The sequence below is a fragment of the Papaver somniferum genome, chromosome 1, assembly GCF_003573695.1.
Source record: "Papaver somniferum cultivar HN1 chromosome 1, ASM357369v1, whole genome shotgun sequence".
Lineage (NCBI taxonomy): Eukaryota > Viridiplantae > Streptophyta > Magnoliopsida > Ranunculales > Papaveraceae > Papaver > Papaver somniferum.
Window position 1 is genome coordinate 239,763,717 of NC_039358.1, and position 70,551 is coordinate 239,834,267.

The following is a 70,551-nucleotide window of genomic DNA, read 5'->3' on the forward strand; positions in this document are numbered from 1 at the left end:
AGTATGTTCCGAATATTTAGGGTATCATACCAAATTTTGCATAACTGATATCGGATACAAATATTTTATTGAACATTCATACTCTAACGAAATGGATACGGAAAAGGCATTATCATTCACACTTTAACGAAACGGATATAGAATAGGCATTATCATTCATACTCTAACGAAACGGATACGAAAAAGTCTTATCCTATATGATAATATCAGATATCCGTTAAAGATTTCATATGCAAAAAATAACAAATTTGACTGTTAACTTGGTGGTGTATGAAGTCATAGATATAAAAATATTAGGGAAGGACAAGAAGACACAATCAGTCTTGTTGGTTGTGAGAAAGCAGAGAATTTCTTCAATTCTGGTAAGAAAGTTTTGAGGAGGGATCCCCTCACACTTTTATTATCACACTATGTCACATGTTGGACGTTATTTTTTCGAATAAAAAACAAACTGTAACGGATGTGAAGGTAATATTTTGGGGATATGTTCTTGTTACCAAGTTCTACATACCTACGAAAAATGAGTGTATTTTCCAAGACGTATAACACCACCATCCACTATTTTGAAAATGTGCCCTTGAAAATCAATCGATTTCTAGCCGTCGAAATTAAGAACGGTAGATTGTGAGGTTTTATATGTCGAATGTGCTCATTTTTGGTAGGTACGTAAAAATTGGCAAGAGGAACTGTTTGAGGGTGAAAACAATTTCTGCTGATTTTGGTATTTTCGAGTGTGTGGGTGAGAAACGAGTCTAAATCCTAAACAATGTACTGCAAGAGAGTACTTTGATTTGAGAGATCAATCTGTACAAATCCAGCCTAAACCAAGAAATGGTCGTTCCATACTTGCTTCGGTCACAAAGTGAAGGAGAAGGGTTGGTCTAGGGAGGGAAGCGAAGAGAGTGTTGAGACCAAAATAGTTGATTCGGGAAAAGTAGTTGTTTGACGACTTGTATCAGAAAGTGGAAAGCTAACAGACGGGAAAGCTAACAAGTGATTTCTGAGTGTTGTATTCCCCTGACCAAAAACCTGTCCTTTGGTGGAAATAGGTGAGACCTATTTATACAAGTCGCAACGAATTGTACCCTGGTCTCGTAAGAAGTGGAAACGGTTGAGTAAATGGAAGAAAGCGGTAACGAGTAACGCCTGGAATTGATGCTTCCATAATGAAGGAAACGTTTCACCATTACTTCTTGTATTTACTAACCGCCTCACTCTTATGATACTTTCTTGTAACGGGCGTAGTGTATGTCGCACGCTGTAAACCGCCAGACCAATACCCTGATGAGTATCCCCCAGTTTGTGACATGTTTTGATGTCTCGTGTGTTTTGTGTAGCATGTTGCTATTGTTTGGCAAGTTTAGATTGGGAGGATTTCCGGATCGGTGGTGACCTTAGACAGTCGAGATTTTGCATCTTGAGAGGGAGGTTAGCCGTTGATTATGGTTACCTTCCGTTGGTAGCAAGTGGCGTGGCCACGGTGCTGGCATGGCTTGCACATGCTCTTGGCGTGGCTAATTAGGGTTTGGTGCTGTGACCATAGAATTAGCATAGCTAAGAGTGCGTTGTGGCCAAAGAGTTAGCAGCGTAGCCAAAGGTTGCCACAAGTCCTTTGGTTTAGTGGCGAGCTTGTACGGCTGAGATTTGCATCTCAGAGGGAAGGGTAGTCGTTGATTGTTGCAACCCTCCGTTTGGTAGACAGAGGCATGGAGGCATGGACAACGTGGATTTGGCACGATTTAGGCGCGGCCAAGCTGGGATTTTGGCATAGTTTTAGACGCGTCCAAAATTAGGGTTTTGGCATAGTTTAGGCGCGCCCACAATTAGGGCTTGGCATTATGCCAAAAGTTACCACGCGTTTGGTGGCGAACTTGGACGGCTGAGATTTGCATCTCAGAGGAAGGGTGGCCATTGATTGTTGCAACTCTTCGTTTGGCAGCCAGCAACATGGAGGCATGGCCGGCGTAGCTTTGGCGTGGTTTAGGCGCGGCCAAGCTAGGATTTTGGCATAGTTTTAGGCGTGACCAAAATTAGGGTTTTGGCATAGTTTAGGCGCGGCCAAAATTATGGCTTGGCATTAGGCCAAAAGTTTCCACGCGTTTGGTGGTGAACTTGGACGGCTCAGGTTTGCATCTCAGAAGGAAGGGTGGTCGTTGATCGTTGCAACCTTTCGTTTGGTAGCCAGCGGCACGGAGGCATGGCCGGCATGGCTTTGGTGCGGAGGTGTGGATGGCATGGCATTCCATTGGCACAATGGTGCGACTGACATGGTTGGTATGCCTTTGGCGCGGAGATGTGGCTGGCATGGCATGTCATTGGCACGGCGGTGCGGCTGGCATGGTTGGCATGCCTTTGGCGCGGAGATGTGGCTGACATGGCATGATATTGGCACGGCGGTGCGGCTGGCATGGTTGGCATGCCTTTTGGTGCGGAGATGTGGCTGGCATGGCATGCCATTGGCACGGTGGTGCGGCTGGCATGGCATGCCATTGGCACGGTGGTGCGGCTGGCATGGTTCGCATGCCTTTGGCACGGAGATGTCGCTAGCATGGCATGCCATTGGCACGGTGGTGCAGCTGGCATGGTTGGCATGCCTTTGGCGCGGAGATGTGGTTGGCATGGTTGGCATGTTGTTGGCACGGTGGTGCAGCTGGCATGGTTGGCATGCCTTTGGCGCGAAGGTGTGGCTGGCATGGTTGGCATGTCGTTGGCACGGTGGTGCGGCTGGCATGGTTGGCATGCCTTTGTTGCGGAGGCATGGTTGGCATGTCGTTGGCACGGTTGCGGCTGGCATGGTTGGCATGCCTTTGGTGCGGAGGCATGCCGTTGGCACGGTGGTGGGCTGGCATGGTTGGCACGCCGTTGGCGCTGTGGTGCGGCTGGCATGGTTGGCATGCCTTTGGCGCGACGGTTCGGTTGGCATGGTTGGCATGCCTTTGGCGCGGTAGTTTGGTTATGGCCTCCTTGGTGTGGAAATTAGGGTTTAGCATGTCGAAACCCTAATTAGAATATACGGCATGTGCGGAGATGATGCCAGTTTATACTGAGGGTTCTGCTGTGGAACATAGCATATATGTAAAAAAAGGTACCCTGGTATATTTCTCGTAGACGTATTGAAAGGCTCAATAAATGTGTTAGTGGAGATATTGGTACTCACGGCTCCGTTTCCTTACAGAATGACGTCACCTTAGACTAAGGTTTTCGGTTTTAACACTAAGCTAAAGACCACCATCAACATGAACATATCCTCAAAATATTAGCTTTAAATCTGTTACGGTTTGGTTTTTGTTCACGAAAATGACATCCAACATGTGAGATAGTGTGATAATAAAAGTATGAGAGGATCCTTCCTCAGTAATTTATGAAGTGAATTTTTTGCATATATATGGTTTTATTTAGCACAAAATTGGTTAAAAAAACCAAAATCAACAACTCCTGGGTGAAAAGAACATTTAGATTTTGATACTGTTTAAATGGACAAAAATGTAAAAATAGTCAGGATGTAAACAGTTTCATCCTACCCATTTTCAAATATTTTTTCTTATATTTAATTTACATCAGGATGCATCCAGTTCATCCTTGATATTTTTTAAAATCTAAGTCAGGATGAATCTCATGCGACATATACTGTTTGGTGCAGATATACGGCCAATGCAAATAATTTTGGTCATCAAGAGCATAATATTTTATTCTACCGGCGTATTTGAGATTTTTAAGTCATGAATAGTGCAGTTAATGTCGTGTATCGAACTTGTATCAGCCCTGCAACAGGAAACTGTATCCGATATAATCTGTAATTCATCACTAACCTGGTAACCTTGTAATTCATAGATTTACAGGCATTCAGCACTATTCACCATGTATCTGCATAGAGGAATATTCCGGGCCCTGGGTACAGTGAGTCTGAGATATCCTCTTCCAAAGTCCTTCCCCGGGGCTAGGATATCTGCTGGAAAAACATGAATTTCACCAAATTGTATTCTAATAATTCATTTTTCTCATGCAAACCTGAATTTTTTTAATTTTTTATATCCATGTTATTCTATTCATATCAATGGAGCCCTCTACTTTATTACGAATCATTATTAACAAATTAAATTTCTTTTAAATGGGAATTGATTGATTTGGTGTGGGCGGGAAGAATGTAGAGATCAGTACAAATTATAAATAATGTCAATTGGTGTTGTTGCATTTGCCCTCACCACAAATCCTTCATCCTCTCCAATCTTTCTCTGATCTGTACGGACTACGGAGCATAGAAAATCGCAGTTATGTATATAGTATATAGTGTCACCACATGTTATGTCGGTCAACATGCATCGTTCATTCCTTTGAGCCCTAAACATGTTGGCTGTGAGGAGAGTTACTGATCAAGTCATTCGATTTTGTATTGCATACATAACTGCATGACATTTATTGTTGCTCTCCAGTCTTTATTTGCGGTTGTTTTTGTTCAGGCACCAAGTCGGCAACTTACCCCAGCAAGAGCCACTTGACTGTTAGCTCAATCAAATAAACCATACGTACCTCATTTATTGTTTTATTTTGGTGATTTTTTGCCTGGGAAAATTACTTGTCAATACTTAGATTGCCGACCAATATTTCTTTTTGTGGCCACATAGTACATTACCATAACTACATTTTGTAAATCATTGCAATAGTGGTTAAAGCACTGACAAGAGTCTTCTCAATGATTTGTACTGTTAGCCTTTTAGTGGATAACAAATATGTAGGTGGAAAACAAACCCCCTAATGCTTATCTTGCAAACTAAGTTCAATAATATAATTCTTTATCAAAAGAGAGAAAGTAGTCTTGTGGCAAGTCTTGCAGTTTGGCTGTCGTTTTGATAATCTGGGATCTTGTAACTTATGACATTCTCAGTTTAGATCATGTTACGTTTTAAAAAAAGATTCCAATGGAGAAATTTCATTTTTTTTTAAGGTAGGTGCAAAACTAATCATATAAGCATTGCTTTATGCGTATGGACAGTATGGAAATCCTAGTGTTATTTGCTCAACCTCTTCTGACCATACAGGAAATTGCAAACATAATGGATAGAAGAAGAGATAAAACGAGCCATCCCGTGAGTGATTTGTAGCACAGTGGATTTTGCTAAGGGAACCAAAACAAGAAAGAATGACAAAAAAGAATCCAATGTAAGTAGTAATAACATTGCTAAAGAACAGAAAATGAGAAAAGGTTTGACTGTTTGAGCACGTGTATTTGTGGGCTAAGCCAGCAGTCAGCACTAGTAATCACCCTAGTCCCTAGCTAGCTATAAGTGAATGAAGTGATCATATGATAAGAAATGAGTGACTACTACTGACAAGACAACACTGTCAAAACGCATGAGAAAGGTTTGCAAGAGACAAAGCAAGTATCATGGCATATTAGGCTCTTTGATCTATCTTCTTTTAGTTCTTGTTGAAACAGCTGTTTGTTATTGTTTGGTTTCTCAAAAGTAATCTATTATGAATTCTATATGCATACGATATAATACAGGATTTTGGATGGAAAATGTCTAGCTAAGTTTGAATAATTCGTAGACATAAAGAGCTGCATTATGAACATCAAGATCAAGATCACATCAGGATCCCACACTGATTACTTATATGTGGCTGCTATTCAGTCAGATTATATATATAGTTCTCATTCGAGTATTCTATTTTGTTTTTGCAAGGGTTATGGCTTTTCACATTCAATGCCCTTATCTTCTCGAATAAAACACTCTGCATTGTTCTATTGTGTCGGATGCATACTATGCTTCCCCATTTTTATTCTTTTCTTTACCTTTGATTATACGAAGATCATATCTGTGTTGTATCCAAAAAAAATCACTACAAGATTCTATATCAAATCCAAATGCAATAGAACTAATTTTAAAGAATATATGGAAAATATAACTGGCCATGCAATCACGCACGCCTGGTGACATGACTAGTGTTTAATCTTTAGTTTGGCATGCATCCCAACCAGTTATCCAATCCTGAGAATAAGGGGATTTAGATTGGTGTCATCCCGTGCCCCAATCTATATCGGCAGGCAAGCAAGCAAGCCCTGCGCAAGTGGGCTACACACCAACCACAGTTGTTATTTCTAAGGTACCGGAAACTAATAGCCTGTTTAGCAACCGGGAGCAAAAAAAGTAAATTTCAAAATCCACATGCAATTTTTTTTTTTTTTTTTGCTTCGGAGAAACATGTTTTACTTGTAAGAGTCGTTCTGAAATTCTGTTTTAACTTTTGAGACAATATATTCGCAGAAATGTAATACTACCTCCATTCATGGAAAATGATGTAATATCATTTTTTTCATTTTACTCTCTAAATGTTGTTATCGTCCAAACAAATGATTGTAAAATGATGAATTGCCTGTTTACACAAAAATAAATAAACGCACTCTATATACATTAAAAAAAGAAGAAGAGAGAAACAGTTCAAATTCAAAATATTAGGTGGCAAGTCATGTGACTTAAAAGACTTGTCCCATAGATTTTCCAACGATATAGATAGATTTCGTTTTTATGGTATGGTACAAGATGGTAATCATGTATAAGATCAAGATCAAATACTTAATGTGCTGTTAAATATCTATCATTGAAAAGATAATGTTTTTGATCGAGGGGACAAGAAGATTGTCACAATTTACAAAAGTCTAAAATGAATTCAAGAGTATGGTCCGTATGGACATGATAGTGAAGGTTGGTCATGAACTGTTTTGATCAGAGAGGTTGGTTTCTCATAAATGACATCAATTTGTCTTGGATCTGGAATACGCACCTAGATGTCTAGAACAACCACACTTGTCTATCGATTCTACTGTTCGATATGCTGCAAAAATTCACAGGCATCTTAAATCTAATAAGTTTTTGCAGTTCATATTATTTTGGGTTTCAACAACAAACAGGTGATTGATGTTACTGTTGCACAATGGTAAAGTCTTAGGGTGATGATACTAATTTAAAAAAAAAAAAAAACTGGTGGTGCAACTTCCAATGATTTTTGATTCATGAGTGCTTATTTTCTTGAATTTTGCAACTGGCTGCAAATTCTCACAACAAAATTCGAACCTGCATATGCTAGAATTCACCAAATAACAAGCAGGGCCAAACACTGAAAACTCTTTTATAATAGTATGCACATTGCGTGTAGCTTCAATCTGGTTGCAGATAAAGATTATGACAGTTATGAGTTATTTGTTCTGATAGATAAGTCTAAGTGAAGTTACAACTGTCTTGGCAATTCGCCTTTTTTTGGTTTTCTGTTCTTGAATTATTTCAGTTAAGTTGTCTCATGATTTATACAGTTTGGTAGTAGAAGACAAATTGCATACATCTATTACTTATACCCCATTCTTTTCTTTCCCTAACTATTTTTAGGTTCCCTTTTCAGTCATTGGTTTCCCTTACAAAAACTCCATCTCTTTCAACAAGTCTACTGCATATCCATACCCCATTATAGACGAGTTTCGATCCCAGGTCGTTAACGTACAGATCTGCTCATACATACTATATATATATATATATACATACATACATACACACACAAAAGCAAAATCTATAAATAGCCTAGTGAAAGAGATGGAAAGGTACTCAATAGATGCAATAACCTCAAATGGCAACATGTCTCAAAGAGCCATGTTAAACTCATCAGTAGCTGCTGCAGGCAATAACAATCCTCCGCGGCCAAATTACCCTTGTCCGTATCCGTTGAAACCTCAATCAAGAGTTGCATCATTCTCTACATATCTACCTCCGAAAGATCAAAAACAAGAAAGTAATGTTCCTGATTCCGAACTCAACATATTTGAAGCTGAGAGATACTTCAATGATGTTCAAGATCGGAAAGAACTAAACAACAATGTTTCGACTATGGGCCCGAGTCTTGGTAGAGTTTGTGTATATAGAAATGATGAAACTTCAATGGCGAATCCTAGACTATCTGCCGTTTCTTCTGTTGATGGTTCTTCGACTAATTATGCGAGGAATTTTAGAAGTGGGTCTTTCCATGCAACACCAACAGCGTCATCTGAAGCTAGCTGGAACAGTCAGACAGGTCTACTCTCAAATCCACCAGGTTCTATTGCTGTTTCTATGAAAAATCTCCGGTTAGACGACAAGAGGAAAATGAACAGAGCCTTGTCTAATTCTTCTTCTTCGTCATCTAAATGGTTTTTCGGCCGAAAGTGCCCATGCACCGGAAGTAAATCACTGCAAGTCCAAGAAGATATCTCTGAACACAACAAAAGTAGTCAGGTTGTGCAACTTAGCAATACTAGTACTGGTACTAGTTTTAAGAAACAAAGCTTTTCTAGTTCCGCCGGGGAAGATGTTTATATCAAAGCTACAATGGAGTTTGAAAGAGAGAAAGCACATAATAACTGGGTGAAAGTACAAGAAGTAGTTCCAGTCAAGGATTCCGATGATTTCCTACCGGAAAAACGATGGAACAGATCATTCAGTAATGATACTGGAGGTGGTGGTGGTGGTGGCGCTGGTGGTGCCTTTTCATTTCCTATCTTAAATGCTCCTATTTCAGCTACCACTAAAGCAAATTTCAATGGTGGAAAGCCTGTACTGATGATCCAGCAGCTCGACGATCCACCCCGAGAATCATTAGAAGTTTTTCAGCCAACAGAAGAGCCAATTAGTCTAAGAAAGTCTACAGATCTTCAACGACGAGTCCTAATGTCATTTCCTGAAGAGAGTGACCGCCGGAGTTTCAATTATCCGGGGAGTCCGAAACTCCGACCAAATGACGATGATGTAATGAGTGATGCAAGCTCCGACTTGTTTGAGATTGAGAGCTTCTCAACTCAATCAACAATGTTTCCAATGTATCGTCGGAGGGACTCCCTGGATGAGACTTCGAGTTATGACGGTAGGCGGTACGGCGGGATTGGTACACATTTCCGACGTAGTCTTGATGAGACGACACCGTCTATAGCACCAACAGAGTGTTACGAACCAAGCGAAATGAGCATTGACTGGAGCGTGACTACGGCTGAAGGATTCGACAGAGGGTCTGTGTCAAATTTCTCAGTCGCCGCCCCATCAGATCACGAGGATGCTAGGTTCATGAATAACATTGATACAAAAATGAGCACCCAAAGCACAAGTAATCGAAAAGGAGCCGGATTATTTAGTTGCCGGTATGAAAAGGCAGTTAATGTAGGACCACATCCGGTGAAGCGTGTCTCGCTGGAGCAACACAATCAAGTTGGTGGTGGGAAATATGGAATTGAATCCGGTCGGATTAACCCAGCAATGTCAAGGACAATGGACAGGAATTCACTGCAGAAGGGAAATGGTAATAAATTAGGAGTACCATTTGCAAGGTCTCTATCAGCTAGAATGTCTTATAATCAAGCCTTGACGACTCGTTCATGAGTGCAGAGTTGTGGGTATTGCTGTTCTTCAATTTTTTCTTTGTTATTTTGTGATTTTTTTTTTTTCGTTTGAACAGATTGTTTGGCTGGCAATTACCTGAGTAAATAATTTGTATGCACATTCCATATTTTCATTGTTGACTTAAAGATCAATAAACATGTTTTCACTGCAATGCATTGCAGCCTGCAGGGTGAACTGAAATTGTTTCTAGCTCCTCTGACGAAAGTGCTGGTAAAATGGAATGTAGATCTGCAGCTTTTAAAGAGTAAAATGCAGCAGTAGCAGTAGCTCCTGAACCCTGAACGTCTTTATGCCAGTGTTTCGTCATAGATTCGTCTGGATCTCTGGCAATACTTTCAAACTCAGACTGAACCGTGAAAATACAGAACAAGCGTGGAACGAAGAAACGTCAGTTCATATAAAGACACTTTCATTTCCAATCCAATGTTTCATGGTTGGTTTACAAAGAAGATTGATTGACTGTAAACCATATAGAGATATCTGTATTGACACTACACTGTAAAATTCAAAAACTTAAGAAAGAACATAAGAAAACGAAGAACATTCAATTACAAATCCATTTTGTAAAAGAAGAAGAAGAAATTTCGATGTTACCGTGTTGAGTTTCTCATAACACTCTTCTTCCCACTGGTTCTCTTAATCGAATCTATTCTCTGAAGTCTAATCTGCTCTCTAAACTTGGCTATAAATTCATCTGCCTTCTTATCAACCTCATTTGGATTTGGAGGACTAGTTTCACTGACAGAGTTGCTGTTCATGATGGATTCTTCAGCGTCAGAGTTTCCTTGGCTTGCATTTGTTTCGAAATCAGTTCCTTCTTCGTCAGAGTCTGCGAGTACATGCTCGAAAATCTGTTTCTTCTTTTCTTCCTTTGGATACTTACGGAATGTAGGTGGCTTTGGAGGACTAACTTCTCGCGGAGATTTTTCAGTGTAGGAGTTACTTTCAAATACTTCTGCCTTGCTGCCTCCACCGTAGACTGGTTCAACATCTCTTGCTCGTTCGTATTCATGCATCTGTTCATTCAATCTAACAGTTCGAACTGATTTTCCCAGCAATGAAGATGACCCGTCAAAACTGTTGTGCCTGGATTTTGCTTCAGGTTTCTCAGAATCCCTCACCGAAGAACTCACACTCATTCTACTTGGTGGTAAGCCCTCCCTCTTGTTCCTGCTAAAATCTTTCAATTCATTTTGGAAACTTCTGGCAGAATTATAACCTTCCTCACCAAATGTCATTGTTGATGCAATCTGATCACCAATTGGCCTATAAGACGGGACCATTGGCGGAGATTTGTGAAGCATTGGCGGAGGAGGGGGTGGAGGTGGCGGAGGAGAAGACTTGTAATAACCCCTCCTCTTGCCCGAATCTTCGGAATTCTTAGCTTGAATCTCTGACGAAAAAGATGGTGCAGGAGAAAGCTTCCTTGGCGAGGGAGATGTTGAATTAGGCCGAGATGACCATGGTATTGTGGACCGACGAACAAAGGAATTAACTCTGTCAACTTCAGATTCTTCAACTGATGGAGGAAGAACAGTATATGAAGGTGGAGTACCGCTACCGCCGCCGCCTCCACCGCCACCCACGTCGTCCTTCGACTCGAATCGACCGGACCTTGATCTCCATGGAATTGGAGATGGAAGCACTACATTTTCTTTCAATTTCTCCTCCAAAATAGAAGGATCTAAACCTCCCATTTTCTCACCACTTCTAGTTCTACTAAGACTACCCTGAGAAGGAATTTTTACACCTGAACCCGACCTACTTAGCGACCCAGACGACAATCCACTGGATTGCCGAACAACTGGTTTAGTTTCATCTACCTTCGGAACTTGAGATCTCAAGCTCCTTACAGGCAATATCAAAGGTTTATGACTACTTTTATCATTACTGATAAAGTTACTACTACTAATTGTTCTATTATGTTCATCAAGAAGAGAACCGGTTTCTGCAACTACAACCGTTGAATTACCACGATAGTACTGAGAATTCCATGTCTGGATCTTGTTCTCATCAGACCCAGAAGAAGAAGATGGGTTATCCATTTCATCATCAAAAACGGACGAAACTTGAAGAATTCTAGACATATAAGATTGAGTAGTATCAAATTTCGAATGATTCTCTTTCTCATTTTCTACGTTTCTTCGACTAAACAAACCGTAAGATACAGCTATACCGACAAAAAGCAGATGTACAAGCTCCCAACTTCTAGTTAATATGGTCTGGTTTACAAATTCAGGAGCTTGAGATGGAAAAAGTGGCAGTAAAACAAGTAGAATTCCAACTAAGACAGATTTTGACAGAAAATGTGAGAAGAACTTACTCGGCGGATTTGGCTTAGTTTGTGGTTTTGCAGTATCTACATCTGAAACCAACCTCTGATGAGGATGAGGATGGGCATAAGGAGAGTCTGTATGATCTGCCATAGGAGTTGCAAAAATAAAAAGCTGTTTTTTTTTGCAAATTCTACTTGTTTTAGAGAGACGAGAAGCTATATGAAATGAATTATGAAAATGGAAATGGGAAATGAGGAAGAAGAGGAATGAGGGAGACAATGTGAAGACTTAAACACGAAGGAAAATCAAAAAGAAATTAAAGAAGAGAAAGTTTGTGAAGAAGGGTGAGAGCACATTTCAAGCTTTCTTTTGGTTCTTTCTTTTTCGCTTTATTTCTGTTAAAATGACTACACTGTCCTTCGTACTATACCTAGGATGTTTATTACTTTCAGTTGCACAATCCTTGGCCTAGACTAAAATGGCATAAGATACACATCTTGATCGATGGGGTGTTTTCTGATCAAACTAAATCAGTTGCAAAAATTTAATGAAGTTAGGTATCTGTAGTTGTTACAGCTAAGTTTCTGCTTTTTCTGTTTAGTGGCTCATTCATCGCTCGTTAACAAAGTCTGTCACAGGCTGTTAGCTATTAATTCTAAATGCTTTTCTACAATGCACATTGCCTAAATTAACAAAATCTGTGCAACATCCAAAAAAAAAAAAAAAAAAAAAAAAAAAAAGTAGGACAGAATGGGTATTATGATGAAAGAAAAGGACAGGAAACCAAATTGGTATAAAGCAAAGAAAATGAAGAGATTCTTCTTTTGGGATGCGTACGCTTACTTTATCATCTTGTTTTGTGCAATTTACAAAGATTCTGCTTGGAATGAACGCTTTTCTTTTTTTCTAAGGTTTTTAGTTGATTCTTCCTGCAAGAAGAGAAGATGTGCTTGAGACCCAGGCAGTACCTATGTGGATGGAATTGGACCAGAAAGATCGGATAGAAGAAAGAGAAGCAAAATCTAGACATCCTGTAGTGATGTGTGATTGTGCAGTGACTCAAACTAAGTGGGAGACAAATATTTTTGTGGGTCCCACTGGACGGCGAACGTCGGTCTGAAAAGCCTACAACTTTCTTCTACACTAGACTGCTATATTGTTACATTTTAAGGTTTTATTCTTCATTGTTCAAATTTAACATGAGCTGGAAGCAGATTTCAATCAGAAGATATCTGGAAAGAAAAAAGAATGACGTAGGACCCAAAGTGTGAAACTGTTTATAGGAGTATGAAAGACTGAAAGGGAGAGTACTCTAGTCTAGATATGATCTGCGTACTGAGAATAAAATCTTTAAAGTGAATTCAAAGTCGGTTTTGAAAAGAATTTTACATTATGGAAATCATACATTTCTGATACAACAACATTTATGATTCATACCCACTTATGTGATACAACAACGAAGGGTATGTTTCTGATTTGATGGTACAGTAATGTTACACACAAATGTTTTATGAAAGAATCGGGAACTATTTCACTGTTTTAAGATTCTTCTGTAGCTGTTCTATGGTAAACTATTGTTTGATTCGAAGTTGGGTCAGCGTGAAATTGTCCATAAAATGCATAAACAAGAACTGCAATGATGCTTAGGACAACAAATCTCACCCATGCTTCTTCGTGTAGCTGCAAAAATAACGATTACGGATTTTAAGTCTGACGAATATAATCTACTTTTTTGTTTTTTTACAGTTTGATGCATTATGAGTTTCCTCTTAAGACTAGATTCTTTGTTTTTGTCGGATCAAAAGTAAATTGATTGCAATAAGAATTTAGTGAAAGGATTGTTGAGAAGCAAACCTGAGCAAACAAGAAAATGTTTACGAAAATACTAGCGGCTGGTAAAATAGGAACTGCAGGACAAGAAAATCCTGATGGTTCTGTGTACACCTGAAAAAGTTTATATCAATAGATGTGATTAGATAAAATTATAAAAAGCATAAGAAAAGTTAGGCTAGACCATACTTTCGAAGCAAAAAAGGCGAACCAAATTATATTAAAACGGTTTTGTTATATCCATTCCTAGATCAGACTCACTTCGACGTAAACCATACTTTCAAAGCAAAAAGGAGAACCAAAATATATTATAACGGTTTTGTTATCCATTCCTAGGTCAGACTCAAGAGATGACAAATCATGATAGTAAAAGACATAGCTTGTATGCAAAATTGATTCCCAGCGGTCTATGTTAGAATCTTTTTTTTACAACGGCGCATTAGTCATAGTGGGTTGGTATTCTTCTTTATGCTTTTAATTTTAGTGGTCAGAAATGCAAATTACAAACAAATTGCCCCACATTCAATGAATTACAATTTAAAAGAGAATCATGGACTTTAAGGCGGGTCCTAACAGACTTATCTCCCTTCTACCAACCCCTCGCTTTCTTTTTGATCTTAGTTTATCTCGTAACCTCTATTTCTAGCTCACCACAACTCGATACCTATTAGTTGGATGGTCAAAAAGGTGAATATATTGTTTCATTTTGATTTTTGGATGCTTAATGTGTATGTAAAGTTAGGGAGCATCTCACGTCTTCCTAGTTTGTGTCTTAGAAGGTATCCAGATATGTTTTTTGTAACTAACCATATGCATTGGGCTTTATTTATTCACAGAGGTACATAGTCGGAAGAGATATACTTACTTGACGAAAATGAAGAGCACCGCCAGATATTACAGCAACTACTGCAGCTACAATCATGAAAATAAATGACGCGTTGAAACGGTAGCAAAGTCCAGCAGTAAACCCACTCAAGGCAACTACAACGAGGCAAATGATGCCTTCTTGTCGGCTTGAGATCCACTTTGTAGAAAATTGGCTTGCTGCTTTTTCCTTCCAGCGAAGGGTCACAACACATGCCGAGACAACTGAATAACCCGTCTGTGGAACAGTTCAAACATGTCTGTGTGAGTTGTATACGACAAATTTTCTCTCATGACAGTCACGAACAATAATTTTGCTGATACTCCACTCAGCCTTGACCCAGTTGGCAACCTTTACATGTGACCCTAATACTGATTATGGGTCTTCAGTTACATAATCAAACAACTAAAGGGATTTACAGAAAGCATACCAAGGAGCCAACGGAGAGAATATGTGAGAGCATAGTCACGTTAAATAGCCCTGCCATGATAGCAGCAACAAGACCCACCCAAATCTGAGAATGAATAGGGGTATGGCGGGTTGGGTGCACTTTTGCAAATATTGAAGGTAGTAAGCCATCCCTTCCAAGTCCAAGATATAACCTAGACTGTTCAATAAAACTAACACGCCATTAAGAAGATAGCATGTTGTAATCACTGAAATCGATCACTTAGCAGTGTCAAAGATTCACCTGAACATATAAACCAACTAGAAGTGTTGTAGTAAGTCCCGCAACAGCACCTATGCTGATTAAAATTGATACAAATTTCAAGCCTTTTGACGTAAAGGCTTCAGCCAATGGAGCATCTTCACCAAGAAGTTGGTAAGGTACCATTCCGGTAATTACTAAGCAGACACCGATATACAAAATTGCACATACAAGAAGGCTTCCAAGGATTCCTATTGGAAGATCCCTCTGAAAATAAGTTTTTTAAACACAATACGAAACCAATCAGAATAAATAAGGCGGGTGTATCCATTGAACAACAAGTAAGCCATATATAACTTACGGTGACTTAGATAGTCAGACCAGAAAACTTCATTCCAGATGATATACCTGTGGCTTTCTGCACTCTTCTGCTGAATTAGCTACAGCATCAAATCCAACATATGCAAAAAATACAACTGTTGATCCCGTAACAATAGCTTTAAAACCATTTGGAGCAAAAGGGGTCCAGTTAGATACATCAACTTCGAATGCTCCAGCAAAAATAACAATAAGGACAATGACTACCTGCAAGATAGATTGTGTAACATCAGCATCGGAGACAGGACAAAATTTCTCAGTTCAGCTAATGAGAGGAGAAAATTGAAGATCAAGTAATTGTTGGTGACTAGGGGTAAAAGAACCAACAGGATCAATAAGGAGAACTGAGAATGCCAAGAACAGTATCAAAACCAGCCAACCACACCAATAGAGAGATAAAAATAATGAAGCATATCAAGTAAGGATTCACCTTGGTAGCAGTCATAAAAGAGTTCACAGCTGAGGATTCTCCAACACCTCGACACAGAATTATTGTTAACAACACAAGGAGAATTGGAGCCAACAAGTTAATTGATACAACTCCACCGAAGAATTCTAGCCCCCCACTTCCAATCCAACTCGGAATAACCTCCTTGAAAAAGGGGAAGAGTTCTAGTACTGAAACTAGATAACCTGCCAAACTTCTTGCTATACTAGCTGCTCCAATATGGTAGTCAAGCATCAATTGTGTAAAAACAAGAAACGCAGTAAGCTCATTGAAAGCCACATATGTATACAGATACGCTCCACCAACAACAGCAGGCAATCTTGAAGCCAACTCAGCATAAGACAATGCATTGAGCACACACGCTCCTCCCGCAAATATAAAACTAATCGTAACACCTGCATTTAAGAAACAATAGACAGGTCAGAAGCTAGTACTCCCAATGCTTAAAACTTCAGATCAACAATGAAATCAGCAAAAATTCACTAACAAATCATACAATCAAACAGAAATGCTAGAGTAACCCGCCATCAGGCTCAATACTCATCATTTTAGCTGCCACATCAGTTGGGACAATAATTAGGACCAATTTTGTTAGTTTCCTCATTTTAGAATCAAATTTTTTGGTGCCCTCAAGTTTTAACTCATGAATTCACGCAGTGGGGGCAATTGCCCCCATTCCTACTATCAGCTGGACCACACCATTAATGCTCCATAATTGGTCAACCAACAAGAACACATACACAGTAAACCAAATCTCAGCAACTGCACAAAACCCATGATTCAAATTGAACAAAACTAAGAGAAAATTCCATACAGATTCAATCTTTTCAACAAATGAAACCCCAATTTGACCAAAATTTCACAAAATTAAGACATAAAAGAGGGAACCCTATTTGAGTGAAAGAAGAAGTAGTAGTAACTAGCTTACCAGGTCCAGCATCACGAGCAACAGTACCCGTAACAACAAAAATACCAGCACCAATCGAAGCACCAATACCAAGAAGAATAAGATCAAATAGACCAAGACGACGAATTAGACCTTCATTTGATGATGAAGAAGAAGAACCAGATGGAGGTAACCCATTAAGGGTTTTTACTCTTAGAGCTGAAGAAGAGAAATTTGAGAACCATGATTGGGATGATGATCCAGACTGGGTCCTTTGCCCTCCCATTTCTGAAACCCCAAAGAAAGTACACAGAATTGGAATTGAATTCAACAACCAAAAGAGAAAAGAAGGAAATATAAATTCGAATTGGATCCCTAGAGATTTTCAGTATTTCAAAATAGGTTCTTTGACTAACCACGGACTGACATATTTGATTTTAGATTTTGTCCTCGAAGGATATATTTTTAAAATTATCCTTTTAGCATAATTTGATAGGCATGTTTATATTCGTTAAGTGTTTTAAAATGCTTTTCAATGATATTAAATTTAGGAACATCCGTGGAGTAATTTGAGAGATAAATTATTTATAAATTTCACTAGTTATTATTCATGGATATACTTGTAAAAATGTTTAAAAGTATTTTTTTTGTGCAAACTAAAACTAGGTCACTTAATAATGGGACGAAGAGAGTACTATTTTCTCTAAAGAACAATCAAAGTCTTTTCTGTTTTTCTTCATACTGTGACCTTTCCGAATTTTATCTTGTCTTTCTCGATAAGACAGAAAATGCTTGTTGGTGTGATGGTGAGATTCATATAACTCACAAGACAAATTACTTTCATCGAGAATGGGATTTAACTAGCAAAATTACTTATAAAACAAGAATGTGACACAGGACCTCTTAAGGCTTAGTTCTATGGGATAGATATCCCTGTTAGATTGGTCGTCAGTCTGGGCAACCTTCTAAGTCTTATGGTATTGCTAATCTAGCAGCGAAACACGCTGAATGGTTCGGCGCTACATAATTTTATTTTTAAAAAAGCTAATCATTATCTCTCCCTCTCCACCTTTTTCCTCTCTCTCTCCACCTTTTTTTTCCTCCCTCCATCCGGTTCTCCCTCTTTTTTCCCTCTCTCTCCTTCTTTTTCTTCTCTCTCCATCACATTCTCTCTCAAAAATTAGTAAAAGATATAGAGCGCCGAATGGTTTGGCGTTTATGTCACTTTTTGAGCGTCGAACGGTTCAGCGTTTCAATCTCGCTGATAGTTAGACTGCGAGCACTTGCTAGGTGAGAGAACTATCAACTATTACTGTTAACTTTTTTCTAACACTTTTTTCTTGATTTGCAACACTTTTTGGCCAATCTAGCACTCCAATCTAGCCCATAGAGTTTAGCCTAAATGGAGATGATACAAAGATTTTCCTTCTTTATGAATGCAAGGTTCCAAGCACCTTCAGCTCAGGTGAAAAACGTAACAAAGCTTCATTATATGTGAAACAAGAAACAAAAGGCAATCCACTTTTTTTTCCTGCTTGCCTCTGAAGCTTGAGTTTTCGCTCACCTTGTTTCTTGTATGAGGGAATCCAAAATCTGAGCAAATGTAAGTTGCTAGAAATTACATTGGATTTGGGGAAACAAAAGATAGAGCAATTGTAAGTGCAAGAAGTTACAACTTTGTATTGATTACATTTGCTCTACCTTTGGATTCCCTCCTTCAATGTCGCCCTTGTTTCCACTTTGTGTCGCCTTATGTAGGAGCCTAGCAATTTGTGACTTTGCTGATATTCTTAAACATACATGCAATGCAGTAGACTGTTTAGAGTTCACTTCTAGGTACATTTGTATTGTGCCCTCCTGTTAGAGAAAAAATATTGGTATTAGTAAGGATTCCGATGCCAAGGTTAACAGATGTTTCTTCGTAAAGAAACTCTGCACTCTAACAAACCGCCAGAAAAGTGACTATATCTTTTGCCAACAATTGTAAGCAGCAAATATTCATCAAACCATATAATAACATCACATGTTACAAAATATACCTGATATATCTTCAGTTGTTAATTGATTGCTCCAAATATTCATTCTAAGAAAATTAAGACGTTTCAATCAGCTACAGTCCTACATTCAACTTACAACGATATTCCAGAATTCACAACTCTTTACATGTAAGATGTCACAACTCTTTTTCATAGGTATATACTGTAAAAATTGATACTCAACATTCATTAGCCACCACATTACACAACAAGTCATATTTCATTTAGTATGTGCATCTTATCTAATATCTAATGATCTTATGTTCATCTTATCTAATGATCTTATGTTCTACCATCTACCACATTCAAAAAGTTCCAACTGATTCTTAGAGTCATAAAGATATAAAACTCACCACTAGTCATGAAATTTGATTCTTTGTAGCCTTTTAGTTTCGCGATGAAGTCTCAACCTGTTCTTTGGAAAGCCTAGTTCATAATACCTGCATTTGACAAATATGGAATCAGAACAAGTCTTTTAGATCCACAATTATTTTTTATTCTGCTCTAACATTTTAAGTCTAGCTCATGAAAAAGAACAAGAATATTGAACTTACATGAAGGAGAAACAATAGAATCCATGGTCTGTTCCTACTTTCAGTAAATTGGCCGTTCCGTTCCACCCTTTTTCCAATGACATTTCTAAGCTGCTAGCAGCATACCACCCCTGTATGATAGGCCAACAACATTTAAATCAAAGAAATTGACAACTCACTAGTTTCACATCAACAAAGAATAATAATATGTTAAAATTCTCTCAATTTTAAACGATTGCTTTGCTTGAAAAATTCATTCTATGGATACATCTTTTATCTTATTATCATCTACCAGATCCAAACAGTTTCATCAGATTGATATGAAACTCACAATTTTAGGGTTTCCCTCCCATCCATTTGGCTACTTCCAGAGCACCTAGATTCTGCATATTCAATAGATATGATATGAAATCAGCACATTAGAATCATTATCAAAAAGAAAAAAAAAATCTACAACTTGGGAATGAAAGGGTTAGAGTGGAGTGAGTGTAAATAGTAACAAGTGAACCGAACTTACATGATAGAGAGATGACAGAACAGAAGGCCAGGATGATAAAAGATCGGGACTGATTGATGAAACCCAGCTTTTCATCCACTTCATCCACAGCTTATGTTTGAGAGGAGAAATCATTGTGCTGATTTTCTTATTGTTGTTGATGATCGTCAACATCAGATGCCATCTTGATTTGTGGCGGCGGGTTTTGAGAAAAGAAGAGATGGAGAGGGTGGAGGCAGTATGAAACTGAGAATTAGGGTAATGAGCCCTATCGCAAACCTTTAAATACTAGGGTAAATTCACAATGAAGTGAAAGAAAAATATAAAATATATTTACACTCCGGTTACATCACGGGTTTTCTCAAATGTGGAGCATTTTTATGTTCGTTTGTCACAATTTTGGATCGCAGATATATTTCGGGTTGCATACATTTCATGTCGACGAATACATAATGCAAAATACTGCAGACAATGGCACATATACGGTGCCCTACTGATTTTGGTCACCCCTTAACAAATTGCAAGTCTTTAGTATAGAATCTGAGTGGCGGACTTGCTGTAATATGCTTAGATGAGGTGTAGAATTTGAGGGGTCATTACACAGTGTTTGAATAAGACTGTAGACATATCATAGACAACATAGGTCATGAGGAAAATCATCGATGACTAACAGAAGGAGATGAGCTAATCAACAATACATTTCAGAAAGTGAACGAAAAACCAAGGCACCTCACAGAACCCATTTACAAGACTGATAATAATGTACAAAAGATTCACCCTAAAATTGAAGCCTTCGAAAACTTCTTTAATGGGCCATAATTATGCCATGTTGTTGCAATTATGCAAACTGTGTTTTGCAAATGCTGCAATGATTTAGCTGATTGAAGTATTCGACCTGTACCTGCCGAACGGTTCGGCGCTTTAAATCTCAGCCGTTAGATCAGAAAATTTTCTCCCACCGTTGAACGGTTCAGCGTTTAGACCATTTTTTGAGCGCCGAACGGTTCGGCATTTCAATCTCGCTGATAGTTGGGCTGCGAGCACCTAGTAGAAGAGAGAACTATCAACTATCACTGTTAACTTTTTTCCAACACTTATTTTTTGATTTGAAACACTTTTTGGCCAATCTAGCACTCAAATTTAGCCCATAGGGGTTAGCCTAAGCCCTCAACTGAACTCGCCATCTTGGAAGAAAAAAAAGAAATCAAAATCATTACTAATCATTTGCATAAATTATCATCAGAACTGGCCATCTTGGAAGAAGAAAAAGAACCAACAACAACAAAATAATTGAAATCAATCAGAAACACAACAGTAGAACCAACAAGAGCTGTAACTAACTATACACACTAAATATTTAGGAAATCTAATTGACCGTTCTTTTAGTAAATTGGCCGTTCTCAATACAGATTAACCGGATAGCTGAAGAGTTGAGTGTTCAGTGTACTGCGTAGCTAGCCCTACTAACTTCATTCCACCCTTGTTCCTCTGATATTTCTTAAGCTGCTAGGAGCTTACCACCTCTGCATTTGATAGATATGAAATCAGCACATTAGAATCATTAAAAAAAGAAGAAAAAAAACTACAACTTGGGAATGAAAGGGTTAGAGTTAAATAGAAACAAGTAAAGCAAACTTACCTGCCGGAGGGACTACATGAAAGCCAAGGAGGCCAAGAAGATACGGATGGGTTAAGTTCTGAAAGCTGATTGATGAAACACAACACACATTTCGGAGACAACTTACGATTTGAGAGGAGATATCATTATGCTGATCTTGTTGTTGCTGATGTTAATCAACATCAGATGCCATCTTGATATACTTCACAAATAATTAGGGTAATGAGCCCTAGCGCAAACCTTTAAATACTAGGGTAAGTTCACAAATAATTGATAAAGAATATAAAATATATTTAAACTTAGGTTACATCTCAAATACTCCGCATTTTTTTTGTTTGACATACTTCGGGTCGCCTAAATTGAAGCCTTCGAAAAACTTCTTTAATGGGCCATAATTCTGCCATGTTGCTGCCAATTAACAAATTGTAAGTCTCTAGTATAGAATTTGAGTTGCAGACTTACATTGATATAGTTAGATGAGGCGTAGAATTTGGGTCATTAGACATGTCATAGACCACATACGTCATGAGGCCATTATGCAAAATGTGTTTTGCAAATGCTGCAATGAAAGTACTGTTATCTGGTTGAAGTATTCGACCTGTACCTGCAGGATGATCGGAAGTGGCTACTCCACCAGGAAAAATCCATCCAACATATTTAACAATTGGTTTAATCCGAAACTACTCGGTTTTAAACTGCTGCTAATGGCATATAACTTCATGGAGATCCAAGTAAACCATAATATAAAAGGTATAATGCAGTTGGAATAATGACAGTAAGAAGCAGTCCAAATTAAGATGGGTAGTAGAAGAGATGGTAAAAGAACCATCTACAGTGGCCATGTCTCAACCTGTTCTTTTGAAAGCCTCGTTCATGATACCTGAATTTGACAAATATGAAATCACTACAAATCTGTTAGATCCATAATCATTTTTTATTCTGCAAAAAGCCTCTTTAAGTCTTCTAGCTCATGAAAAAGAACAAGAATGTTAAAAAGAGGCGAGGAATTTGATGAAGACAAAGTCTCTGTTCCGGCTTCCGATACTTTTAGTAGATTGGCAGTTCTTGATACAGACACACTCCGATATTATCCGAAGAGTTCAGTATTTCATATAATGTGTATCTAATATGCCACTAATTGCACTCATTCTTGTTCAAAAATCTTTCGCAAGCTGCTTGTAGCACACCACATCTGTATGATAGGCCAAAAAACATTCAAATCAGAGAAATTGACAACTCACTACTTTCACATCAACAATAAGATATCTTCAAATGTCGAAATGAACTTAAATAAATTCAGGAAAATTCAAGAATCACATGTTACAAAAGCCTGCGCAATCTATCTCTCAATGGTCAAATGATTGCTACAAAAATTCATTCTAAAGATACATCATCTTCAACTAGGCTTTGTTCGCCTGACTGAGGCACAACACTCATTAGCCACCACATTATACAACAAGTCAAATCTCATGTCAAATGTGCACCTTATCTGATCTTATGACTACCATTTGCCACATTCGAAGTATTTAACTTGATAATCATAAGGGTATAAAACTGACCACGAGATTTGACTCTTCGTAGCCTTATAGTTTTGCGATGAAGTCTCAACCTGTTCTTTTGAAAGCCTCTTTCAAGATATGTAGCTGCATTTGACAAATATTAAATTAGAAAAGTCTAATTGATCCACATAACCTGCAGGTGTAAAAATCCATCCAACATAATTAACAATTGGTTTAAATGGGAGCTGGAACCTGAGACAAAGTTAAATTCAGTAACTTTACAAAAGGCCTGATGCAACTGACTCAATTTTAAACTGCTGCCAATGGCATATAAGTTCATGGAGATCTAAGTAAACCATAATATAAAAGGTATCTCCATCAACTAAATATTTAAGTGATAATCTGGATATCCAGGCATCATTCCGGACGTTAAGGTCTTCACCGTTGCCTACACACAACCTCAAACCTGCCCTTGACAATTTCTCTACCTCTAATAAAACTTGTCCAGCTCCGTGAGGATTTAGTTGGCATGCCACAGTCCCATAAAGAACCAACTGCAAGGATTCATAAGTATCCTTCATGCAGTTTCTAATGCCTAAAACACCTGCCTCTATAGGCAGACAAATTTTATCCAAACCATTGGAATGCAATTTAGGTTAACCCTCCCTATTTGCCACAAGAATTTTCTTTGCAGTTTATCAATAGCTTGATGTACACCTCCAGGGATTCTTACAGTAACCATAAGATGATTTAAAGATGGATCGACAACAGATTTATGAGCACATCTCATATGAACACCTAATCCATCTTTCTTTCAGTGGTTAACTGATTCTAAGAAAAACTAAAATATTTTATGCGTCGTTCATTTACAGAGCAAATGATGATTTACAAGTTACTTGCTATATCAGCTACATCCATACATTCAACTTACAACGACATTCCAGAGGGGTGAAAGGTTACATGCTAAACTTGTAAGCTGTCACCACTCTTCCTCAAAGGTATATACTGTGAAAAATTAATAATCAACTACGGTTTGTTTGCCTGACTGCGGCACAACACTCAATAGCCACCACATTATTCAACAAGCAGACAACAAGTCAAAGTCTGATGTTGGATTGTGCATCTTACCCAATCCTATGTTCTACCATCTACCACATTCAGAAAGTTTTATCTGATTCATAGAGAGTCATCAAAAGGATATAAAACTCACCACTAGTCATGAAATTTGATTCTTTGTAGCCTTTTAATTTTGGGATGAAGTCTCAACCTGTTCTTTTGGGAGCCTGTTTCAACATATGTACCTACATTTGACAAATAAGAAACCAGAACAAGTCTTTTAGATCCATAGTTAGTTTTCAATCTGCTCTAACATTGTTAAGTTCTAGCTCATGAAAAGGAACAGGAATGTTGAACTTACATGAAGGGGAGAAAAACAGGCGAAGAAATTGACAATGACAAGGTTTCTGAGCACATTAGCATTGCAATTGAATCAAGAGAAGAGAACCATGTGTATCCAGCCCCACTAATCGCCCTCTTTCTTGTTCAAAAATCTTTCACAAGCTGCTTATAGCATATCACACCTGTACCATAGGCCAACAACATTCTCATCAACCAAATTGACAACTAACTTAAAGAGATTCAGGAAAAATTCAAGAATCACATGTTACAAAGTCTACCAAATATATCACTCAAACGATTGCTTCAAAAATTCATTCTAAAGATACATCTTATCTAATCTTATGTTATCACCTACCAAATCCAAAACAGTTTCATCATCTGATTATTACACAGTCATATGGATACAAAACTCACCATTTCTTCTTCTTCTATTTCCTTTGAGGCCACTTTCATGGAATCTTCATACTGCAATATGAAATATGTAAATTAGAATCATTCACTTTTTATGTTTCTTTTAAAGAATATCTGATCAACCCTGACTACAAGAATAAAAGTGTAAAAAGGATAAACTTACCGAAAAGAGAGGAAATACTACTTATGATCTCAGAGGATAAATCATTTTGCTGATCTTGTTGTGGCTGAACGTCAGATGCCATCTTGAATGCTGGCGGCGGATGTCTTTGATAGAGGAAGATGGGGAGGGGGCAGTAGAATAAGGGTAATGAACCCTTAAGGCCCCCCAACACAGACCTTTAAATACTAAGGTAAGTAAAAGTTATTTACATTTCGGATACATCACCGTGGAGGGTTTTTTTTCTCTTTTTTTTTGCACAATTTTTCATCTTAGACACATTTCAGGTTACAGTGAAAATTTTAGTTGCTTATGAGTAGTTTTGAATTACGAGACAATTTTTATATTCTCATTTCGTGTTGAAAGATAAATTGTGGATCAATGAATTTAAACAATGACATACAGAATTTGAGCCGACGCTACTGATTTTGGATAACGAGTCATGTTTTAGATCATGGAGTGATCACACTGGGAGATTTGGCTCAAGATGCAGCAAATTTTAGCTCTCGATAGATTTTGAGTTCAACACTTACATAGTGACTTGGATGGAGTAGACATATCATAGACAAAATTAAGGTCATGAGGCAAATTTTGGCAAAACAAAATTGTCTCCAAGATGAATAGGCTCACAAGGCCCGTTTTGGGGATTTAGTGGTGGAATGCAGAACTCGGTCTAATTTTAGACAACTTCTGCAACTATCACTACAAAAATTGGATCATTCCGTCGATTTTGGGTTACAAGCTATTGCATAAAACTTCACTACGCACCAATGAAGCTCCGCACAATCAAAATTAACCATAAAGTTAGATCTACATGCAGGCCGGACCTAAGGGTTGGGTTTGTCTTGACTTTGACCTGAGCTAAGGGTAATAGCCCAAATGAAGGGATTTTAAATGAAACTCGACTGATGGACCAGACATATTCTTAGCCTTTTCATAGGTCCGCCCCTGGTGACATATATGATGATGCAAGTGACACTCTATTGAGATACGTAGATAAGTGAGCTTGTGTCACCACGGCTGGCCTGAGACCTGCAATGACCATAGCAAATGCCGAAAATGTCCCGTAATGCTTTGAGAAAGTCGGACAAAATTTTACCCACATTTGGTCAAAGTAAACCCATCACACGACTGCAATTAAAATGTGCACACAAAGACCACTGATTATTAGAAATCCAGTGGACAAGATTATTTTGATTTATACGGATTGGTAGTTTTGATCTATAAATCGTGCTATCCTCCTATATTCTCAGGAAGATACCAATCCATATAAAACAAAATAATCCTGACCGCTGGATCTCTGAATTGTCTGCCTAAGCATTACCAGTACGCTTCAGCAATCATTGTTATTTTGAAAGATAAAGAAGATGAGCTTGAAGAAAGATTGGATAGAAGAGAGAAACTAAAGAGAGTATAATAACTCATCACCAAAATCTGGACATCATCTAGTGTTGTGTAATGTGCAGTGACTCGTGGAAACAAATATTTTGTGGGTCCCAAGGACGGCGCACATTGGTCAGAAAAGCTAACAACTTTGTACAACTAGACTGCTACATTGGGCAAAAAGGTTGGGTTTAAAGGTACTATGCTTCAGCCATCTTTCAACCTAAGTAGATGTAAGGCGAAGTCTTGTGGAGCTTCAACTTCAAGATTCAAGTTGTGGTTCAAGCAAATTGTTGAACATAAAGTTGAATCAACTTCTCTGCGCCTAACCTTTGTCAAGCAACTTGAAAGTTGAATTTACTCATCACAAGACTTGGCCTTGATACAATGATTCAGACAATATATAAACTCTTGATACTAGATTATTTCTTCATATTTCTCTGGTCTAGTAACTTATTACCTCCACAAAAACTTTCAGCTACTAGTCACTGAGGAATCGAACCATGTTGTTGTTGTTGTGGTGGTGGTGGAGGCAGCATACCAGGTGAAGGACCCGTGTGCATTCCAACTTGCCTCGTGCCAGTCCAATTTTGATTTCCCACCTGTTATAAAAGAACATAAAAATGATAGCTGCAGATGAGAGGATCTATGATAGCACTTCTTCCATTTGAAAAGCAAACCAAACGCTACACTGGAAAGCCTTTGAAACAAATAAATTAGCCAAGGTTTGCTAATGTAACATATTCCAACACGGAATTTCTGTATCAGGACCAAATCAGATCACTATCCTAACATTCTTGAGGTTGATTCAAGCTAAACTGTGATACTTTGCAGGCAAAAGAAAACTTAAAGGGTCTTGGAGTCTAATGTTAAGAGAATAAAATAAAATGACAAATTCTTGCAACAAATTTTCTTGCCACCATGAATCTTGCAACAATCGCCACCAGTGGAACCAAATGATCAACCCAGGAAATCCATATATTCATACAACAGTATATGGAGCTTCAAGCAATTAATCAAGGTTTTCTTAAAAGAGGGAGAATAGGCACGTATAACCTTCTCAGAAGAAAATACATGAAACATAAATGTGAAATCAAAACCAGCTGCAATGGGTATTACCTGGTGCGGATTAAGTGCTGGCACAATTGACATTTGAACAGGTTCTCCATGGTTGTATGAACTGCCCAATGGAAGATACATTTGGCCTGGTCCACTTGGACCTGAAGGGCCCTGAATATTAGGCATCCCACTCGCGCAACCACCATATGGAGGTTGTTGTAGACCATTAGCTGGTACAGATCCTGAATGCATTTGATTCATACCCATCATATGTCCTTGTGGCATTGGCTGGACCATCTGATTGGTCGAACCTTGCATCCCCTAAACGAGAAAATGCATCAAAAGTTATTAACTGAGCAACGTGTTCATCCAAAAGTTGGGTCAGCATCCTTCAAGAATGAACCTGTATGAACTTTTATACAAAATTTACGTGGACCCATCAAGATTGGATCATCCAAGGGTGTGAGGAAGGTCTTTTAAATGTTAGTTAAAAAAAAGAGATCAGCACGGCCAAGATACCTTTTAGCAATGAAAGATGGTTTTCAACGTGTGATAAGCCATAGACGGCCTAAAGTCAGCAGCCTTTTAACATGATTGAAATTTTTGATTTTACTTTACATGAGAACGGAATACATGGTGAAAATAACTAATTCACTGAACATCAGCCCTAGATGAACTACATTAGGGTTTTGCAACTTTATAAGAAGATCTAAACTTATGTGTAACCTGAGAGAGAGAGAGACAGAATAAAATACCATTTGACCGTGCATTGGTGGCAATTGTGGTGAGTTAGACATCGAGGGCATGGGAGAAGAACCCGACATTGGGGGAGGGCGAGAATGAGAATGTGGTAGGAAGGACAAATGAGATGGTGGTGGCCGCATCTGCGGCATATTTGAGGGTGGGACTTGTAAAGAAGGTATTTGCTGTTGGTATGGTTGATGTTGTTGTTGTTGTTATTGAGGCAGCATATGATGAGAAAATTGCTGATAAGATTGACCTGGGGCAAGAAGGGATGGATGTGGACCCGGTGGAAGCGGAGGAGCCCCGACAACGACAGGCATAGAAACTGGAAAAGATTGCTGTTGTTGCTCTCCTTGATGAGATGTGCCAATGGATGGTATGGATAGCGGCATTGCAACTCCAACACCAGGAATGATTCCTTCAATTCGAGGCAAACCAGGTATTGGGAAATTACTGGGCACAAGACCCACCAGAGGAGGATTGTGCTCACCGAATCCTGAAAATGCTAGCAACAAATATAATGATCACCGAGTAATGGAGGTAATAAGGACAAGAAAGGATCCCAATATATTCACTGTAAGGTATATTCTCAAACCGAAAGATCAAACAGGAAGGACATGAAAAGGAAAAGAAAAAAAGAAGAAATTAAAATTATGGTATGGAGGAGAGGCATACAAATGGGCCTCTTGTCTCAGCGTAAAGGGACAAGATGAACGTTTCATTAAAACAACCTTAAAAATGACCATAAAGAAGGTGTAAGAGAAACCTTGGTTGTATCTCGTATTATCACCAGGAGTATCTCCTGGCCTATTTCTACACCAAAACTTTGTTGTATGATCATTGCTACCACTGCACCATTAAAAGAAAAAGGTAAGTACATACACTAGTGTAGTAATCACATAAAGGTGAGCTTAATCCCACCCTGTGAGCACACAGAACTAGAAATGATGGTAAAATATTAATATCAGTCAGCAATTTGGAAATGTACCATCAGATCCATGCAAAGACTTCACTGCCAACCAACTTCAGTGCTATATATCTCTGCCTTCTTCATTTGGTCATAAATGTATAAAAACAATATAACAATCATATTTAATTTGCATATAGAATTCTAACATGCTTGGACACCATTTCCTAGATTCAGCAGGTACTCGCACATTGTTCAGTTAGATGTTGCAAGTATATCTGGTGTGCTTGGGCACATTGGTATTTGAAGCATATATACCAACGCTAACCGCATAAATAGATCTTAAAAAAAAAAATTACAACCGAAAACTAAAGCACATACTAACCCAGACAAGTAAATATGTATGTGCAATGATGTATCTGTGACAGTGTCTACACCTTGCACAAATTTTCGTCACCAAAACACCTACCCATATGACTAGTTGTTGTTTTTTTCTTTTTCTGATCGATCATATAATTAGGTTTCATTGACAAGTAAGTTCCAGTGTGAGATTATTAAACAAATTAAATCTTCACAAGAATAGACCCACTCACTAAGGAAAGCCTACACGAGTACATGCCCAGCTCCCAGTATGTGAGCAGAATTCTCCTGTTATATACTTATTGTACAATATCTATTGCTGTATTTGACCGAACTAAGAGCTAGCAACCTGCATGATCTGTTGCCGTGATAGTTCTACTATTTCATGTGATGGATTTGGGAAACTACTAATTCCATCGTGGAACTTTTGTATGTGTCAATCCAAGCATTAATTATTTGACAATATCAATACCAAATCTTTGACTTTATAAAATTCTCTGCATATCAAATTAATTCTAACTAGTTTAGGACCAACTCAATTATGAATTTCAAACCCAAAATATTACTCAGAACGGAATCAAACACATAGTTCATGTGTTGGTTTAGACTCTATATCTACCCATGATTCAGCATAGGAAACTGACATCATTATTTATTTTCTTTTTAAGCATGTATCACAATTTCAAATACCAGTATTGTTTGAGACTAACAAGTGCTAGTCGGCATTCTATTGCTTGCCACTAACAAAAGGTTGATCAAGCTAGTTGCTAGTCAAACTGGCAGGCAACTATAGTCGAAATGTTTTGTATCTTTCAAGTGCACTTCAGCTTGATCATTTAACGTAAGAAACCAAGACAAAAGCTCATTTTCAGTAATAATTACAAAAACAACCATGAAAAGTTACCTGCACAGTGATAGTAGATGTATGAACAAACTTTGCAGCGAAGCTAGTCGATGGATTATCTGCGTAAGCAATTGTTGGCAGCATCTGCACATTGACAAAGAAGAGAGACCTTAACTTGTATGCCGACTATCTTAACCCCATGACCACAAACAAAGACGCAGTGAGTACTCAATTTGCTATTACTTAGTTTCACATCTACAGGCAATGAGCACAATCAAATATGTAAATTTTGACACAGCCAATGGTCAGAAAGCATGAATGACCAAGGGAGGAGAAAAAAACATGCAGAAAACGAACCAGAACAGTAGCAAATGTGCTACTGTTCACCTATGCACTTTAGAACAACGAAGTAATTTAAAAAGAAAAGAGCACTAACATCTAATGCTGCGGGCGGGGCAGGTTGCAACACAGTCCTATCCCTTGAATCTCTCTGCCAAGCACGGATCTGCAAAAGAGTGATGTAAGTTTCGTATTTGCGCCTTTATTTTGCAATTAGAACACACACAAAACCACACTAGCAACCAAAGCTTAAATCAATAAACAAATTATTACCCACTCCTAAAACCTAATTTAAAATCCAATTCCACCAAAATCATCATACAGGTAAAACAGTCAATTGTTTTAACCCTAAATTGTAAAAAGAGGCAGTAACAAACCTAACCTAGGGTTTGATTCTCATGAAAACCCCCAAAATTTGAACAACTAAAAGAAAATCGAAATGACAAGTAAAAGAAATCCATACCTAGCACCACTGAGTTTCTCGTGTCTGCAACTGGTGGTAATTATTATTCATTTAAACCCCCAAGTTTGATTTCTGCGAAAGAAAGTCAAGATTAAGACAAAAATCGAAACATTAAACACAAAATCGGAGTACAAAATATAAGTACCTTCAAGTTTTTCTCGAGCTTTCTGTTGAATGTGGTGGTGGCAGTGACAGTGCTCGCGGTGGTGGATGGTGGTGGGGTGGAGCTGTGAACGAGGGAAGAGAGCGAAGAAGACTGTGTGTAATAATAGATCTTCTTGACCCTGATAAAGGATTTTTATTTGACTCTTTTTTTTACTTTGACAGATTAAAGACTGTGTTTGACTCGTCTAATAATCGAATAATAGCGGAGCAAGGATTGGTCGTGACCTGATAAAACTCGTATACTTTATCATATAGATTCTTGAAATTTACATCTTCTCTTGATTTCTCAATCTTCCGGTGGTTTTTACTCTCATTTGGGAGTTCTTACGCTAACCCTTATAGGCTAGATTTGAGTGTTAGATTGGCCAAAAAGTATTGCAAATCAAATATAAGTGTTGGAAAAAAGTTAACAGTGATATTGGATAGTTCTCTCTTCTAGCAGTTGCTCGCCATCCAACTATCAGCGAGATTTAAACGCTGAATCGTTCGGCGCACAAAAACTGGTCCCAACGCCGAATGGTATATATTTTTTTTTGTAGAAAGAGAGAAAGTGATAGAGAGAGAAAAAAAAGAAGGAAATAAAGTGATGGAGAACACAGGGAAAGAGGAAAAAATACAGAGAGAAAAAAAGAAAAAAAGATGGAAAGAGAAGAAACAAAGGGTGAGAGAGAGAAATATTAAATAACCAGTTTTTTTAAAAAATAAAAAATGTATCGTTGTTTGGTTCGGCGTTGGACGCCGAATTGTTAGGCGTTTCGCGGCTAGATTGCCCATCCCCATAGGAGTTAAGAGGTTGCCCAATCTGACGTGGATGGTCAATTTAGCAGTTAAATATCTAACCCTTAGGAGTTAGCCTTATGATCGGTGTGACAGAATAAACTACTAAAGACATTGGTCCCTGTTGTTGCTCAAGAGATTGGTTCCGCTTGGGGACTCAAAATTTTATTCTTACACACATATTTATTTAGGTGCATGTTAGCCATTTTCAATTGATTACAGACTCCGGGACAAAAGGGAGAGTGAGAGATGAAGAGGGAGATGGTTTTACGTACAACTACAATTTCTTCATTTGGGTCTCCAGTTTTCATTCTTCTTCATGTTTTGTGTGGAGGTTCTCTAGATATATGTTGTGGCGAAATCAGCAGAGATAGTTTCCCTCCAAACCTTATTTTTGGTTCAGGAAGCTCAGCTTATCAGGTTTGGCCGAAACTATCTATATAAAGAGAAGAATATGAGAAAGAAAGGGGGATACACATTTTAGGATGAGAGAGGGAGACACAATTAGAGAGAGAGAAAATAGAATTTGTATTATTATTATCTCCTTCTTCTTCATTCTTCAACCAAGAGCTCCAAATACTCATTAATGTAGTCTCAATTGTAATTCATATGTAATTACAAACAATCATAGTGAAACCTAACCCCGTGGATGTAGATCACATTGATCGAACCACGTGAATCTTGCGTCTCTCTTCATAATTTTAGCACTTTTATCTTTATTTTCATATCAAATAAGTTTAGATCTAGAAATCATAGTCATGATAGTACAAGGGGTGTGTTGCAGGATTTCCTGCAACTACAAGAGGCAGTATTATGAATTTAAGAATTAAGGTAATGTGCCCTATCGCAAACCCTTAAATACTAGGGTAAATAGAGATAGATAAGTGAAAAAGTTAATTACACTTATGAAATGTTGTTTCTAAGCATTTTAATCAGCGCACTCAAACATCCTAAGTAAGCTTTTATCAGTATCCATAAATGGTCGATCAGTGTTGTATATTTGAGGGAGCTGATATGTGGTTATCTGAAGTTTAATTAGTTTTTACATAACTCACAAAACTCACTAATTGATTTTGTTTTCACTCAGTTCTCTGGAACTTCTTTTCTTTTTTCATTTTCGTTCATTCATAGTTTCTTATTACATATAGACAGCACACAGCCGATCTTAGATTGCTGTAGACTTTTCTAGAGTTTTCCTCACTAAACTAGTTTGACTAACATTCTTTACAATCAGTTCTAAAACCCTTTTCACATCAGTTCACATTACCAGACTACTCCAGCAAACTCTAGAGTTTTCTTACCTCAAACTTATTCTTCTAACTTCTTTACTGTTTTACAACTTAAGTGATTTTGGAAAATGCATTAATTCCAACAACCAGAAAGAACATTAATCCTATACAATTCATATTCTCTCTGCTTCCTCGCATACATATATGTGTTTGGATTCCCTTATTAGCTTGATCCACTTTGAGTTATGCTTAGGAAGACAGGAACTCTATGAAGTTATTCTTCGAAAATGCAAAGAAACTGCTTGCAGTTAACTGAGAAATTTATACAACTCACAGACCGATGCATTTCGTTGGGAATGGAATTTACAATCAGGGTTGGCATCTTGGACCTGTCTACATTTGTTGAAGAATGAAAAATGACCGAATAATTCTCATACCATTTCATTAAAATATGATCTGAATTAATGGATGCAGTAATTATCATCGACATCATCAGGAGGATATGGAATCATACATGACTAACACAACCAGATGAGCAAAATGGAACCTTCTTTAATGTCCCGTAATATCCTCCGCAACAATATCTTTCAGAATGTAAACAAAAAACAAGGACACCTCACAGAGCCCGTTTCCAGGACTGATAATATAAATAAGATTCACCGTGAAACATTGTAATTCCTAGACTATCTGCTAAAAGCGAACCTTGTATAATGGCCCATAATTCTGCCATGTTGCTGCCATGGTGGAAACGTGTTTTGCGAAGGCTGCAATGATCCATGTATTCCACCGGTACGTGCAAGATGATTACAAGTATTCCATCAGTATTCAATTTAACACAATCTGCAGGAGGAAAAGTCCATAAAACATATTTAACAATTGGGTGAATATGGTAGCCAGAAACTGAGACAGCTACATTCAATAGCTTTACTGAATGCCTGATGCAAAACTGACTATATGTTAAAATGCTGCTGATGGAATCTAAAAGGTATATATAGTGCAGTTGGAGAGAGGCTCCAATTGTTTTGGGTGATAATGACAGTAAGTAAGAAGCCAGTCCAAATTATGATGGCATTTAGTTGCACAGTCACATAAAAGCTCTCCCAGCATACTTGCTGTAAATATAGAACCACCTGCACTAAGAGGATTCACAAGTATCCTCCATGCAGTTTAAGGAAGGAAATCAAAGTCATGGGAATTCCATATTTCTAATGCCTAAATCACCTGACTCAATAGGCAGACAAATTTTATCCCAACAAATGGCATGCATTTTAGGCTGACCTTCTCTATTTGCCCTCAACAACTTTCACCATGGTTTATCAATAGCTTGAATTACGCCTTTAGGGATTCTTACAGACGCCATAAGATGATTTAAGGATTGATCAAGAACAGATTTTATGAGCACATTTCTACCCTTGTGGAGAGAAGATAACTTCCAGCCCTGGGTGGTTCATATGAATACCTGAACTATCTTTCGGTTGTTAATTGATTGCTTAGAATATTCATTCTAAGAAAAAGTAAACCATTTTATTCATCCTTAATCTACAACTTACAGAAACAACATTTTGTTTGCCTAACTGAGGAACAGCACTCATTAGCCATCTCGAAAGTGTATCTTGTCTTATCATATTTTCTACCAACTACCACATTCAAAAAGTTTCATCTGATTCTTAGACAAACGTAATGATATAAAACTTACGCCTACCAGTCACAAAATTCAATTCTCAATAGGCTTTTTTATTTTGCGATGAAGTCTCAACTTGTTCTTTAGAAGCCTCTTTCAAGGTACCTGCATTTGACAAATATGAAAATCAGGACTACTATGAGTCTTTAAGTCTAGCTTAGGAAAAGCAACAAAAGTATATTAGATTTACATGAAGGCGAGAACAGAATGCAAAGAAATTGATGATCACGAAGTTCCTGAGCACATTAGCATTGCAATTGAATCAAGAAGAAGAGAGCCCATGTTTGCCGCCATCAGCAAACCGCACCTGTGTGACACAGGACAACAACATTCACATCAAAAAAACTGACAACTCATTAGTTTCACATGAACAATTAGATGTCTTGAAATGTATTTAAAAAGAAATTCAAGAAACACATCTTACAAAATCTACAAATCTACCTATCAATTGTTAATTGATTGCTTCAAAATTTTCTAAAGAAAAAAAATATAAGACATTTTATAAATCTTATGTCATTATCATCTACCAGATCCGAACAGTTTCAATTCTTAAACAGTTTCAAATGGATATGAAACTCACCATTTGAAAACATATATCAAGGGTTGCATCCCCATAATATCTTCTTGGTCACTCAGTTTTTACGGCCTTGTTGACGAGACCTTAAAACTGAATTTGGTAAATATGAAATCAGTACATTAAAATCATTACCGGGGAATTAAAGGTTGTCTTACCTGGTGATAGAACTCTTGGTTCGATGAGTGAAGCATAAGTCTGGTCAATGAAGCTTCTTAGACACCTCAACCGCTCAACGTCACCCTATTTTTACCAAAACAGCAAAAAAACGTCTTTGAGGAGAGATCATTGTGCTGAGTGATCTGGTGCTATTGTTGATCATCAACATCATGGCGGCGGCTTTTGAGACAGAGGATATCAGAGAACCTGGAGGCAGTATGAGATAAAGAAGACAAATGATCTTTTGGAAGCTTCTGGTAGCAAACCACATCTGTATATTCGGCCAACAACATTCACATCCAGTTTTACATTAACAGGAAATGGTCGAAATGTTTTTCTAAAAGAAATTCAGGAATTCAAGAGTCACAGATGTTACAAAAGAAAATGTCTACAGAATCTATCCCTCAACTGTTAATTGATTGGTTTTAGAATTCATTCTAAGAATTACAAAACAAATTATACATCTTATTATCTAACAAATCAAAACAGTTTCATAATCTGATTTTTAGACAGCCATATGAATATCAAAACTCACCGCTGCATCTTATCTCCTTCCTTGATCTTGTCTTTCAAAGATCTTACAAACTGAAATGTGATAAATATGGAATCAGTACATTAGAATCATCAATAGATGAAAGTTTAAAGAAGATCAACCCTGATTACAACTAGGGAATGAAAGGGAACAAGTAAAGATGGTAAAGTTACTAACACTTGGATTGGAGTGAGCAGAATTAAGTTTGGTGAATTGCTCGTTCTGTTATCGGCACTTCCCTCAGATCAATTACCGCTGACTTTATTTCTATCAAAATCAAAAACAAACTCAGATGAATCGTTGAAGGAGAAAAACAAAAAAACAAAATCAAACCGATGTTAACTGATTATGAAAAAGTGAAATGAAAAGGGGTAATCACTTACGTTTGAGAGGAGAAATCATTATGCTGACTGATTTGATGCCGTTGATCATCAACATCAGATTCCACGATTTTAAGGTGGCGATGGTTTCTGAGACGGCGGCTTGAGAGTCAGATGTGAAACTAAGAAGAGAAGAATGAAATTTAGGGTAAGAAGCCCTAACGAGGGATGCTTAAATAGTTAGTGTAACATAAAGAAGACAATTTGATGAATTCGATCACACTTCGGTTACATCACCCGTATATTACAAATTTTGGATCACTTCTGGCACAATTTATTGAAATTTTGGTCCACAATGACAACTTCTACGACTACGATGCAATTTTGGATTACTAAGAAAACTGGGCCATTGAGTCGATTTTAGGTTACAAGCCATTGCATAAAGCTTCACCACGCACCAATCAAGCTCAGCGCCACCAAAATTAAACAGAGACTCAGAGGTAACTCCTACATATTACATGTAGGAGTAGAATATCGCACATATCAATAAGTATGCGAAGTAAGGATATATAAACCTCTATTCCTTAATGTTTCTCTAGCCAACACCTTTTTTTAGGCTAAAAGGCATACAAAATGTTTGATTTGAGGAGGGCATTTACAATGCCAAAGCTTCCACCATTTTGATGATACTGCAGCATAATCAAAATTGTCTAAACAAAAGAAGTTTAGCAAGGAAATCCTAGTTATGGAATTCTAAATTTCTAATCCCAAAACTACCTGCCTCAGTAGGAAGAAAATTTTATTCCAACCAGTGGCATGCATTTTAGTTTGAACCACACCTCTCTATAGGTAGAAATTGTCAATAGCTTGAAGCACATCTCTACCTACCATGTCGACAGAAGATAACTTCCAAACTGGGTGGTTTACAAGCTTCGTATGAACACCTAATCTGTGTTTCGATTGTTAAATGATTGCTTCAGATATTCATTCCAAGAAAAATTAAAACATTTTATGGATCTTTTATTAAAGAACAACGATGAATTTCCTAGTTCCTTGGTGTATCAGCTACATCCCTACATTCAACTTATAAGGATACTCCAAAGTTGTGGGTACACGAAATAGGTTCACCACGTGTCGGACATAAAGGAAAGAAGTATGGCTAGAGAATCTCACTTAGAGATCCCAGTCAGGGACTTGTCAATTCAAATGTCAGAATTACCTCGTCACCGATCAATCCCACGAAGTACGAAGGGGATGCGAAGAGACTTATACGAAGAATCTAATGTACGAAAGAACCAGTTAGAGTACCCAACAAGGTATCAATGACAAAACAGAAAGGGCGAAGTACAATAACTTGGCAAAAAAGATAACCTGCGAAGTAAATGTATTGAGGAGAAAGAAAAGAGACAGGTGTCCCGACAAACCCATATGAATATAGCGAAAGAAGGGGAAAAACTTTATGGAAAATGGCCTAGGCGAAGTATAAAGCACTCCAAAAAGAACTTGGCGAAGTAAAATGAGTTGTACCCATTAGGGTTGATTGGCCTATAAATAGAGGTCCTTTGGCAAGGCAAAGGGGATCAGATTTTGGAGAGAAAAAAAGGCTTAGTATAGTGAATGTGATTAGGGTTTCCTTGTGTTCAAGAACTTGTGAATCCAACCGGAGGAATGAGGAAGAAAGGAGACATGGTGAAGGGAGGCTCACTATGACAAGAGGTGGCCGTCAGGAAGAGAATGGAGGGAACCTGAACCAGGAAGTCTTAGATGAGCTGCGCGATATGAGGACACTGATAAACAATTCGCAAAGAGGCGACAGAGTGCTGCTGGCGGAAGCAATAGAAGAGGTCGACAAATCTCCATTTACCTATGAGATTATATAAGCGGAGATCCTAGAGAAATGTGTACTGCCAACGCTTCCGAGCATATTCAGCGGATCCGAAAGTGTTGTGCAGCACTTGAAACAATACACTCTTTCGTTGATGCAATGGGGACGAAATGATGCAGTACTTTGTCGATATTTCCCCCGCGAGCTTGGCCGGGGAAGCACTGGCTTGGTTTGACGGGCTACCAGAAAGATCAATTTCGTCATTCAAAGACTTACAAAGGATATTCCTAACCACTTACATAACTAACAACATGCTGAGGCCGGATATTGAGACTCTATTCAATCTAAGAAGAAGATCAACGGAAATCCTACGAGGATTGGACGGTATGCAGCGAGCTTGCAGGGAGAGTTGACGAGAAAAATTTCATCTTAGATTTTAGTAAACGCGCTATTCCCAACTGAACTGTTGTACACTCAAATATTTAATATTCGAAATTCTTTAACGATGAATGAACTAAGAGAGTACCAAGAGGAGTACATAGCGTTGGAACAAGAGCAGAGGAAAGTCAGCGAAGCGGTATCGATTCCGGCGAAGGAAGGGAATTCGAGGCTATTATCAAGGGCAGTGCATGTCGTGGAGAGTGATCCAAAATATGAAAAAGGAGAGCCATCGACTCCAGTCCCGGCGAAACTTGTAGTTGTATCAAGTGGAGATCAAGAATGGATTGATCAACAAAGGTATGAAGTGTCAAGATGAAGGAACTATGATCCACGAAGCTACAACACGGGGTATCAACAAAGGAACAATCAAGGGCCCAAATTTGGAGAGCGGAGACCAAATGCACCAACTTTTGAAGACATAAATCTCCTTAGGCTTAACACAACTGTGAAAAAGGTATGAGAGGCAATAGTACTAACAGAGGAGATCCCACCACCACCCAATTTGGGGAGAGAACCACCTCCGGGTACTAGGAGTCATGAGTTTTGCAAATATCGTCGCTTTCATGGGCATCATACAAATGATTGTCGAAACATTCGACGAATTATACTTCGTCTGATAGAGCGGGGAAAACTAGCACATTTCCTAGAAAATTATGTGCCCCCACCACCACCTCGTGACAATCAGCAGGTATACTGGATTGAAATAGATCGGGGAGCACAAAAGCCAAATTGTAATACGATAATACATGCAGCGAAGATCATCCAAAATTTCCATGATAACGTACTCAAGAGAGTACCTAAGAAGGATTTCGAAGGAAACGAGATATTCAGCGTCAATACGAAGGAATCGTTGGAGGAATGGAAGAAAAGAGAAATAACGTTCTTAGCGAAGGAGGAAATTCGCACACAATTCCCTTGGTTATATCCCTGAATTTCTGGAAATACTCAAGGTGGGAAGAAGATCAAGCCGAGAAGGGGAAAATCTGGGCAATTGACAGAATCTTGGTGGATACAGGGAGTTCGGTTGACATACTCTTTTATCATACATTTAGAACTATGGGATACATGGACTCGGATCTCGTGCCATCAACATACAACATATATAGATTTAATGGAGTCGCATCTAAGCCAAAGGGAGAACTAGTTGTGAAGATTTTCGCTGGCGAGCTAGAAACGAAAGTCACAGTCTGCGTGATAGACATAGACTCACCTTAAAATGCTCTTATAGAAAGACCATGGATACACGGGATAAAAGGGATTGCATCTACATTTCATCAGGCCATACGGTTTCCTATGCCAAGTGCAATCGGCGAGATAAGGGGAGATCTTAAGGACGCACAAGATTGTATTAAAAAGGATGTCCATAACTGTGAGGAGAAAATAAGGAAGAAAATAGAATAAAGAAAAAAGGCATGCGAAGAAAGAAGAGCAGAGCGATTGATGGTATTCACGATTGGGATACGTGAAGAGCTAGTTACACCACAGAAAAACGTAGAAGAGGCGAAAAAACGATGATGGATGACGAGAATAACCGCAAGATAACTCCGGAAAAGGGAAGCCAAGCTGAAATAAAGCAAAGGGAAAAGGCGAAAAAGGGAAAAACGGCTGAAGAAAGCGAGGTAACAAAAAATGAGAAAGAAACCCCTGCCATCAAGGAAAAACGAACCCCGCGAGGAGGAGTAAAAACAAACACTACTAAGCGCAAGAAAATGCCGATACAAGAAGCTGAGGAAAGCGTTGAATTACATGATTCTCTAGATAAAGAAGGAAAGGCTTGCGAAAAAGAAGAGATAGAACGATTAAATAAGGAACTATATCAAGAAAGACGAAGGAAGGAAGACCTGGTGAGGGAGCGCATAAGGTTGGAAAAGCAAAATGAGAAGCTTGTAATCAAGAACAATCATCTGAAAGGAAAACAAGCGGAGAGCAATACACAAAGAGGAAAATATCTTCCGGAGAGGGCATTAGCGGCTGAAGGACATCGCAAATACCAGCAAGGAAACAAGGGACGAGGGGAACAAAATGAACGAGAAGACCTAAAAAGAGTCGTAGAGAATAACAGGAGGGAATTCAGAGAAAAAGAGTATCTAATGCAGCAATCGACGAAAGGCCGGTGGGAAAATGAACAATATCCCGGTGACAAAGAGGGCAACCGGATTGCAGCCAGAAATGATGAACAAATATGCAAAAAACGAATCATGCAGGCCAGAAATAGCGACATTGTTCTCGTTAAAGCAAAGGGAGAATGAAAGTTTGCGAAGTCTAGTGGCGAGATGGACGCGATTTGTAGAGAAATAAAAGGAAGGATCTCAGAGGAAGATTTAGTGCGCTCGTTCATCTATGCACTGTCAACTAGACAACCATTATTCGCGACTCTGTTCAAGATCAGGAACGAAGTGAAGATGAAGGAGTTTAAAAGATATCAATCTGAGCACATTCGTATGAAAAAGAACATTGATCATCAAGGAAGGGTTGTAGGGATAATATGAATGTACTTATTTTAATCCATAAAGTGATAATGTATCAAATTTTCAAAAGGATAGTAACGAAATTTTGATGAATCGTATTATAAATATGAATTTTTATACTTACTAGATAACCAAAGAAAGATAAGACCTCACATTAGGAGGCAAATAAGATTCACGAAGTAAACAGTTTCCAGGGAAACTTAAAACCTTCGCCTAGGAAGGCTGAGAATCCACGACATGCACCCTAGTTCGCATGAAAGTGCAAGAGACAAGACCTAAAGCATGTCGTGAACAACTCTCAGAGATAAAGTTAAGGTAAATGATAAGACATATCCGTCGAGTGTCCCTTTTATGATGGCCTTCAGTAAGGGATGCAGAAATATGACCAAGACGCCTACGTATTCAGTTAATCTACGGGTGCCTGGGACGTCTGGAGCGTTACCGGCCATGTCCGTATGGCAAGTCTTGGCTACGATGCACTCGATCCCAAAGAAACCTCACTTAGGGTGTGACTTCGTAACCCCGAGCCATATCGGCGAAGGTGATATGAAGTCACAAAAATAACTGAATGTCGTAATAACTGGATGGGAGGAGACCAACATGCATGTTAGGGTTAACCTCCTTGAAGGGGCAATCAGGGGGAATATAAGGGACCTCCAGATTAGGGAGCTGTGTGACTAGAGCTGGAAAACAAGCCGAAACCCGCGGATAAACCCGTACCCGGCCCGTGAAAACCCTAACCCGGCTTGGCTGGGTTATAAACAAGCCGGGTTAGGGTTGCAAAAATGTTGGCTTGTTGGAAAACGGGTTAACCCGGACCGACCCTTGAAAACCGCAAGCTCACCCGTTAACCCGTAATGTCATTCCCCCACAGTATATTATGTTGCGTGTCCCACTCCCCTTAATATAACGTGTGTCCCCTCTGATATATAATCGAAAAACCCTAATGAAAGCGGCCTTTTCTTCTTCTTCTCTTCTTCGCTCTTCCCCGACGGAAAAAGCAATAGGCTCCTCTTCATTTTCTTCTTAATTTTAATTGAAACGAAAAAGTTCTTAATCATCTTATCTATTGATGAAAAGAATTAACACGGATTTAAAGATGGAGATAGAAATAGGTGGTGATTGATGTTGATTTGAGAAGAGAAAGATGAAATTGAAGGTGAATCTGGGAAATCAGAGAAGTTTGAGAAGAAGCTAGGGTTTAGATTTAGGAGAAACGAATTGTCGCTGCTGCTGTGACAAACGAGAATGAAGAGATAATTAGACGGAGATGAAATATTTGGGTAATCTTTACGGTTGAGACTGAGATGCCGATTTGGGTCAATCGGCAATTTGAACTGAATTTAAACCGAGAGGAACAAAAATATGTGGTTGTTAAAATTGGTGCTCTGAAATTGAATGGGTCGATGGTGAAATTCACAGGGGGAGAGAGATGAATTTGTGATAAACATGGATATAGAGAAGAAATTTGTGTTGATGGGTGTTGTTGGTGGTAACTGCTAAGAGAGTGGGAGATAAATAATGGGCTATGGTATGACTGATTGTTGCTTCCTGAAGTGTAGCTGCTGTTGCTGTTGATGTAGTTAACTGAAATTTGTGTGTGATTTTAGGTTGTTTTTTTTAACATATGCGTTTATGTGATAAATTTTGTAGCTTCGATTTAAAGATCAGGAGGAAGACAGAAGACTTATACTTCTGTTGATGAACCTAAAATTATTAAGGTAAGCAATGTGAGCTGTTAATAATGGAGACATGGGTTTGCAACTATTGGTGGAAACCCGGTGGTGGTTTGAAGTTCTGTGACTTTGAATCATCCAAGAAGAAAATGAAGTTTCAGAAATTGAATAGGGAATTAGAAATTGAAGATGGGTTTTGATTTTTGTGTTGAATGGATTTGTGTTTGTTTTTGTGTAAAAATTGAATGGATCTTTGTTTGATTTTTGTGTTGATAGAGATTGAAGATAACCAAAGCTTAAACAGGACCGGAAATTAGCTAAATTAATTTTTAATTTTAACATCAATTAAACAAGCCGGGTAACCCGTGAGCCCGCAAGCTTTACCCGTTATGGGCGCGGGTTGGAGAAATGACCACCCGTGAAAAATAACAACCCACAAGCTTTGGCCCGTGTTAACCCGAACCCGTATAACCCGTAACAAGCCAGCCCGGCCCGCCCGTTTGCCAGCTCTAGTTCCGTGCACTGGGTCGACCACATGTCGGCAACTCTCTGTTATTTTGATATCGATTGTGGATTAATGAAAACAATTGCAATGCCAACGCAGCCTTACCGAAGTGGAGATGATGATCGTAGGGTCCATAGAGAAATTGTTTACTTTAGAGAGTGCAGGGGGCATATTCATCTAATGGAGATGCGCAAGGATTTGGAACAACACCAGCCGTACCCCCTTTTTGACATTTGGGAGATGCGTATGGATTATACGGGATGGAATGTCAAGTATGTTGATCTTAGTCCAATAGAAAAGATTTCTCCAGGCCTTGTAGCAGATAGATTTTCTTGTTATATTTTTGAATTCCATGTGCTGCTTGTTGAGTTAGGCGAAGATTCATCAAGGTTGATACAAAGTATATGGAAGGAAAAGGCACTATCAATATTTGATCTTAAAAGTAAGAGTTTAAAGAAAATGTATGAGTTCAATCAGGCTGTTTCGATAGATGGATTTGAATATATGGAAACACTTGCTCATGTCTGAGTATTGCTTTCAAGCAGCCATATACGCGCGCTTGTTGAACCGCCTGGAATTTCAAGCTTTATATATAACAAGGTCATTTCATGCCCGTGCAAATGCACGGGGTAGGGTCATAAAATTGGTCCGCGTTCTTTGGTTTGGTTATGCGTCGTGAATGACGAATCTGAAATTTTAATTTTGTGATATATGTAGTTAGGCCGTAATTTGATTTCTTGAAATTTTTAGTGTTACATTCTGTTACCTATAGCCTTCCGGTCCACGATTAGGTTGTTAGAGACTAAAATGGTTTTTTTTTAAGAGAGCAGTTTATAATGTTTCAGCAATCGGTTTTCCTAATATGAAATATAACCAATTCATATGGATAATCCTTGACTCATGTGGGACATGGAAGCCTTTAAGATTGAAAATGCATAATGCATTTATTATATTTCTCAACTGTTATACTATGAAATTTGAAAATGTTGCATAAAGGTCTCTCCGAATTACAGTATATATTTCTATGGGTCTTGTTGGAGAATAACAATTAAAAATTAATCAAACAACTAAATAATATAAGAGGCACTTATCTGATTTTCGTGTGTTTTTCTTAGTCAACTGTTAATGTCTTGAATATCCTGCTAAACACCATGGAAACAAGAAAAACGGTAATGGTAGATTGAGGCGCATGTTCAACATACTGTCCTTAAGACAAGAATGCCCGGCTACACTCTAAAAAGATGATGCTATAGTCCTACGGGTACATCTTCCTCCAAGATACAACAATCTTAACAAGCTTGAATAGCACATTCAAACTTGTCCTTCTAGAACTTGGAAGCGGAAAACTCACGAATCGTTAGCACTTAAAACCCTCGTATCAAACATCGAAAAAACGAAGAAGAAGTACTAAAAACCCTAGGGGATATCAGAGAGGTTTTTCTATATATATATGCAATAAAAAAAAAAACTTCATATATATAAAACCCTAACCCGATAAAATTTGGAAGGTGTTTTTATTTTTGGAAAAACCTTTTTATTAGTAATTTTTATTCACATAAAACTGTATTTTTTCCAACAATCCCCCACATGAATAAAAATACGATAAAACACGGAAAACAAGAAATATCATGAATATGCATAGGTGTCCATAAGGTCTTGAACCTTTGCTTAGTGAGAGGTTACCTGAACTACTTATTAGCCAGTGTCCATTAGGTCTTGAACTGTCTAATATTTGGTGTAACTCGCGATAACAACCACACATGATATCTCCACGGTTGCTGCCAAGCTCCGCCGTTGTGTCCATTTTGGCCCTGGACGTCTTGTTTCTCAGAATGCTCTAGAGAATCAGCTCATATTCTCATAGAAAGCGACCCACTTCCTCATTCAGATAGGTGAGTTCCATTAAGAGTGTTCACTGCAACACCCCACTTCAATCTTAAATTGAAACTATGGAACTCATTAAGACTTATTAAAGTCACCCTTCACATGCAGTCACACTATCACATCTACAACATAGGGAAGGGACAGAGAGAATATAATTCTCTGATAGTGTTTACCTTTACCTACCATAAATTAGTTGTCTCATTCGAAACCTTGATCTTGGGATCTCCAGTCAGCAAGGTTGAGTATCCTTCATGGCAAGTTTATTTTATATGAGCTTAAGTCCCATTCCCCCTCGATGTATAATTACGAACTATCTCTTTAGAAAATCCTTTCGTCAAAGGACCACTAATTTTTCTGTTGACTTCCCTAAGTCTGTGAGGTTCTCTTTTGATTTTACATGTCTACTGAGACCTCTTTTGACTTCACGAATCAACTAAAATTACTTCATTAAAGAGTATAGTTGTCTTACCGAATTAGCCTTCTTTGAGTATGTCTAGACTTTGTCATTGCTCATTTGCTTTAGACTCAAATAGTCAATTGAGTTTCTGCAATGATGGCCACAGGCTTCAGTCACAGAGGAATATCTTCTAAGAAGCATCTTAGTAATCATTCGTCTTCCTCTTATGCTTGAATTAAAGCACACGAACTTTGATTTCTTCAATATACAAGTTCATCTTGTCTGTTTTAAGGACTTCCTTAGACAGACACTCCTTAAGAGGATACACACATAGCCTAAGATTTATCCATAGCCTGAAACAACAACATCTCTTAAGGTCAGTACAATATATATTACATACACAATTTAAGATGTACCTCAAGTATCGCAAATCTCTAATCAGATCATCTCAGTAATTCTCTTGAGATACAAGAATATTTGTATACACCTGATATACTGCACATTTACAACACACATTAAATGCATCGAGTTTGACAAAGACCATTTCCTTCAGAATATATTCTGGTTCCCTTCGATCCTTTAGATCAAATCAACCAATTGGTCTTTCAGTCAAGTCGTAAATATCACATATTTCATAGGTGGTTGTAAAGCATATAAAAAATACATGTACTATTCAGTAGTACATTCTTTACATCTTCCTCAAGATTAATGTTAGTGCAATATATATCACATATGTGAAATTACATATGTACCTCATGCATTCCAATCTCTGATCCTTTAGTCAGAGCATCCCTGTGATTTCCCAGGTTAAACGCGGATGCAAATATGTTTTACAGCACATACTAAACGCGTTAGACAGAAACTATATCCTCAAAATTTATTTTGGTTACCTACTGATCCTTTAGAACACTTCAACCGCATAATAGTTTCCTGTCAAATCTTAAACAACAACTATTTAGTAGTAGATGTAAAACAGTTATATGTTTGTCACATCACAAGATTTCATCATATCCCAAAATATCATAATAGAGACATGTGGTACGATAAGTATCTAGGTTTATACATATATGTATAATATGGTTATATCAGGTACATTTCATATTTCCAAAACTTGTAGTTTGTCCCACAACCATTAAGAATACTTTCTCCACATCTACTTATGTATCATTACCTAAGTCAAGTGTTCCTTTTGGGAACAAAAAAGGTGCACTAGCCTACAGATGCATAAGCAACTCAACTGGCCGAAATTCCTTGAATCCGTCCAAGTATGACTATGGCCAAAGGTCCCCCACATTTTAGTAATTGCCTTAAAATTACTTAAGATTACTATTTAAGCTTAGCTCTTGCCTTCAGTAAGTTCAAAAAGGAAACTAATCCAGTAAATCAACGAGATAAACTGACCCTCGTCTCCTAAAATATCATGATAAAGGTGACAACCTAAATAGCTTATCAATGACAATCACATAGACGAATTATCTTAGGACTGTCTACCATAATTCATCAATCTCACTCCATGAAGATATTTAAATAACTCAAAACAAACATGCAAACAAGAGCATCTTTCTAGATGAGTGAGTACCTGACGTGAAATCCACTGTACTGTTACATGATATTGAAGGAGATGAATTGCTGCACAGTACTTACCGGTACCTTCACGGATGCTTTTGTCAATGGAGAATGCACTTTTGTTGGAACAACCTAGTGCTCCTGTTCCCGCATTCATCGCCTCATTTTTCAGGGAAGTTTCTTACCTTGTAATAATACCTCTTGTGTGATTTCAGGTTTTTGATCACTCCATCATGAATAAAACCAGGATTTATCCATCCAATACTATGATTAGCAGGAGCATCACACATATCTTCCCTTTCATACCTGCTGACTAATGTCTTCACAGCCTTATTCATGTCACCTCCATCTGTTCCATACTTGACATAATTGTCTTTTCCATCTTCAGTTATGAACATAACCCTCATTTCATCTTCATAGTCTGTAAACGCCAAATGAATTTGATCCGGTCCTTTCCCAGTCTCGAAACCTAGTTCTCCTTCTGATTTCGCCAACATATGCTTCGTTCCTGGTACAGGGTTATGATCAGGATCAACCTCTTTTTTACCAGTCTCATCATCATCTCTCCATCTGAAGATCCGAAACTCATATTTTGATCGATTGATTGAACAAGACCCAGTTTTCCACTTTTCACAAGAAGATAAGAAAACGTAACCGATATAACTATTGTTTGATGAATTCGCTGGCGAGTATATGCCCAGCCAATCTGATTCTGATGGTGATTCTATCCCACTCCACTGGATGTTAACTGAATCACCTGATTTCACTAGAGTTTTGGGACTGTAAGTGACTTTTTTAGTGGGAATACTTTTTGTTGGTTTCAAACAACACCAGATGTACTGTTGTTTCTGGTACAGATTGACAAACTATGTTGACAAGTACGATATGTTTTTCAATCGATGACAAATTCCAAATCTAAGCTCCATAATTCGTTACTGGAGCCAGTCTATGAATTTGCTTTTCGATCGATGTCATGCTCTGCAGTTGGCTGAGCTTTATAGTATGTCATTGAACATTTGTTTCATCATCCATCTATCAACTGAGCCTCGTCCTTGATTGTGAGCTTTATATCTTCGTACCAATGCCAGTGTTCTCTCTCTTGTTGCACCTCTGAATTCGCAACCATTTCTTGTCGTGCGTCCTCTTACTTACCCTCTGTGCAATTTCATCCAAGACTTTCTGTTCAACACCACAGTATACACATCGAGGAAACTCGGCAATATCTGTATACTTGTCCATACTCAGGGTGTTTGTGCCATTTTGGAATAGCCGACAGACTACCTGTCATTACAGTGCTTTACTTTATCAAAACAGCTCTCTGCCATCTTAGTGAACTGAAAAAGTCATTTTTCTTCAATTTAGAGAGGACCTCCATAGTCTTAGTTTTGGTAGGAAATATCATAAGCCGTCTTTGGGTTTTCCACTGTATGAGTGAAGGTTCCTCCACACCACAGGTATCCCATAACCAATACTCCATTGTCAACCCATCACTAGATTACTTAAAAGGTTTTGATTGTAAGGAAAATAAAGATGAGAATCAGGGTTTGCATGGGTCTTGATTGGGGAGATATGAACTAGGATTTGAAACGGTCTATGCTATTGTTTATTCGGAATTCAGTGTTCTGGTTTATAGCCTTCTCCTCACCTCCCTCTTCTGGTAATAGTACCATCACCACTTCTGGAGTCATATAAGGACACATCATGTTCAACGCTGGAAAGACCTGGACTTTCAGAGAACTCAACATTCTGGTTTGTTAGCGTTCTCCTTTCCATTTCCTCTTCAGACTTTGAAGGCAAGGTCTCGTGCTTTTTATCACCGCCATTGGCCGATTCGATCAAATAATTATAAAGGCTGCTGCTGCTACGATAATGAAGAACCGTGAGTTTTTGTCTCCTTTCGAATGTCAGGCGGTCTTTCAGAGTCACTGTCATCCTCTTATGAAGAACTTGATCTAGGTCGAAATCTGCTGGTTGGCTTTCCGTTATCACCTTTACCCTACATGTTCCCAACATGATGTAGATCCCATCGTACTTTTGGATGATTACCGAAGAAGAAAATCGGGCGAACTATCTCCAGCTGCTACAAGCTTCTTGTTACGTCGACAGGAGTATCCAACTTTATGACAGAGTGTGGTCGAGTATGTCTTTTGCATCTGGACAAGTCGTGCTTCAAGCCTAGCAAGCACTGTTGTACGTTCAAACCCTTGTTTATCATGAGCTGGCTCAACAAAGTTAGCCTACAGTACACCTGATCTGATTTGAATTATACCACATTAGATATTTGACTAGAAAAACATAGTTAACATTCCTTGTTTGATTTTTTTTTTTAATTGTTACTGCGATGCTATTCTTGTCTTAAGATTGTTGGAGAATAACAATTAAAAATTAATCAAACAACTAAATAATATAAGAGGCACTTATCTGATTTTCGTGTGTTCTCCTTAGTCAACTGTTAATGTCTTGAATATCCTGCTAAACACCATGGAAACAAGAAAAACGGTAATGGTAGATTGAGGCGCATGTTCAACATACTGTCCTTAAGACAAGAATGCCCTGCTACACTCTAAAAATATGATGCTATAGCCCTACGGGTACATCTGCCTCCAAGATACAACAATCTTAACAAGCTTGAATAGCACATTCAAACTTGTCCTTCTAGAACTTGGAAGCGGAAAACTCACGAATCGTTAGCACTTAAAACCCTCGTATCAAACATCGAAAAAACGAAGAAGAAGTACTAAAAACCCTAGGGGATATCAGAGAGGTTTTTCTATATATATATGCAATAAAAAAAAAACTTCATATATATAAAACCCTAACCCGATAAAATTTGGAAGGTGTTTTTATTTTTGGAAAAATCTTTTTATTAGTAATTTTTATTCACGTAAAACTGTATTTTTTCCAACAGGTCTACCATTCATGGTTTACCTATAGGAAGGGTGTTAGCAACGCCCACACTTCAGATTGTGGACCTTGTAAATTCATATCTGGCGTTTAAATGTGATGAAAACTTGGCCAATTTAGCAGCCCAACTTGTGCTGGATTAGTTGTTGTGTCGGTGCTAATCGTCATAATTGCCTCTTGCTGCAATACAAAATGCAGTCTCATTTAGTTACTCAGTTTCGGTATCTTTCCTCACTATTCATTTAGATGAGGTATTGTTGTATTGCAGATAGTCAATAAGCAAAATCACGTTTGCCCAAAAATTCTCCTAAGCCTGAATAACCCATCTGCAAGCATTTCATTCTCTGATTAAATTAATTGCATCTACATTTAACGTCCAGTTTATCCATGCGAAAGATTGGACCCTTGACTCTTTATCAAAAACCACCAAAAATATCATAATAAACTAAACCATTATAGATCAACTTAATTTCCAAGATATAGCTTAAAATAAAATAAAAAACACTTAACTCCAGTTGCCCGCCAAGTCAATCCCTTTATCTTCTCCAAAGGTTTAATAGTTAATGGAATAGAGTTTGAAAGAAAGAGAACCAAACACAGTCATAGAGACAATAATAAACAGGGTTATTTTTCCTCATTGTCGCCATTACAGGACATGTCATTAGTATGTCCAGTAGAGGCTTCTGAACTGAATGCAGAAAATGAAACCCGAAACTAATATGCCTTCAACAAACCTCAAGTTCTTAGTACCAATCAGAAGATTTTCAGGTTTTACATTAGATTTCCATTGGAGCAGCATGTTCTAATCGAATAATCATCCAAATTTTCAATGATTCTACGGATCCATACATCAAGCTCATCATCATATTTGTTAACGTACTCTAGCAGACATCTTTCTTACACATTGAGAGCTTCCGATGCTTATTATTGACAATATTGTTAAATTATCGGGATGATGAAAGGGAGTGTAAGAATAAAATATTGTTTATCCTGGACATTAAAAGAGTTGTCTAACGAACCTTGATGAGATCCTCCACTACTCCACTCTTTAACCTGCCATCAACCTGAAAGTAAGCATCATAAGCATTAGATTATTGACTAAAGAACAAAAGGCATACCCTGAATTAAAACTTTCCGTATGACTTTCAATAAAACAAAAGAAGGGCATTAAGCATCATAGATGGGATTTTTGCACTAAATTATTTTCGACTAATTGAAAGTGACTTGTAATATCATCATTTCCATTAGGCTTGTGGGCATGTTAAGTACAGGACTTGGTGGAAATTGTAAACGGCAAGCAAAGGAAAAAAAAAATCAAATAAGAAATCAGAACTAATCAAACTGGGGAGAGCGTTGTATTTCTTAAATAAGGATTGAAACATGATGCGTGGAGACGTATAACTTGCTTGCCATTTTCCACTATGATATCCAACCTGATCCTGAAACTTCAGCAAAGAAGACCGACTAAAACCTGGGTCATACATTTTATAAAGCAAGTTGTGAGAAGAATATTTACCCCCAAACATCAATCTGTGAGAAGAACTCTTAACCCCAGACATCGATCTTTCGATTTCCATTCAATACATTGTGAACATGTAACGACAATTCCCTCTTACGAAATCGATATCTTACCCTCAATAGGCAGAAATGGTATTTGTTACCATCAATAGACATAACTGACACTATTCGATAGAAGAGTCTGCGCATACGTAATCTTGTCAGAAACAAAGAAGTAAAGATTAATAAGAACACAAAAATTAGGAGAAAATTTGTGAAACTTTAACCTTTTATGATTGAATATATAATATGGCAACGAAGAGGGTTTAGTTGCAAAGTACCGATTTGACCGGAGTGTTGTGTCTTCGACTCTTGGGCATACGTTATTTATGCGAGTGAAGAGTCACATCGGTACAGCTTAAAGGCGTGCATTTTCCGAAAACAAATAGTGTCTTTTGGTCAAGACTGAAGAGGCGTATCTGTACGTTCAGTCATATATATTTGAGTGCTTACGTGGAGAAAAAGTGAAATTCAATATGGAGCCGCCACGTCAGCAAAATCATTCTGCTGTAAATTAAAAAGCTAAGAAGAATTGATATTTTTCTGCTGTAAATTAGTTTCTTATTAATAGTTCTCCTGATAACCTAATTTTGGATTAATTTCACAAATAATAGAGAAAATACTGCTTTCCTTTTAATGAAAATCCGAATGCGCAAGTGCTCTATTCGATATCTTTACATTAATAGTGATGACGATCATGATATAAGCTAGCTTGTATTTTCCATGATACTAGCGATGAGGGTGATTCTAGTTTGGACCTGCAGAGGTAGTAGTCTCAATGTTAGGCCCATAGTACTACCAAGTGTAGTTGGTATAGGTGGGCAAGTTGTCATGCAGTACTTACAATGCGTGGCAATGAATTGTAGTAATATGGAAGGTGGAAGGGAAGTGAAATGGATAAAGCATTACAGTAGTTGTCATGAATTACTTCCCGTGGGAGAGGGTGATTTTTCTTTCTCTACTTGCAACGTCTTGAACCTGCGGGAGAACGTTGCCGTGAAGATTTAGTCAGCTGCACGCCCTCTTTAATTCGACAAAACTATCCCTACACTCTAACCAATTACTAGAGGAATACAAGCGATACTTAATTAAGTAAAAGGTACACTAATAAAAGTAGAACATAAACAAAGCCGAAAAAAATTGATGAATACAAAATTAGAGATTGAGCGTCTTGATTACTTCTGATCTTCAATAGAGGAACCAAAACTACTACAATATCAGCCAAAGAAACACCAAACACAAACAAAAAGATGCAATAATTTAAGGCCGAAAATCCAAAACGAAAACTAAAAACTAGCAGGGAAAGCAGAAACTGATGAGAAAGATCAATACAAGCTAGGGTTTATGCTTCAAACGAGTTCAGGCGGCTAGGGTTTTCAGACGGTTTTACGGTTTATGTTCGTGTAATTGAGTTTGTTGAAACGAAATTATCTCATTTCAAACCTAAGTTTGTGTTATGACTAAAGATGCCGCATTAGCCGTGAATATTAAGATAATTGTTAAGGGGAAAGCCACTTTTAGTATAGGGAAAGCCAGTTTCGGGGTGGATTTAGAAAAAATCTCTTTATCAGTAATTATTTTTAATTTTGTTCTCCCGTGATCATCTTTTACTTAAACTCAGAAAATGCAACTTGCTACAACTCAGGAATTACTCAATCAATGTCGCATAAATGTAACTCGGGATAGAATTTGAAAAGACGGAGAAGGGACTCGCAAATGGCGAAAGGATGTTCTGCTTCTTTTTGATGTGATGATGAAGTAATTTGAAAAGATAAAGAAGTGACTCGCAAATGGTGAAAGGATGTCCTACTTCTTTTCGATGTGATGCGTATCATCAAGCAACTTGTAGTCATGTATAAAGATTAAGATTTCATGTAATGCACTTCTCTATGCATCCAGTATATCCTTAATTTATTAAACAACACTTATTCTAGAAATACATCTTGTCCCGTCGTTCGCAATCATGCATTCAGAAACCGTGGGAAAAAGTGTGTGCCTCGATTACAATATATATTTGTAATCAGTAACAACCTTTTAGGTTTAATGCCCCAAAAATTAATTAATTCACGTTAATGAACTTCACACTATAAACAGTGCTCAGAAAAACAGAAAAGAACATACCAAGAACAGTTTAACAGAATATTTTATTTTTTCCTAATCCACCTAAAAGTCAGCTTTCTCTCTAGTAAAAATTGTTTTCCCCCTAACAATTATCAATATTAAAGACGCTTCACACACAACCATACGTGGTTATAATTTTGACTGTTCATAGACGTAACCATCGTTTACGCCTAGCCGACATTTGGATAAGGACCTTGAAAACTGAGCGGAAATAGACAAGTTTTATGACGGTAGAATTCCATCTCGACACTTGAAATGTCGTAGAAGTAAAATTCATGTAGGTGAGACTTTCAAAATGACGAGAGAATTAATGCTTATTGCTTAGTGCGAAATGAATTGAGTCAATTGACGTTCAACGAAATTCCGAGTAGCTGTGTGAGTCGAAGTTGGATTGGTCGTTGGATGCAATCGGGACTAACGATCTAATCATTTTTTATTTATTTTTGACAAAAAGCCAACACCTGAATAATCGACTTGCTTTTAAACTCGTGGTGAATAGTCAAATTAAAAAGTCACAAAAGGAAAAAAATAAAATAAAGAACATAACAGTGACGTGCCTCACTCTTTCGCACTCACACACAGCTCAAGTGTACTACTGATATCGTGAGACCAACAAGGCTCAAGTGTAAGCCTAAAACATGTCTAGTCATTCTGATGTGTTTCGGACGTTTCTTTTATCAGAGTTTCCAATATTTATCCAAGGTATAAGTGGATATTCGTTTACGAGGAAACTTATAAGTTAAGGTATTAACTTAACTGCCCTACACTCAAATTTCTGCGTCGAATAGTCTTTCAACCGGAGCTGCACCTTCTTCTTCTTCTTCCGATGGAACCCGTACACAACACTCTCAACGAACTTTTCAAAACCTCAAACAACAACAATGAAACCAGCAACAACGACTATTTCACCTGCGAAATCTGTACAGAGCCAGTCCCATTGAACGCCAAATTCAAAAACATGGAGGCTACTGGATGTTTTCATCAATATTGCACAGATTGTGTTGCTAAGTATATCGAAACGAAAGTGATTCACGAAAACATTTCGGTTATAAAATGCCCTAATACCAGCTGCTCCATTCTCTTGGATGCATTATCTTGCCGTCCGATCCTCCCAAAAAAGGTATTCGAGAAGTGGTGTCATGTTCTTTGCGAGTCTGCAGTACTTTTAGATGCGTCGAAAGGTGGGTTTGTGCATGGAAGATGTTTTTGCCCTAACCGGAAGTGTTCTGAATTGATTCTGAATGAGTGTGTGGAAACTGAGACTACTGAGTCTATGGTGAAACGATCCGAATGTCCAAACTGCAAGGAGGTATTTTGTTTTAGTTGTATGGTTCCATGGAAAGAGAATCATCGATGTCGTCATCAAACAAGAGACAGAATAATTGATATTGATATGGATAGAAACGATGTTTTGTTCATGGAAATGGTTAAACGAAAGAAATGGTTTCGATGTCCAAGTTGCAACCTTTACATTCAACGTGTTCAGAAGGGTGATTATTGTTGCACCCACATCTATTGCAGGTTCTTTTCATCTTTCGATATCTTTATAACTAGTGACTCGTCTGAATCTGACTTATTATAATTCTTTGGTGTTTGATTTTTTTTATGTTTACAGATGTGGAAGAGAATTCTGTTATGATTGCAGACAATGGCCTTGTGTATGCAAAGAAGAACCGTTAGCCTGTTGGGCACGTTTAACATGTCTGTTGCTCTTCGCAGTTTTTATAGGCATCATCTTGTTGATCAATTTGATTTCCTAGTTCGCAGGAATGATCATTAGTATATATTGGGATATTGCATATATATTAATATATACCTCACAACTACTCTGGGAAAGTGATTGCTGCTCTCCGTCGCTGAAGCTAGCATCTACAGATTATACTTACGATCAAAAACCCGGTGTGTAGATTTGCTTAATGTTTTGAATGCTAGCTCTTAACAATGTGATGGTTAATTTGTTATGGTGGTGGTCTGCTACCAGATTGCAATCTTTGTAGAGACTTGTTTTCAGACTCGAATGCGTGATGCTATATTGCCATAGCGTCATATTGACAGCAATTAAGACGACAGCAGTAGCAGCTATTTCACAAGAAACAATGCAACCAACAATGTTCATGATCATTTAATCGTAAATTATTAATCTGTTTTAATCATCTCTTTACATTTCCTGTGTGCACGAATGTTCATCAAAGAATTCCGGTAATATACAGAACTAGATAGCTTATTGTGCCTCATATATGTCTCATTCTTGTGCTTTTATGCGTTTTCTTTCAATAAGTTGCTTATGGGAAAGTTGGTAAAGCAATAGCAAAACATAAGCATAGTCTCTACTCTGTATGTGATGCTCGTAAGAAAGTTCTAGACGGTTGGCCCTGAGATCGGCTTTGCCCATGCCGGAAATGCGAATCACATAACGTTATAAATGGTGAATGCCAAAAAGTTGAGCCATAATGGGGCTTTACTTTGTACCAACAGACAACTAGCGCTATTAAATCAAAAGGTTATATAAATGTAATTCATTGAATTTAGATATCTGTATTCCTTGTCTTCACTCACATCAACCCTGAATCAATCTCTCCTCCCAATATGACCTGTAACACTGTCTAGTCTCTTCGTTATCCACATGCAGGTGTACTTCAACAAAGGAATATAAATACGAAAGAATGACCCACTTCCTAGTTAGCCAAACAGAACTCAATCCATCATCATCATCCATAGCATTTGATGATTTTTGTCTTCCTGAAATACCAAACCACCCGTTGTACCTGCGCTCACAAAAAACAAAAGACCCGTCTACCTGCAAATTCCTTTAACTCACTGCATCATGCAAAGCAAAACAATCACAGAAACTGAAACAAATGAGTTGTCTTGTCCTCATTAACAACAAATACCCACTCTTTATCAAAATGAAAACTCCACTCACTCTGAAATCTGAATCCCAACACCAAATCTCACTATCAATCAGAAAGAAAAAAAAAACTCCATTAAAATGTCTATTCTTCCTTGCAGTGATAGATCACTCAAAAGAAAATCTAGTACTACTACAACTCCTTCATCTTCATCAACTGTGAGAATGTCATCGCCCGGCGGTCATCATCATAGATCTACACCTGATGTCTTCCTTAACAATGAATACAAAAGTTCAAGAGAGGATCTCTTCAGATAAATCCCCCAGAATCCTCATTATAAGCCTCTAGATAACAACTGTGAAGGTATACTTGAGGGTCTCAAGGTAGGGTTGGATGTAGCCTTCATCAACATTGCACAGAAACTTGTCAACTTGGGTAATAATCCTACTGAGTTATCAAGAGATGAGGTACAGGAGGAGTACATTGCAACGCTATCGGAACTGGAGCAAATAGGTTACGATTGTGCTAAGCTATGTGAAAGATTTGATACGTTAAGAGCACTTTCAGCACAAGAGCAGGCAGCTAGACGGGACATAGAGGAAACTATTTCAAAGGGAGACAAACAAGTTAAAGCAGCTTTCACAGATACTAAGATTTCCGAGTTGGAATCAGAGTTGAAGAAGATGAAAGCAACTTGGAAGACCGAAGAGGAAGAAATTGAAGCCGTGAAGTCTACCGAGAGGAGCTACATTGAAGAAAGGAAAAGTATCCGCTGCAGCAGATCCATGGGAGTAGTAGTTGCAGCATCACACAACCAAATTGGGTTTTGGTAAAGCTAATTTTGGTCTTTAATTTATTAGTTGGTTAAATTTGGGGATTATGTAAAATGGACTAACTTTCATGGAGTATTAAAAAAATTCTATTCTGATTTGTGTTAATGAAGGCTCAAAAATCCATGTATTAGCCCTTAATTGACATTGTTTAGTACAGTACTATGAAATTGTTGCTGGTAGGGACACTTAACCATTTAAATTTCCGCTTTTCTGGATTCACCGAGTGTGCACCGAGTGAAGATCAGACAGTCCTGGATTACCTCTCAACATTAGATACGGAGTGGGGCAGGAATGGGACCCGCTCTACTCTCACACGGTGCACACACCGCACCTGTGTACAAATCATTTCCGTATAAATTAAAGACCTATATCCCATGATACACACAAAACAACTAGCTACTGCTTGACTACATGGGTATTAAGTATCCTGTGTAATTTCAGTTTAATCTGATAAATTTTCAGTGGTTGTAATCAGACAACATAATAAACCACGCAAAAACCGAATTTTATAAAACTCTCAGTAGTTTTTTTTTTATGGATCCCGTTGGCCCCGTGGAGAACAGCAGGGGCGCCGGGTGTTTGTGAGAGCTTTTTTGCTTGGTTTCTTTTAAGCGGTTTTTTCTTAGTCTATTAAGACTTTTTGGTAAATTTCATGCTTAAAAAGAAAAAAAACAACAAAAAAAAAAACTACTGCTTCATGTATTCATCGTTCTTGCTTGGATACGAGGTCCCTTAAGATATTTCATTGTATTTCAAGAAGCTCCACAGAAAAGCAAAAGCAAAACATAGGGTCTGTATGATGCAAAACATAGTGTATGATGAGTGATCACTAGGCCGGGCGGAGCCAAGATTTATACGATGAGTGATCACCAGGCCGGGCGGAGCCAAGATATCTATGTTGGAGGTGTAAGAATTTGCTTTGGGGTAAAAGAAATCCTTTTTAGGAGTGTAGAGAAGTAAAATTAGGTTTATAAATCAAATTAATTTTCAAAACGGGCTTAAATTAGTGTTTGGAGCCAGGTGGGCTGGGTGCAAGCGCGTATCCTTGCACTTAGCTGGCTCCGCCCCCGTCACCAGATCTGCTCTATCATTTTATTCCCAACTTTAAAAAATGGGCGTTTTTTTAATATATATGGGCTTAAAAATACCTTTCGTTCTTTTAATCCCATCTCGACTTAGGAGTGAGCATTTTATCCGTCATCCGCGGATTCAACCGGGACTAACCGTATTTGTGCGGATGGATGTCTGGATCGTCGCTAATGGGTTGGACGCGGATTAGATTTTTGAAATCCAACGGATTACGGGTTGGACCCGGATGCAACCTTGAAAATCCGTTGGACTTCCATACCTATTAGATTATGGATATTTATATAATTCTTAGAAAATATATGGATAATTTTGGAATTTTTAAAGTGTTTGCTTTGAGTGTTGTCCGTGACACTTCTATATTAATATACATATATAAAATGTGTAGGTTCTATAAGAAATCATCTATATTGGCTTTAGTTTTTCATTATAAATTTTAACTAACACAAGTCCATTGGATTATCCGCACCCAATTCGTTCATCCGTGCATTCATTTGATGCAAATCCGTTGGATGTGGATTGGATGCGAATGCCGAATTTGAAATCCGTAGAGAATTGGATTGGATGTGGATGCAGTGAAAACCGGTCCATACCGGTCCATGCTCACCCCTACATCTCGCCTTGTTTTGTCGTTAGCCTTTCATCTCCGATCGTCTCATTATTATTCTGAATAAAGTCTCCCGTTTTCAGAGTTTTGATTGTTTGGCGCTCTTTGTTTACCAACCTTGATATATCAATGGCGAAAAGGGTTTATTGGGTCTTCGTTTCATACATATTGAAAGGTTTAGTTATTAACAAACAGCCCTAAAACACCTTATGTAGAGATTAAAGAGTTAAACAATTATGACGTCCCAAAATGAGCTAGTTAACAGGTAATAAAAGAACTAGTGCTAGTGAATTAAATTGTCCCAAGGAAAATTGGAAATCAACCCTTTGCATGAAAATCTAACACTTATTTGAAAGGCCTTTCTACATTCTTTGTTTAACTATTAACTAGTGATATACAATAAACTACAGTGGGTTGTTCTTCATCTATTTTGGTGCCCTCCAAAATTTGGGCCAAGGACGGTAGACCACCTCCCCCAATGCCTAAGACAACCCTGGTGATCAGTAATATCTGATGGCTAGGGTGCATTCTCATAAATTAGAACTTATGGTTGTTACGGAAATGCTTAAGATATCGACAGAAAATCCCGACGATTATCCCGCAAGACAGAGAAATCGGGTCCAACTTTTACCTTTTATACCCTAGATGCTAGAACCGCTACCCAACTAACACACGATCCCGTGTCGGGATGATTCATCGGATTGTTTTGTCGGTCAATGTAGCACTTCTCTGGTTGTTAGCAATTGTAAGTAGTTGTTGAAATACATTTTCAAAACACACCATTGAGACACAATATTTTTAATGAAAAGACTATAAATATAATTTAATTTAGATAGTGGAAATCATTATCAATTTTTATCCAAAAAAAAAGTTTTATTTATTCATTGATTTCATGATGTATCATGTGCTAGTGAGACCTATCTTCCTTATTTGGATAGAGGTGACATGTGCAAATACAACTACTACCTAACCTCATTTAATAATCAAGATAATGGCAATCATTATCAACTTTATTAAAGATAAATCAATAATTTAAAATAAGTTTTATCATGTGCTACTGGGACCTCTTCCTTAGTTGGATGGGGACAGTGACAACCATCAAGTAACAATAAGCAACCTTACATGGACAACCAACTACTAGAAAGTAGGAATCTAGCGAACCCTTTTCCCCCATTTGGATAGAGTTAGTGATAAATAATAAACAATCCTAATTTTTTAAAGAAAAAATTGATGATAAAGATCAAATTTATCAAAGAAAACAAAAATTCTTCACGGACCGCATTAGTAAACAATACGGAAACCATCCTCTCACAGATTTTTTTTGGGTGAGGCCCTAAAATATATGGCCCCCCTGCTAAATCCCAAAAAGATGGGACCCGCCCCATGTGAAGAGGTAGTTTTTGTGTGGATGTCTTAGTATGTGTGTATAGAATTACTCCAAAGAAAAATATATTACTCATTCAAATCAACTTTTATCATGTGCTGGTAGGACTTATCTTCCCACCAGCGCATGATAAAACAAGCAACTTTAAATGCGAAGCTACCTGTAAATCACAATAAGAATTCTTAATATGTAAGAAAAGGGTGTCATTGTCAACTTTACAGGGAAAACTTATTAATTAATTTAAAACTAGTTTTATCATGTGCTAGTAGGACCATTTTTACATCATTTGGATAAAGATAGTGACACGTAATAAACAATCTTAAATGAAAGCCAACTACTACACAACATGAATTTTACCATGAAAAAGAAAAACGATGGAAACAGTGAATGTAAAGTTAGATAAACAAAATAATGTAAGTTGGCTTATGCTTTAGCCCTTGGCATGATCAATTGACTAGTCAAATTAATAGCCAATAGCGATCAAGAGTAATGGTGGTAATACATAGTAGTTGTGGTGAATGTGGATGTTGGTGAGCAGTGATTGCCATTGTATGATTATACGTTGTGACGACATTATAAATTATACAGATAGCATGGTTGACAAGTAGAAGCAAAATATGTATTTTTTTTTAATTGTTAAAAGTTATTTTGAAATTTAATTTCTGATCTAATATGAACGTTGTGTCACAAGATTTGCACCAATTTATCTTTACAATCCAAAAGACAAAGAATTTCAAGACAATACTTTGGAGATGCGTTCTTCTTATGAAATTCGACAATCCTACAAAAAAATGAACATAATCTGCAACACATAACACCATCATCTACGACTTAGAAAATCAACCGTTAAAAATTAATGTTTGAAATTAAAATTGGTAAATGGTGAGGTTTGGTATTTCAGATTGTGCTCATTTTTTGTAGGAATCTATAGTTTCATAAGAGGAAACCGTCATTAAAATATTATCTTCAAACTCATTATCGTTTGGACTATCAAGAAAAATTGGTGCAAATCTTTTAAAATAGTGTCCATATAACGTTGTCCATATATTCTCATCCAGTAAGTTTATTAAGTTTATAATGTGATAATGGAAAACATACTTCCTTTGTTTGTAGTACATAGATAGATAGTGACAACAAACAAACAACCTTGAATACAAAGCTCACTATCACACAATAAGGTATGATATTAGGAAAGAAAAAGAAAACAAACAAATTTAATTATTTTTTTAGATAATGATGGTAATTGCCAAGTTTAAAAGAATCATTAGACCCGGACGGGTCACACCTAAGTGAACCTTCTTATTTTAGGGGAGGGGCACCTTCAACGGTAGCCATTACAACACAATGAAAGCTCTTTTAACATATAAAAGAAGGTTGTTGTTTTTTCTTTTCTTTTTTTTTTTGAAATCATGAAGTAGAAAAGTTTCCCAAAACCTGTAAATTCAAGTTGCCTGGCAAATTTTACATGATAAATGACTAGCAACATTTCTAGTTGGTGATTATTGACAATGAACAATGAATACCATGTATATTTTTATGTGGTTGCATCAAAAATAATATGACAACTAAAAGCAAAAATCATACTTTTTACTTTCAACAATTTTTCGAAATTCTTTTATTTCAAAGTATGGATAGTACTCCAATTCCTATAACGTACTGAGTGGTGTACTGTAATTGCTAGGTTACGACATGCATGTTATCGAAGATTTTTATTGTATCAATTTATCCATATGTGTTTTTTGAGGAGAGGTTTCAAAGTGGACTCTCCATTAATTAGATATTGTAGATTCTCCAAAATTTAGTGATCCCTTGCTGATTTTTTTCTTATTTCAGCAATTCAGATTCGGATTGTAGGGACCACCAGAGTATTTCATCAGGGTCGTCGCTGATCATAGGCGAGCTAGGCGATGACCCAGGACCCCAAAATCTTAGGGTCCCTAAAATAGATGATTTTTGCATATATATATGCTTCAAAACTAATTGATATCTTACTTAGAAGTTACTTGCAATGCAATGGAAAATCTCTTTTTTATGGTATCTAGAATCCAAGTTCAATTCTTACAAAGATCATTTTTCTGCGAGTTTTTCTACTCGGTATTTTATCACTATGACATTAAAAAAAGTGGGAATTATATAAATGCCCTCAATTCTGACGGGCTTCACAAATATCCTCATGAGACAATAAAAATACCCCTCTCCAACTACAGGCCCATCAGGGGTCCATCAACATTTTTCTTCTTTCCGCATTTTCCCTTCCTCCTTTAACTTCCTTCTTTATTTGTGAAGCCCGTCTCTTCAAATATTCAGAGAAGAGAGAAATCTAAATCTAAACTCTCCACCACCGTCTCCATTTCTACCACCACCATCTCCGTCGCCATCACAACCAACACCAGTGCCATCACCACCACCACATACCACCTCTACGAATAGAGAATACAGTGGAAATAAATAAATAAAAAAAAACAAATTCAAATTCAAATATGAAAATTATCTTTCAGCCATCGCCACCACCACTGCAATTTCATGTGACAACAGTTGGTGAAGAAGAGAGATCGATGTTTTTGCGCTTAGGATTCATGTAACGAAGAAAGAAGATTTCTCTTTTAGAAATCGCCACCACCACTGCTATCACCACTGTTTTATTACAAAATCGGTAAGAACAATCTACCTTAAGAATCGATTCTAGTTTCAGATCTGGAAACACTGCGTCAGTTGTTGTTGATGACGATAATAATAGAGGTGGAGGTCGTGGCGGTGGTGAAGGAGGATATCAAATCTGTGTTTTATTAGAAGAAGATGATGGTGGTGATGGTGGTGGTGATGAAGGAAGATACCATATCTACAATGATGGTGGTGGCGACGGCGATGAAGGAGGTATGTATTTCAATCTATCAATTGATTATCTTCTTTCTCTAGTTTGAGTTTCTGCTGGTGGTGGTAGTATGTAGACAAAATCAGTCATGAAGATTGTGTTGGTTCAGGTTTGAATGATGAAATAAAAGCAGTCTTGAAGATAGTGGTGGTTATGGTTATTATGGTGTTGGTGGATATTTTGTGTGCTGGTGGTGTTGGTGATGCTGGTGAGGTTAGAACGATGAATTTTGATGATGGAGATTGTGTTGGTTCTGGTTGGAATGATGAACTAAATTTGGTCATGAAGATAATGGTGATTCTGGTTGTTTGTGGTGTTAGAAATGTTGTACGCTGCTGGTGGTGGTGGTGGTGAGGTTGGACGACAAGTTGCTGAATACTACTCCATCAACAACAAATATTTGTGTATCAACAATAAAAATTGATCTTAGTGTAAGGAGTCAACACCAAATATTTGTGTATCAACAATAGAAATTGACCTTATTTTAGGGAGTCAACAACCAATGTTTGTGTATCAACAATAGAAATGGTAGTCAACAACCAATATTTGTGTATCAACAATAGAAATTGATCTTAGTGTAAGGAGTCAACAACAAATGTTTGTGTATCAACAATAGAAGTTGACCTTAGTTTAGGGAGTCAACAACCAATGTTTGTGTATCAATAATAGAAAAATTGAATCAACAACCAATATTTGTGTGTCAACAATAGAAATTGATCTTAGTGTAAGGAGTCAACAACAAATGTTTGTGTGTCAACAATAGAAGTTGACCTTAGTTTAGGGAGTCAACAACCAATGTTTGTGTATCAACAATAGAAAAATGGAATCAACAACCAATATTTGTGTATCATCAATAGAAATTGATCTTAGTTAAGGAGTCAACAACAAATATTTGTGTAATCAACAATAGAAATTGACCTTAGTTTAGGGAGTCAACAACCAATGTTTGTGTATCAACAATAGAAAAATGGAATCACCAACCAAATTTGACAAATATTTTTGAACTTTTTATTTTTTGGAACAACTTCAGTTGTTGACACCTAATATTGATGGCGGCGGTGGCGGCAACAACAACAATGGTGGTAGTGTGTGCCGGCGGTGGAATATTATTGGTGGTTGTATTTAGTAAGTGGTGGTGGAGTGGTGGTGGCGGAGGTGCTGTTGGTGGTGGTGAAATGGTGCTGTTGGTGGATGTGAAATAATAGAAAAATCTATTTTTTAATGGATAAGATTTTTAAATGGAAAATAATATTGTAAGTGAGAGTATTAAAGTAATCTATTTTTTAATGGATAAGGTATTTAAATGATAGGGGTATTTATATTGTTGTATAAGGGTATATTTGTTGGGTGTCAAAGCTAAGGGTATTTAATATATTTACCCTTAAAAATTTGCCCCTAGGCATCCAAATAGTTTGCTACGGCCCTGTAATTCATATCAACAAATACTTGGTTCACCATTATCTTATCGTTTTGATCTGAGATCTCTTATAGCACATTTGGATGTGCATCAAGAAGTAATTTTTTGACTACTATAAATTCAAAAACAAGAAATCAGTTTGGGTAGAAAATTTCAATACGATTTTTAAAAATCCAAATTTAAACTTTTCTCGTGAAACAAAATAGTTTATTTTTAATATCCAAACATCACATTATTAAATTGGCCATTCAATAAGCAAACCTAACTTTTAGGACTTTTTATATTTAATCAAAAATCCTTGTCATAAAGATGTGGCTGGTCATTTTCTTGACAAGGATTTTCGGGAGTATCGAAAACTCATTTATTGCTAAAAGTCAAAAGATATACAGTAATTTCATAGGGTTAAAAACAAAAATGTCGAGAAGCAGTGGTAATTATTTTTGAGCCCAATAATTCCCCTCGTTATTATTATTGATTCCCCGCCTTTTGGAGTAGCCTCATCAATGTTCTCAACTACCCATGTACAGAATATCTGAACAGACCGTACTATAAGGAAACTGCTTTGTATCTTCCAACATCGCCGTCTCACCATCTCACAGAATCCCAACAGTTACGCACACGCCGCTGAGCAATTCAGCAGCTTTATCCCTCCCACCACCGCCTCAACCCCAGGTGAAATAAAAGCAGGGAGGAGTTGGGACGGGGGATTCTCTTCATTTCTTAACTCTACCGGAGACAGTGATAGCCGATTGTGTCTTCATCGCAAAAACAAAATCCCGGGTTATGCCTAACCTGTTAAGAAAAAAATGTCTGGTTCTAGTTTATCAAATTCTAAAAACTCCTCCTCCTCTTCTCAGAAGGGTTCTTCTAGTTTTTTAGACAGCAAAAATGAAGAGGAGCAGGAGGAGAAGCAGAGGGGGTCACCGTGTTCCAATAATGGTGGCCTGAAGGCGGCTAAGAAATTGAGTGCTGCTAAGTACAGATCAATTCTACTTAAGAAACAAGCAAGGGTGGAGGAGGATGAGAAATCAGGTAAGTTCTATTCTGTGTATTTTGATTATTTATTTTGTTCTTGTTGTTCAAGTTTATCAGGGTAATTTCAATTTTGTTTCTATTGATTGATTTTGTTAGATAAGAAGAAGAAGAAGAAGCTGATAGAGGGTCTGAAAGTGGATTTGGCTCAAGGGGTTAAGGGCAAACTAGGAAATGGTAGTAGTAGGTCCATGGAAACTGAGCATATTGGTGGTCATTGCACTGAAAATAAGCTTAAGGGTGTTGAGCGGTCTAAAGAGGGAGAGATTAAAGCAGAGGATACAGTTCCTGTGGAACTAGAAGAGGTAATTGTGTACTATTTATTCTACCTAGCGGCATGTTGGTTGCCGTTTTTGTGGTCTACTTTTAGTTGATTATGTGTATTAGACTATGAAATGGTTCTAATTACATTCTTGGGTTTTACTTTTATTGACTTTGCATTAGGATGGAGGGAACCTTAATGTCAAGGTTCGTGGAGGAGCAGGGGGAATCAGTGAAAATTGTTGCAAGGTTGTACAGCCGAGGTATGCGGCTGATGATAATGTTTGTGTCATCTGCAAGCTTGGTGGAAGTACTGGAAAGCTCTTGTGAGTGAATGTTGCTTTATTCATGTTTGGTTGATTTATTTTTCGTGGCATTGAATACTGAATTGTGAAGTCAGTCACTTCTCATTAGCAATTGAAGGTAAAACTTGCAAAAGCAAGGAAGGAAAACAGGAATTTGATTAAGAAATTTTATTAGCGAAATGCTCTAAAGTCTAAATTCGATTAAGATATTTGGTTTCCAAATAGCTCTCAAGTCTAAACTTCAGCTGCACCAAGATGCTGCATCAATTACATTGATTTTGTTTTCTTTCCTCCTGTCCCTTTTAGCCGTAAGTTGATAAATAGTTGACTTCATATTAATAGAGTTGAAGTATTCACTGCTGTGTTGTTCAATCTGGTTATAGGTATGATTTAGGCATTTTTACCAAAAACAAATTCATCTGGGATTGTTCAAGCAATTCCTGAATAACTGATGGTCCATTGTAGTAGCCTAGTAGGGTAACTTAAGTCCCGCATGACTTGAATTCTTTTTTTCATGTTAAATTGCAGGGGATGCAACAGCAAGGGTTGCAAAAAGAACTGTCATCTCAAATGTGTTGATCCGCCCCTGAAGGACGTGCCCCCTAGTGATTGGTATTGTTTCAGTTGTGCTAAGAAGAGTATCGAGTCAGGTGTTCTTTCTTTTCCTGGAGCAGTAGAATTCAATTTGGATGCCGTAAAAGTGGAATTGGCAGATTCTGAAAGTATGGATACAGCTAAAAATAGTTTATGCAGTAAAAATGAATCTAATGGCAGTGCTGAGAAACATAAGAAGAAGCCTGTACGTATTGGTGCGTCAGTTTCCAAGTTTGTCGAATACTGGGTTCCTGCCAAGCTTTCCTATGTGCAGCTTGAGCAGTATTGTGACATCCTCCTTTCTAATTCGATATTACTTCGTTCATGCTCAAAAGCTGAAACTGTGGAGGCCCTTCGTGATGTTCTTATTTCTGCCAGGAAGGTGAGACCTACTTCTGTAGCTGTGTGTGCTTGGTTCGTTATGTGGGATATTAGCTTCCTTACCTGACTACATCATGGTTTCTTATGTGGGATATGTTTTTGCAGTGTTGCAACCATCCATATTTTGTGAATCCTTGTTTGCAGAAAACACTCATGAATGGTCTGTTAGAAGCCGAGTTTCTGAATGTTGGAATAAAAGCAAGTGGCAAGCTACAACTACTTGATACGATCCTTTCAGAGACCAAAAATCAGGGCTTAAGAGTACTAATCATTTTTCAGGTACAGGATTCATAGAAAATGATTAATACGAACTGACTCTTGCTTTGTTCTTATTGTGCATACTGATCATGTTATCCGAGTTATACCTGTATTTGTTCTCATTCTAATGTCTTTGATGTGGCAGTCAACTGTTGGCTCTAGTGGAATCTCTTTGGGGGACGTCCTGGATGATGTTGTGCGTCAGAGATGCGGTGAAGACTCCTACGAACGTGTTGATTGTGGATTGATCATGCCAGATTCGCAATTTTCAAAAATCAAGCAAGCTGCCATGAACAGGTTCAGTGACAAGGATAAAGGGAGAATTGTGTTTTTACTAGATCGCCGTGCTTGCCACTCGAGCATTAAGCTATCATCAGTTGATATTGTGATTCTATATGACAGCGATTTGAACCCATACAATGATTTGAAACTTCTGCAGAAGATCACTATTGACTCACAGCACAAGCAGTTAAAACTGTTCCGTTTATACTCGTTCTGTACCTTGGAAGAAATGGTTCTCATTCATGCTAAGCAAGGTGTGTCTATCGATGCACAGAATTTAAACCATTCCACAATTCATCAGTTGCTTAGATGGGGTGCTTCTTATTTATTCAAAGAGTTGACTGAGTTCCATGGTTCCTCCTCATCCTCTGGTTCTAGCTTTTCTTCTAAGCATTTTATGGCAGAATTATTTGCTCTGCCGCCTCAGGATGCTGGAAAACCTAGTACAAGTAATTCCTCAGTTGTTGTGAAAGTTAATCAAACTGGAGGGACATATTCTAGAGATATTTCTTTACCTGGTGAGCTGGAGATGCAGTCGGGTTACAGGGATCCTTCTCATGCCTTTTGGACAAAATTACTGAATAGGAAGACCCCGAGGTGGAGATATTTGCCTGCTGCATCCTCACCTCAGAGGATCCGTAAACGAGTTCAATATTTTCAAGGCTCATTGGAAAATGAGAATTTTGAAAGTGATGATGTCATGAAGAAGAGAAGGAAGGTTCTCACCGATACCAGTGCTGCAGGAGAATCTGAAACTCCAGTTGTTGATTGCTCTCAATTTCTGCCTTCTGTTCCAGTTGGCGCTTCTCGTTATCATAAAGCTAATAAGATATCTAATGTGCCTGCAGCTAGTATGGAAGTCGAGGTCAGAGAAAGCCATCATAGATGTCAACCGGTTCTTCCACCTCCCTCTGAGCCTCCATGTCCGAAACCCGTAGTAAATAAATCAGCTTCAGGGTCAGCTTCACAACCTGACATACAGCTAGACAATGGCATTCAGTCTGAGCCTCCTTGCCCTAAACCCCCTGTCAAGGACCCGGTTGTGCTAATAAGTAACCCAGCTTTAAGGTCAGCTTCACAGCCTGATATACAGCTAGATAATGTGCATATCACTTCTCAACAAGCTGAGTGTCCAAGGCAACAACCAGGAACCAAAAAGCATGCTGAGTTACCTTCTCATGATGTTATTGCGCCACTGGAAGCGACTCTTCAACTGCCTATTATGTCAGCTGACACATCTCTATGTGGAAAGGGTACACGTGTATCAGATTCCAGAAGCATGGGTGGTGTTCCAGGTTCCATTAATCATTCTCAGCAAAGTGCTCAGATGACTTCTTCTTGGACTTCTCAGTCTCTGCTCCGTCATGACCCTTCTTCAAATGAACAGGTAAGCATCAATAAAGAGCAGCCTAATAAACATTTGGACCATGGCATCCATTTAGGACATAACGCCACCCAACAGGCTGAATTTCTAACACAGGCAGCTACAACTGAAGTGCATTCCGCAGTGCCTTCTTACAATAATGCTTTGCAAGATACAGTGCTTCAGCAACCTGTGGTTGTAAACAGACGTGTACGTGGAAGTGTTACGCGTGTGTCAGATTTCAGAAGCTTGGGAGTTGTTCCAGACCGCAAGATTCATCCTTCGCAAATTGCTCCTTCGATTCCTCCTCAGACTCTGCCTCAGGATGACCCTTTTGAATTTGAATTGGCAATACTTGGCAAAGAGCGGGAGGAAGTTGTGAAATTGCACGAAGAATTGGTTAGTGCATACAGTACCTTTTCACTAGTGATTATTCTACTTGGTAAACTCCAGTAAATCAGTTACTTCAAACGCATTATGTTTACTTACGCTGTTTTCTTTTTTTGCGTGTGTGTAGAAAATGCGGATGAAATCTGATTATGACAAGGAGGTGCAAGACGCTAATACAAAGTATAGAAAGCTTCATCATAATAATGATACTGCATTAGCTCAGACAAGGAAAGCAGTGCACACAAATCATAGCATATTCCTCATGAATGCCTTGTTAGCCGAGTGTTTTAGGTCCAAAATGCTGTGAAGCTACCAGGGCTGCTGTGCCACTGGATGACATCAAGGTATATAGGTCCCTTAACTTGAAGTCCTCTACCATATTTGAGACATGTTCTTAGTATCTATGAAATTTTGAACTGCATTTATAATGCCACAATAGTTAATAGTCATGTGATTAACTACTATGTTAGGATAATAGGCTTTTAGTTGCTTGGAAAAGGGTCAGATCTCATTTTTTGTATACACTGCTGTCCCAAATTTTGTAAGTCTATGTAAAGGAGTCTTTTTGTAGAGAACCGAGTAATTACATATCTTCAACTCAGATGCAGATTATGGCATTTGTGGTTGTCATATATGCACATTGATAGGTATACATGTATAAAACAGTATTTGATTCTACGAAATGGATTATTATCAGCTAAACACATTTTTACTGAGATACTCATAATCGCGGCAAGTATAATGTATGTACATTGAGATAAGGTCTAGATTTTTTCTTGAAGAAGATGTAAAATCAATCATCACAACAAGTTAAAATGCGTCACACCTTAATTCATCCTCTCTGACTCCACTGTTCATATATGA

General features: G+C 37.9%; 7 protein-coding genes and 3 long non-coding RNA genes across 16 annotated transcripts; 4 read left to right on the forward strand and 6 right to left on the reverse strand.

Annotated features, from left to right (window-relative positions):
• Positions 1-7,458: 7,458 nt before the first annotated feature.
• LOC113321216 (protein PHYTOCHROME KINASE SUBSTRATE 4-like) lies at positions 7,459-9,947 on the forward strand. 3 transcript variants are annotated; one of them, XM_026569096.1, is made up of 2 exons: positions 7,459-9,403; positions 9,572-9,947. In XM_026569096.1, the coding sequence occupies exon 1, from the start codon at positions 7,581-7,583 to the stop codon at positions 9,387-9,389; it is 1,809 nt and encodes a 602-aa protein (XP_026424881.1). In that variant the 5' UTR covers positions 7,459-7,580; the 3' UTR covers positions 9,390-9,403; positions 9,572-9,947. The 3 variants fall into 3 exon arrangements, with proteins under 3 accessions (XP_026424881.1, XP_026424884.1, XP_026424892.1); XM_026569099.1 differs by having other exon boundaries at positions 7,459-9,399; positions 9,572-9,915; XM_026569107.1 differs by having other exon boundaries at positions 7,459-9,309; positions 9,572-9,688.
• A 53-nt stretch (positions 9,948-10,000) lies between these two features.
• On the reverse strand, positions 10,001-11,836 carry LOC113274129. The gene has a single exon (XM_026523614.1). It carries the CDS (start codon positions 11,834-11,836, stop codon positions 10,001-10,003), a length of 1,836 nt encoding a protein of 611 aa, XP_026379399.1.
• A 1,183-nt stretch (positions 11,837-13,019) lies between these two features.
• Positions 13,020-17,067, reverse strand: LOC113321229 (cationic amino acid transporter 9, chloroplastic-like). The gene is made up of 8 exons (XM_026569119.1): positions 16,785-17,067; positions 15,839-16,251; positions 15,439-15,615; positions 15,073-15,297; positions 14,812-14,988; positions 14,382-14,618; positions 13,541-13,630; positions 13,020-13,366 (listed from the first exon to the last, which is right to left on the reverse strand). The coding sequence occupies exons 1-8, from the start codon at positions 17,026-17,028 to the stop codon at positions 13,226-13,228; spliced, it is 1,704 nt and encodes a 567-aa protein (XP_026424904.1). The 5' UTR covers positions 17,029-17,067; the 3' UTR covers positions 13,020-13,225.
• A 995-nt stretch (positions 17,068-18,062) lies between these two features.
• Positions 18,063-20,048, reverse strand: LOC113339290. Its single transcript, XR_003355024.1, has 5 exons — positions 19,829-20,048; positions 19,643-19,694; positions 19,333-19,442; positions 19,132-19,218; positions 18,063-18,599 (listed from the first exon to the last, which is right to left on the reverse strand). It is a non-coding gene; the product is annotated as an uncharacterized LOC113339290 (long non-coding RNA).
• Positions 20,049-21,059: 1,011 nt separating this feature from the next.
• Positions 21,060-26,061, reverse strand: LOC113339296. The gene is made up of 7 exons (XR_003355025.1): positions 24,897-26,061; positions 24,737-24,787; positions 24,342-24,504; positions 24,135-24,225; positions 22,985-23,068; positions 21,447-22,617; positions 21,060-21,330 (listed from the first exon to the last, which is right to left on the reverse strand). It is a non-coding gene; the product is annotated as an uncharacterized LOC113339296 (long non-coding RNA).
• A 230-nt stretch (positions 26,062-26,291) lies between these two features.
• On the reverse strand, positions 26,292-31,247 carry LOC113321237 (pre-mRNA 3' end processing protein WDR33-like). Of its 2 annotated transcripts, none has more exons than XR_003346567.1 (8): positions 31,138-31,247; positions 30,993-31,064; positions 30,627-30,695; positions 30,251-30,334; positions 28,846-28,928; positions 28,091-28,575; positions 27,396-27,656; positions 26,292-26,878 (listed from the first exon to the last, which is right to left on the reverse strand). XR_003346567.1 is itself a non-coding variant. In XM_026569130.1 (8 exons), the coding sequence occupies exons 6-8, from the start codon at positions 28,226-28,228 to the stop codon at positions 26,762-26,764; spliced, it is 516 nt and encodes a 171-aa protein (XP_026424915.1). In that variant the 5' UTR covers positions 28,229-28,584; positions 28,846-28,928; positions 30,251-30,334; positions 30,627-30,695; positions 30,993-31,064; positions 31,138-31,247; the 3' UTR covers positions 26,292-26,761. The 2 variants fall into 2 exon arrangements, 1 of the variants encoding a protein (XP_026424915.1); XM_026569130.1 differs by having other exon boundaries at positions 28,091-28,584.
• A 2,339-nt stretch (positions 31,248-33,586) lies between these two features.
• LOC113339303 lies at positions 33,587-36,626 on the reverse strand. 3 transcript variants are annotated; one of them, XR_003355035.1, is made up of 8 exons: positions 36,493-36,626; positions 36,287-36,376; positions 36,113-36,162; positions 35,577-35,784; positions 35,425-35,504; positions 35,035-35,151; positions 34,866-34,949; positions 33,587-34,003 (listed from the first exon to the last, which is right to left on the reverse strand). It is a non-coding gene; the product is annotated as an uncharacterized LOC113339303 (long non-coding RNA). The 3 variants fall into 3 exon arrangements; XR_003355030.1 differs by having other exon boundaries at positions 35,425-35,511; XR_003355032.1 differs by having other exon boundaries at positions 35,425-35,511; positions 35,577-35,848.
• Positions 36,627-40,206: 3,580 nt separating this feature from the next.
• LOC113274136 lies at positions 40,207-40,944 on the forward strand. The gene has a single exon (XM_026523622.1). The coding sequence runs from the start codon at positions 40,207-40,209 to the stop codon at positions 40,942-40,944; it is 738 nt and encodes a 245-aa protein (XP_026379407.1).
• A 13,673-nt stretch (positions 40,945-54,617) lies between these two features.
• LOC113339316 (probable E3 ubiquitin-protein ligase RNF217) lies at positions 54,618-55,870 on the forward strand. The gene is made up of 2 exons (XM_026584611.1): positions 54,618-55,294; positions 55,389-55,870. Exons 1-2 carry the CDS (start codon positions 54,732-54,734, stop codon positions 55,531-55,533), a joined length of 708 nt encoding a protein of 235 aa, XP_026440396.1. The 5' UTR covers positions 54,618-54,731; the 3' UTR covers positions 55,534-55,870.
• Positions 55,871-65,350: 9,480 nt separating this feature from the next.
• LOC113321242 lies at positions 65,351-70,389 on the forward strand. 2 transcript variants are annotated; one of them, XM_026569153.1, is made up of 8 exons: positions 65,351-65,853; positions 65,953-66,158; positions 66,298-66,440; positions 66,948-67,395; positions 67,500-67,673; positions 67,798-69,321; positions 69,415-69,696; positions 69,815-70,389. In XM_026569153.1, the coding sequence occupies exons 1-8, from the start codon at positions 65,628-65,630 to the stop codon at positions 69,992-69,994; spliced, it is 3,183 nt and encodes a 1,060-aa protein (XP_026424938.1). In that variant the 5' UTR covers positions 65,351-65,627; the 3' UTR covers positions 69,995-70,389. The 2 variants fall into 2 exon arrangements, with proteins under 2 accessions (XP_026424938.1, XP_026424932.1); XM_026569147.1 differs by having other exon boundaries at positions 67,798-69,696.
• Positions 70,390-70,551: the final 162 nt, after the last annotated feature.

Coding starts and splice junctions, on each gene's coding strand:
- LOC113321216 (XM_026569096.1), top strand. CDS start 7,581: ATGGAAAGGTACTCAATAGATGCAATAACCTCAAATGGCAACATGTCT.
- LOC113274129 (XM_026523614.1), bottom strand. CDS start 11,836: ATGGCAGATCATACAGACTCTCCTTATGCCCATCCTCATCCTCATCAG.
- LOC113321229 (XM_026569119.1), bottom strand. CDS start 17,028: ATGGGAGGGCAAAGGACCCAGTCTGGATCATCATCCCAATCATGGTTC. Junction 15,616..15,838: donor CTTTTATGACTGCTACCAAG/GTGAATCCTTAC, acceptor TCTATCTTGCAG/GTAGTCATTGTCCTTATTGT. Junction 15,298..15,438: donor AAGAGTGCAGAAAGCCACAG/GTATATCATCTG, acceptor ACTTATTTTCAG/AGGGATCTTCCAATAGGAAT.
- LOC113321237 (XM_026569130.1), bottom strand. CDS start 28,228: ATGCCGCAGATGCGGCCACCACCATCTCATTTGTCCTTCCTACCACAT. Junction 27,657..28,090: donor CACCAATGCACGGTCAAATG/GTATTTTATTCT, acceptor TTTCTCGTTTAG/GGGATGCAAGGTTCGACCAA. Junction 26,879..27,395: donor CAGCACTTAATCCGCACCAG/GTAATACCCATT, acceptor CTTTTATAACAG/GTGGGAAATCAAAATTGGAC.
- LOC113274136 (XM_026523622.1), top strand. CDS start 40,207: ATGATGGATGACGAGAATAACCGCAAGATAACTCCGGAAAAGGGAAGC.
- LOC113339316 (XM_026584611.1), top strand. CDS start 54,732: ATGGAGGCTACTGGATGTTTTCATCAATATTGCACAGATTGTGTTGCT. Junction 55,295..55,388: donor TGCACCCACATCTATTGCAG/GTTCTTTTCATC, acceptor TTATGTTTACAG/ATGTGGAAGAGAATTCTGTT.
- LOC113321242 (XM_026569147.1), top strand. CDS start 65,628: ATGTCTGGTTCTAGTTTATCAAATTCTAAAAACTCCTCCTCCTCTTCT. Junction 65,854..65,952: donor GGAGGAGGATGAGAAATCAG/GTAAGTTCTATT, acceptor TGATTTTGTTAG/ATAAGAAGAAGAAGAAGAAG. Junction 67,674..67,797: donor GAGTACTAATCATTTTTCAG/GTACAGGATTCA, acceptor TTGATGTGGCAG/TCAACTGTTGGCTCTAGTGG.